The 60,927-nt window shown below is 36.4% G+C and overlaps 3 protein-coding genes across 4 annotated transcripts in view; all 3 read left to right on the forward strand.

The window, feature by feature from the left end:
- Positions 1-14,563, forward strand: part of rbbp8l (retinoblastoma binding protein 8-like) — a 17,023-nt gene extending 2,460 nt beyond the window's left edge. The window contains exons 2-15 of one of the 2 annotated variants that reach the window (XM_053481845.1): positions 1,057-1,130; positions 1,575-1,617; positions 2,914-3,009; positions 4,251-4,363; positions 5,858-5,933; positions 6,185-6,393; positions 6,483-6,544; positions 6,720-6,775; positions 6,999-7,647; positions 10,746-10,860; positions 10,949-10,983; positions 11,119-11,218; positions 13,344-13,451; positions 13,623-14,563. In XM_053481845.1, the coding sequence (XP_053337820.1) occupies positions 1,064-1,130; positions 1,575-1,617; positions 2,914-3,009; positions 4,251-4,363; positions 5,858-5,933; positions 6,185-6,393; positions 6,483-6,544; positions 6,720-6,775; positions 6,999-7,647; positions 10,746-10,860; positions 10,949-10,983; positions 11,119-11,218; positions 13,344-13,432 (1,710 nt within the window). In that variant the 5' untranslated portion in view covers positions 1,057-1,063 and the 3' untranslated portion in view covers positions 13,433-13,451; positions 13,623-14,563. The remainder of the gene's footprint in view (positions 1-1,056; positions 1,131-1,574; positions 1,618-2,913; positions 3,010-4,250; positions 4,364-5,857; positions 5,934-6,184; positions 6,394-6,482; positions 6,545-6,719; positions 6,776-6,998; positions 7,648-10,745; positions 10,861-10,948; positions 10,984-11,118; positions 11,219-13,343; positions 13,452-13,622) is intronic. The other variant, XM_053481846.1, reaches the window with a different exon arrangement.
- Positions 14,564-17,450: 2,887 nt separating this feature from the next.
- Positions 17,451-33,405, forward strand: hck (HCK proto-oncogene, Src family tyrosine kinase). The gene is made up of 13 exons (XM_053482364.1): positions 17,451-17,607; positions 22,218-22,349; positions 25,275-25,317; positions 25,825-25,921; positions 26,007-26,102; positions 26,256-26,359; positions 26,502-26,651; positions 27,138-27,290; positions 27,806-27,988; positions 28,102-28,178; positions 28,849-29,002; positions 29,119-29,250; positions 31,895-33,405. Exons 2-13 carry the CDS (start codon positions 22,227-22,229, stop codon positions 32,095-32,097), a joined length of 1,515 nt encoding a protein of 504 aa, XP_053338339.1. The 5' UTR covers positions 17,451-17,607; positions 22,218-22,226; the 3' UTR covers positions 32,098-33,405.
- A 3,985-nt stretch (positions 33,406-37,390) lies between these two features.
- Positions 37,391-59,268, forward strand: tm9sf4 (transmembrane 9 superfamily protein member 4). Its single transcript, XM_053482549.1, has 18 exons — positions 37,391-37,408; positions 38,667-38,774; positions 41,575-41,674; positions 41,786-41,954; positions 44,729-44,873; positions 46,300-46,423; positions 49,989-50,107; positions 50,193-50,304; positions 50,871-50,941; positions 51,029-51,161; positions 51,263-51,344; positions 51,494-51,569; positions 52,694-52,777; positions 52,894-53,069; positions 53,252-53,315; positions 55,707-55,826; positions 57,449-57,538; positions 58,510-59,268. Exons 1-18 carry the CDS (start codon positions 37,391-37,393, stop codon positions 58,657-58,659), a joined length of 1,941 nt encoding a protein of 646 aa, XP_053338524.1. The 3' UTR covers positions 58,660-59,268.
- Positions 59,269-60,927: the final 1,659 nt, after the last annotated feature.

Consider the following 60,927-nt stretch of genomic DNA (forward strand, 5'->3'; position numbering starts at 1 on the left):
ACATGCCGCACACGTCTGTGCTCTCCTTACTCAAAAGCAGCTGAATCAGATCACAAAATGCTCAGTTATTATGGAATCGTGTTGTAGAAATATAAATCACTTCTTGTTTGCTTTACAGATTCGTCGAGAGTTCTACATGGATATACACAAATAATCCGAAATCGTTTTTTCTACACTTCACTTCTGGTTGCAGGTCGTTAAATGATCGGTTTAGATCAGTTATGAGAGCAAGTCAAGTTCTCGCTTTCTTTTTCTCTGTTTCAATTTCAGTGCATACAGTCGGCAGAACTGAACCTGTCTGATCAGGCAGTTGCTATTGGGTGACCTGAGGATGTTTGTTTAGTAATCTGATCTTTTAAGGCTTAAATTTCACAATCACTTATCCTGCAGGGCATATGTGAGAGTCCAGTCTGGAAGACGATTTCCTCAGGATGTCTGAGATAAGATCCAGAGACTTACTATGTAGCAAAATGACAGAGTATTGGACTCCTGGTCTGTCTTTTTGTTGTCCGGTTATGTGGCTTTATTAATGTCTATATACTAACCTATCTTTTTTTTTTTTTTTACAGATGGGGTGTCAATGGGCAACCCCTCGATCCCCCTTTCTCACACTTTTCTAGTTCTCTCACTTGTCTGCCTCTCGTATACCATGCATACACAATGCACACACATACACAAATAAAGTTATGCCTGAAGCACCGTAGTGAAACCAGTCTGACCAGGGTGGATTGTAATTGTTCTTAATATCTTCTCTATGAAGTTAGTTCTGCTATTTTAGCAGGTTAAGCTCTAAGACAACCGACTTAACGATTCTTGTGCACTTCTGAATAGGTGTGATTAAATCTGTCCTGCTGACTTTATTTTTTCATAAAGTATTGTTTTTTTATGTGTTCTCATGTGCATCTCTAAAATTCACACTTATGCATTTTCAAAGGCTGAGCACATGCTAGCAGACAATTTTCGGTTGTTTCAAAGCTACATGTAAATACAGGTCTCTCAATCTCTCTCTTTCGCTCTCTCTCTCTCTCTCTCTCTCTGCTTGTGTGTGCTCTATAGGAGGAGGATGGCTTTGGAGAGTTTTACTGAACTACTACATAAACTAAAAGATGTCCACGAGCAGGAGCTGGAAGGTGATCCTGAGCTTTTCATCACTGAAGTGTTTGAGATTCTTCACCTCCAACACTATTACAGTTTTAGGGATATAGCAAGCTAATGATTTGAACCCACTTAAAAGTTTTAAACTAAAAGCAATTAAAATTAATTCCTGCCACTATCATCAATTAACCAATATTGACAACATTTTAAGAGTTTAAACTGCTTGGTTTTTTTTTTAAAGAAAATAGCAGCCAAATGGCATACAAAATAATACCTGATTTGTAAATTAGAAACAATTGTAACAGCAAAATGATTTGTCTGTAAAATGAACACTTGTAGTATAGTCTCTCCTCATGTCATCAATCCATTTATCATTTCTGAGTAATAGTATCTCTTTATCAAGATTATTGATCATTGTGATATTGGCCACTATAATTAAACAAAAAAAAATTGTTACTTTTTTTTTTATTATTCAATAGGTTTGCACCAGAAGGTGCTCGAACTAACCAATAAGAAAAACTGGTAAGTCCTTTATGTTGTCGCCTTTATTATATTTATTATATTTACCAACATTTGAAATATTAATGATTTATGTTTTGTTCTTTAGAGTCTTAATATAATATATGTAATAATGTGAATATATATATATATATAATGTATGTAATAATGTGTATTATATATATGACATATAATGTAAGTAATAATGCATACACACACACACACACACACACAGCATAGTTTACAAGTGTTCAGATTAATAATATTTTCTCTGGTAAAACTCAGCAGACAGGCTTTTCTGCTTTCAACTTTTCTAATTTCCAATACTGATAATAGAGGTGTGAGCAGTAGCTTGTACAGATGACAGCATGTTTTAAGTCAAGTTGTGTCATGTGTTCACATGGTAATAGTATAAAATAATAATAAGCAAAATATAAATAAATACATGAATATATATACTTAATACATAAATTAATAAATATTTTTAATCTGGATTTGATCCAGATCTACCTGGTTTAGAGGTAGAATCAGGATCTTGGATAAGCTTGGATAAGTTTATAACTTGGATAGCTAAGATTTAGTACAATTGTCAGAAGTATTTTGGGCTCTTTTATTTGGATTATAGAAACTACAATGCCTTGCAAAAGCATTCATACCCCTTGAACCTTTTCACATTTTGTCACGTTACAACAACTATTGTAAATGTATTTTATTGGGATTTCTCTGGCTTGTTGCAAGCCAACAGGACTTCTTACAGCGTATTTTCAACAGTGACTTTCTTCTTGCCACATTTTTACACGACTAATAGTTGTCCAGCGCTCCGTAAGTTGTTCAAAGCTTGGGATATTTTTTATAACCTAACCCTAGTTTAGGCATCTACATAACTTTACCCCTGTACTGTCTGGTGTGTTTCTTGGGCTTCCTTGCTCACTAACCTCTGAGGGCTTCCCAGAACAGCTTATACTGAGATTTAATTGCACACAGATGGACTCTATTTATTAATTAGGTGACTTCTGAAGGCAATTGGTTCCAATAAATTTTAGTTAGGGGTTTTGGAGTAAAGGAGGCTTTTTAGATTTTTATTTATTTACCTTATTTTTCTTACACTTCACAATTATGTGACACTTTGTGTTGTTCTATCACCTAAAATCCCAAGAAAATAGCTACATTTACATTTAAAAAGTTACGAAATGTGGAAATGTTCAAGGAGTATGAATATTTTAAATACAAGGCACTGTATTAACTGACCACAGCTTGTCTTGACCACACTCATTGTGAGTAGGCTTTTTTTTCTTAGCGACTTTGGTGTTTGTGTTGTAGTGATGCGAAGAGACTGGAGGAGCTGTACAACAGGAACCAGCAACTGAGAGAACAGCACAAGATGCTCACAGAAAACATAAAACAGCTAGAAAATATGTATGTGTTTGTCTCGCCATCTACACACACACGAAAACAAACACACACACACACACACACACACACACACACAAACACTGATCAGCCATAACATTAATACACTGACATAACACCCAGACCCCGAGTAAGCTCCCAATCTGATTGAGCACCCATGGGATACACACCACACCACAACCCACAGCACCCAAAAGATCTGCTTTTCACCATTAACATCCTGGTGTCAGACACCACAGCACATCCCCAGAGGTCTTGTGTATGCACCAGGCAGCACAAGGGGAATCAAGATAAAACTGCGCATAATGTTTTCACTGTATGATTTGGCTGGTCGATAAATACATGTTTACACAATCTGTTCAAAAAGCCACACACTCTAATATTTCATTTAATCACCTTTGACGGCAAACAATATAGTGGCCGTTTCATAAGTGAAAATGGTTTCTCATGCTCCCAGAACCATTCTTTCACAATTTCCTAGAATATACAGTACCTGTGCCTTCAGGGAAGTAAAAGCTCCTTTAATGTAATAACCTGGCACTCAGTACATTCAGGTCAACAACTAAGTTGCTGAGCCTTGACCTGACCATCTGAAGCAACACTGCCTCCAGAGGCTTGTACAGTGGTCACTATGGGTGCATCGCTTCATGCACTTCCCTTCTTAATGTGATGTACCCGTTACTCTGGACTGGGGTCAAACTGGACTCATCAGACCACATCACCTTTTTCCATTGCTCTAAAGTCAAATCTTTATGCACCCTAACAAATGAAACAAATTAAAATAAAAAAAATGCCTTTTTTTGTTTGATTAGCCTCACTAACAAGTGGTTGTCTTATGGCCATACAGCAGTTTAGTCCCAATCCCGTGAGTTCTCATCAAATTGTGTGCATATGGAAATTTTCTTACTTTCCATTTTTTACCATAAAGCTTTTTTTTTTTTTTACCAAAAAGCTACTTACTGCATTAAGGTGCAGCTATTCACTGCAGTTAAATAACTTGTTGCCAGGTCAAACACATTAACCACTGCAGTAACTATCTAACAGAAGTCTCTTACCTATTCGCTAGTTAAATACATGTGGTAACTTTCTTCTTCTTTATCATCTTCTTCTTCAGTTAGATTTAGGTGTAGGCATGATATTAATTACCTGGATTAATCATTAATTAAAAAATAGTAAGACAAATTTGTGTGTGTGTGTGTGTGTGTGTGTGTGTGTGTGTGTGTGTGTGTGTGTGTGTGTGTCCACAGGTTACGAGCTGGGTTGTGTGACAGGTGTACTGTCACTCAGGAGATGGCAAAGAAAAGACAGCAAGAGTATGAAAACTCCCAACTCCAAAGTCTGCAGCACATAACTATACTGAGTAGGTTGTGCATATTAAAATACTCAGTTCCTAGAAATATGTGCAATAAAATAAACAATAAAACAAACCCTAATATTTTACTTATGGGTTCTGGCATCTGTATAAAGGTTCTAAGAATGACTCTTAAAATGTCTAGTAACTAATCACAAAGCAGATCTTGGTGAGGAGTAGGAGCTAATCTTAAGATTAAAAAAACACAAACAAGAGGCAAAACAGTTGGACAAACCACAACCAATTTTCACAGATACAATAGAAATGAAACAGAAATGAAACTGTTTATCCATAAACTTTCCTGGCTCGAGCTAGTGTACAAAAAAGTAAAAGCTTAAAAAAGTCATTCGAGGGGGCCAATGTAAACTGAAAAAAAAAATGGGTTTGTCATGAAATAGTAACCTGATTAAGTCCACAATTTTGCACACCAAAAATTATTGGGAAAAAAAGACAATTGTCTATAACAATGCTAGACACAGATCACACCATTTACAAAGAATCACAAGATGACGCAAACAAGTGTATGAGAACTGATTGCATTGAAGCAGAGAACTTAAGATTGAGCTTAACAGAGAACTTCTTAGTTAAAATTTGTATTTGTGATTGGTGGCTCTTGGTTACTAAACAGCTGCATGTACAGTACAGCATGGGACCAAAATTAGGGAAGTCCAGTATTTACGAGAAGTGTGAACTCTTCTTGAATTGCACATAGAAGATCATGGTGCACTTTTTCTGCCTCAGTGCTGCCACCTTTTGCTTCTCTAAACAATTTGACACACCCCTCAACTGACAACCTTAGCAAACTACAAGACAAATAATTTAATAAATATTAACCATTTTTTTTATACATAACTGAAATAGAATTAGGCTGTTTATGCCACAAATCAAGTCAAAGTTCCAGTTTCATGGGCTCATGTCTAAAGTATCAAAAGTCACAAAACACAAAAGTCACAAAACACAAAATCCAAAAGTATGTTCTACATTTTAATTAATGTTCTTTATTATAACCAATATGAGATAACATACGCACTTATTCAGAGATGAAGATGGTAACAAACAAAATTATATGGTGTGTTAAATTCATAACAGTATTCCCTATTCATTATTGAATAATTTCCTCGAACAGCTTTCTTCCCAAAAAGGTTAACAAATAGGCCTTACACTTACTACTGTAGGTACTTAACTTTAGTGCTACATATCTACTACTTTTTGGAAAGAAATCACCTGTTTGGAGGGAAATCACCTGATTAATCAGGTGAAAAACAAATGAAACAAAATTTAAATCTTTGTATATGTTCACAATTCGTCTATTCGAGTATTTTTTAACAAAATAGTATAGCTTAACATGCCATTAGGTAAAAATAGAATACCAGGAAAAATAAAAACTACAATTAATCTTTAGATGTTTGGAATGTAACCAATAAATTCAAATTTTTTACAGAACATTGGCTACTTATAAGCATTTCCTTGTTACGTTCCTCTTTTTTCTCTTACTCCTTATAGTGGGTGAGATCAATGCATTGGTGAAAGAGAATGAACGACTAAAAGAGGAAGTGAAGATTCTACGAGACCGGATAGAGTGAGTTTCATTCTCAAGAAGTGTCAGTGTGACTTCTCATACAAATAAATGTATATGTATGTAGGTACAGTATGTACAGTATGTATATATGTGTGTGTGTGTGTGTCTGTGTTTGTGTGTGGACAAGGTTTGTTTGGTAAAGGGTTTTTAATTATAAAAATAAAGCAATTTGACTGAAATGTTCTGAAAAATATTTAATTGTTAAATACATGTTATGTTTTTAACTGCGTATTCTGGCCTTGGCCTTTCAGGCAGCAGAATGGTCACTCAGAAAGAGTTGAAACCCCTGAGGTTAAGCGCTCTCCTGAACCTACAGCCACCCCACTGTCCATGGCCACCTCTGTCCTGAAGAATGATCAGTCTGCACCAGGGGGCGCCACTTCACCTACAGCCATTGTGAAGAGTGAACCAGAACACAGCCAAAGGACAGAGCCTCCAGGAGACCGACAGGAGACATCACGTAATTCCTCAGTGATATTCTTAAAATTCTCACAGGGAAGCTCATACCTTATTTATTTAATGCCTGTTTCCCTCTCCCCCCTCCGCCAGCATATACAGACAAAGGGTCAGAGCAAAAACGCTTACAAGGGTGGAGTTTAGCACATCTTTTCGTAAGTCACCATACATCATCATACATCATACATCATACAAAGTTTTGCGATATATCTGTATTAGGAAGATTAAAACCACACAATAATTCACAATATTTTGTCACACACCCAAACACACACACACATGTGTATAGTTGTATTTTTTTTTGTTTGTTTGAATGTCAATACTTTTCAGGAGTCAAGTAGGCAGTCAATTTTTGCAACAAACCAAACAAAATGGAAAGAGAGAAGGTGAGGTTTTAAAAAAAAAAAAGCTGAATTAACCTGTTGTTAGTCTAAACACATGTGATGCAGTAGCCATTAAGCCAGTATCAACTAACATCAGTTATAGAGGTGAATTTGACCAGATGCTGAAATTAAAAGATAATTTTTTATGGCAAACGCAAGAAAATAATATGTTAAATTAACAGTTCAAAGCACCTGCTTATTCATGCCTGCATACATCTTTCTACAGAGCAGTTAGCATTGACTCTTTAGAAACTCATCCATCCATCACCTCTGCTTCCATCCCTCCTCATCTCCGCCTTCTAAAAAACAACCCCCTGTTCTCACCCAGGCGCGCTGAGGATCGTCCTGCCCTTGTTCCTATCCCGGTCCGACCCCACCCTATCAAAACCACCCAATCCAACCTTCCCTGGCCCCTGCCTGAACGATCAGATTGGGTGTCAGTGGTAAACACTGGCACCAGTGGTGGGCTGGTGGTCAGTCCGACCCTGAAGCATGACTCTAGTAGCTCTCCCGTACTTCGCTTTTCTAACCTGGTTCCACCAGGCCTTGAATCCCACCTACCATCTCGAAGCCCTGTCCATGCCCGACCAAGCTGCCCACACCCGAGGAGCCTTGTCGAGCTATCAGAAGGCAAAGAAAAGAGAGCACCTCCAAGCTCACATCATGAGAGGATCTTTGGTGAAAATCTAAAAGAAGGTGATGAAGAGGCACCTTTGGATCTGTCCAGTGCCTCAGGTCCCAAAGTCAAAGAAAAAGAAATGGACTTGGCGTCATCTTCCTCTTCGTCACCACCAGCTCCACTCTCCTCACCATCTTCAGTTCAGTATGCATCTAGTCCTCAGAGTGATATGCAAACAGGAGATACAAAACCACAGGTACTAAATACAACCTTGCATGTGTTTTCATTTGTATAACTTGCTATATATAATACTTGTGGAAAGACCTTATCTGATAGAAAAATTCTACTGCAAACTACACTGTTCTACCCCAGTCAGATTTATATATTTATAAATGCCAAAATCAACACACATTAGCTAGAATTTAGGGGTGCATTTTAAATCTCATAATACACAATATGTAGTATGTTTAACTAGTAATGACATCAAGATTGTACTAATATACTATGTACACATGTCAAAGTATTAATTACTTAATTTTTATCTTGCTGCTTTGTAGGATTGTGTACTATCTGAACTGGAGATGGCCTTATAAGCTTAAGCTTTTTTATATTATTATTATTATCATTACTATTTGTGTGTGGGTGTGTGGCTGGCATTTACTTAAAAATAATTTTTAAGTAAATGTGTGATTTGTCAAAAAAAAAATCCTGTTTTGCATATATGGTAATAGGATCACTCCTAAGTGACCACCCTAGATAAAAGTGGTTCAACAATGAAAAACAAGTGAAAGTATTCTAAATAATGCTCTACAGATCTATGACGTTTGCATTACAACTGTAACAACAGTACAACAGCTATGCCTCATTGTAACTCAATGTAAGAGGTCATTTAATAATAGTAAACATCTTAACAAAGAAAGTTTTTAAAAAATCTTAGTGAATTTGGTCTTGTCTAAATGGAAACTGACCGACCTTTCTCTATGGCATGAATCTAATTCAATGCTTCATAACTCCTGTGACAGTCCATACTACAGAGTGTCGACCCCTCATAGGCATTATGTTTGGGTTAGTTACCTTTTCCAGTGGTAAGAGTGCTGCAGTCATTTTTGAACAACGTTTTATGCTTAATTATGATATACACTATATGGTCAAGAGTATGTAGGTCCCCAATCCTGTTGCACAGATAACATCTGGCATTCTTCTGTGAGGGATTTCTACAAGATTTTGGAATGTGTGACAATTTGTACCTATTCCCTCAAGAAAGCATTGTAAAGTCAGGCGCTGATGTTGGACAACAAGGTTTGATTTGCAATCAGCAGGTGTTAAAGTGGGGTTGGGATCTAGGTTCACTAAACACACTAAACTCATCCAACCATGTCTTTATGGACGTTGCTTTGTGTACAGGGGCGAAGTCATACTGGAACAGGAATCAGCTTCCCCAAACTGTTGCCACAATGTTGGAAGAATCAATTTCTCTTGAAAGGTCATCACAAGTGATATATTGGTGTAGTGACCTATAAAGTCATGCCAGCAGTCATTTCTGTAAGGGAGGAGTGTTGCTGAGGACCACTGAATGCAAATAATTGTCTAAAATGTCTTAGTATACCGTAACATTACCACTACCGTGAAAATGAAACCCCAGATCCCTCCTCCACAAAACACTGCAATTGTGTCCAGGCACCATGCATTCCAGTAGATAGCCTTCTTCAGTCAGACACCAGGCTCAGACTCAGCCATCAGACCTCCAGATAGTGAGGCATGATTCATCACTCTATACAGCATGTGTCCACTGCTCAAGAGTCCAGTAGCTGCATGCACGTTACAGCTCAAACTTTTTTTTAAGTGTTCTTAGGCTTGTATGTAGATACTTATCCACTTAAACCCATTATAAGAAGTTCCTAATGCAGAGGTCTTGTGCTGATGTTGCTTTCAAAAGCTGCTTGGAAGAACCCATTCTACCACTATTGTTTATAGTTGCTAGCTATGTACTTGACTTCATACAACTGTAAGTATTGCAGGGTCCATATATTTTTAGCTACTGTGTATACTGGTTTAGCCACATAGGTTATCCAGGTCATTCTCACCAACCCTTGTGATTAGGAGGGGTAGTACACTGCTAGTTATGAATAGATCTCAGAAATTCATCACGGTTCATTTTTATTATGAACCAACCCAGCAGGAAACAGTCAAGAACATTTTAAGGACTACTCTTTATACAATTATAATATTTGTTGCAAATCCTACTTTATATATCAATTTGCGGTTTTTATTTTTAATTAATTACTTTACTTATTTACTTATCTTTAAAATGACTACACACAGCATATACACACACAAAATTATATTCTTATTATGGAGTCAAGTAGCCACAGTTAAAGCGGTATCTTGCTCTTTAATTTACACAGATTAACCATAACACTAACACCACCACCAGGTGAACTGAACAACTTTGACAATCACCTATACACCATTAAACTGGCGACAGGATGAAGGGAACAGAAGGCTCACCCATGCCTGTGGGGACCGAAGGCCCACCTGTGCGTTCCAATGCCACAGATAACCCAAAGCAGCACAAATGACCAAAAACAAATCAATGATGGCCACGATAGAAAAGCACCAGAACACCTAGTCCCCCTGACCTAGCCTCCAAAGTCCCCTGATCCCAATCCAATCAAGCAACCATGATGTGCCAGACAAACAAGTCTGATCTATAGAGGCCATATCCCACAACCCACAGTACCGAAAGGATCTGCCGCCAATGTTCCAGTGCCACACACCACAGCACACCAAAAGGGAACACATAACCTAGGTGGTTTCAATGTTAATGGCTTCAATGTAATGGCTGATGTGTGTATATTGCTCAACAGGAGCTGATGATCAGAGAATGATATTCTATCTTCTATCTTAGATGACGTGACAGTAAACACCCTCATCGGTGTCAATGCTTGGCATGATTTAAACAGACAAAAAAAAATGCTTCCACTTAAAACTACTTCCTCTCATTACTTCTCTAACCCTTTGTTTGATAAATAGCCTGAAATGGACATTAGAACATAATGGTATTATTTTCTAAAAAGAAAACAAGTTTTTAGAATGTCTAAAATTAGAAAAAGAAAATAAAGTATTTTATGGTTATCAGCATCATGGATTATTAGCTAACATACGATACGGAGGAATGTGTGTAGATGTGTGTGTGCGTAGCGAAAAAAGAATATTAGATCATCATTATTGTTACTGGGGAAAGCATGTGATTTCCACTTAACATTGGGCATCATTACTAAATTGTGGAAGCATTAGTTATAGTTATAGGATAGTTAATATTTTGTTTTGTTTGTAAATGCAACTTTTTTGTAGAGAGAAGAGACTGAAGAAAAACATAAGGAAGACAGAGATGAGGGAAGTGAGAAGAATGAGAATGTAGACACAGAAAACCTGAAAGTCCCCTCTCTGACAATTTCACTTCATCCGGGTAAAGCCTCTAAGTAATTGTTTTTATTAAAATACAAATTACGGGAAATGTCTTTGAGTAAATTATTCATTTCTGTTTGTCCTGACAGTTGTAGTATTAGAGTCAATGAAAACAACAGGACAGGTAACTCTTCTTCTGTCCCAAATTGGTACAAACTGTGTGTAGTATCACTACAATACTACTTGAGACATTTTGTTGTCATTTTGTCAGTGTTGTAATTCTGATGCTGTATATTTTATAAATTTTGTGCTGTTATAGAAAGAGAAGGTCTTGGAGGAAGACAGCAGCCCACAAGACATGGGTGAAAAAGAGGATAGCAAACAGGTTCTAGTGAGGAAAAGATCAAACCAGACTGAAGGTATTTATAACGTATTCAGAATGGAGATGTGATGGGGCTGGGTGTGGGAAGTTGGTGACTGGTGGAGATGGTAATTTAAAGGGAGGTATTTAGAAGCTTCAACTTGGTCTTTGTCCTATTTTGATGTTTATACTTTTTTTGACTTAAAATTCGAAATGAACGAGTTAACATGTTATTCTTGTGCACTGAGTGCATTCTTTATTCTGTCCTAAACGATTTGAAAACTATAATGTCCCATTAAAATCTTCATTTTTTTGTTTCTTCTCATAAATGACATTAAACTAAAGGCCTGAATTTTTATATGGTTTGTCTAAATATGCATCACTTTATGTCAAATATATTCTAACATACCAAGGTGGTGTAGTGGTTAGCACTGTCACCTTGCACCTCCAAGGTCCGAGTTCGATTCCCGACAAGGCTCGATTACCGTCTCTGTGTGCATGGAGTTTGCATGTTCGCCCCATGCTTGTTAGGTTTCCTTCAGGTACTCTGGTTTCCTCCCACATTCTAAAGACATGTAGGTAAGGTTAATTGACGTTCCCAAATTGCCCATAGTGTGTGTATGTGTGTTTGCGCTGTGATGGATTGGCACCCTGTCCATAGCCCTAAGACTCCTGGGGTAGGCTCCAGCTCCCCGCGACCCTGAACAGGATAAAGCGGTATAGAAGATGAGTAAGTGATATTCTAACAATCATTAATTACACTAACTGTTGGTCACCAGCATGGGTTAAAGTAGGTTGGTATGGTCTGCAATATTGAGAGAAGAGCAGCTGCCTTCCAAAATCCACATACAAAACAAGTCATTGAAGCATTTTAGCAAGAAAACACATATGACAATGTTATGTCATCTTATGGATGGAAAACTACACTTTGTCTCCTTAGTACCTGCTTCTAAGTCATTCGGAATTGCCTCTGATCTGACCATGCTGTTTTGTTCAATACAGTTACAATGCTAACTAGCTTCTAAAACAAGATTTAAATCCCACTCTAACTCTTGATGTGGAGAACATAGCACTCTACATAGCACACTAGCTTTCCATATAACACTATTTTAGATTTAACTCTGAAGCCTAAAAGTTAGCTGATATTCTAAAGCAGAATAAGTGGAAATATAAAATAAAACTTATATATTTCACAGGACTGTGCATCTCCATGGTTTGTTTTTTCCCTCTTCTTTTGGCTACATAACTAACTAGTACTAGTGAGCTTTTAAAACTACTTTCAACCCATGAATTACACTAACTGATGGTCCTCAGCTCAAAGCAAGTTTCACCAGTCATGGACGTATGTGTGTTGGTGAAGCAAAATAGCTAATTTATAATTCGTAATAAATGGTGTTCGTGGAGCCATGCTGATATTCAGTACAACAGCACTGCCACTTGTCAGATATTGATTAAAAAATGAATAGTTAAAAATATCACATTTTTAAAACCCATAGACTCTTTTGTTAGTCCTTTATCCAGGTCTTAGTCGCAGTAAATTATGAGCAACCCACTGTGTCACTATGAGCTTAAGTATTATTATTAATTATTATTAATATACATTTTAGAGCATAAAATAGATTAATGTAGTGAATTCATATAGGGGAAATTATTATGATAATGGGCCTCCGAGTGGCGCAGTGGTTAACCGCCCGCCCTATCATCCGGAGATCGATGGTTCGGTTCCCGGGTGATGCTGTAACTTCTCGCAGCTGGAGGTCTAACTCCGCCATTGCCGGATGAGAAAGGAGAAGGGTTGAGCGTAGGGCTCGCAACCTCCCCCCCCTGTAAAAAAAATCAACCGCTACGGAAACAACAAGAAAAAACACTCGTTGCCCTATGCACCGATCGATGCTGGTGGCCTTAAATGAAAGAAAAATTAATAGTAATAAAGAGTTTAACACCAGATGCAATACTTCTATTATACAATTCAAATAGAACTGGACCAAATATTTACTTTTGTTGTACACCACTCCTAAGATCAATAAAACCCCAAAGAATTAAACCCTCAGCTATATACCTCCCATGAGATAACTCTAAAATTTTTTAACAGTTCATAGAAAGTTTGCTCAATTTTTGTACAGTTTGAAATTTTAAAATGTTTTATTATTTATTATTTTACTTCTCTTGATTTTCTGGCATAGCCGTTCCACGGCGCCCACTGAAAGAAAAGAAAATGAGGACAACACTACTGCCTCAGGGAACGAACCATGGAGACTCAGAGCAAGGCTGAAATCAGTGTCATATACAAGGTCAGTTTTTCTCAGTTTTTCTTTGGCCAATCCTCACTTCTAGAAGTGATTTAGCGATTGGGGATTGGCCAAATTGGGAGAAATTGATTAAATATCAACTAAAAATTCTACTAAGTCAAAATAGCCTTCATATCGCTTTGCTGATTAATGGATTTGCTTAATTTGCTGCAGACATTCTGTACTCATGCATCTGGTGTTCTTCTGAATTACTGAACATGAAAAGAAGCATACCCCTCATCTATTGCACTATAGCAGCAGGCACACCAGAAATCACACAGGAAGAAGAAAAAAAAACATCTAATTTTAGCACTTGTTTCTGAATATTCTATTTGTTTTGAAAATGAAATGGCCTGCCACCCAGATTAGTTACTCTTTTATGTACCTTGCATCTCAAAGACAAGGCTGGAGATTTTCTATAACCATTGCCTGTAGCAGGCAGTAAGTGAGAGTCTACTGTACTTCCTGTCCTAAAGCTGTGAACAAATTTGACCTATTACCAAAAATTTCTCTTTTTTTTTTGGATGATCTGTTTATTATATTGTATTACATGTCTCTTTCTCTGTTTCTCTTCATACATAGACCCGTGTATCAGCTTCCATTTAAACTTCCTTTTTTATGTTAAAATTTATGCTTGTCTTTCATAGAACCGTGGTATGTTAGAGTTTATACCAGTCTTTCATAAAAGCAACTTACTGTCAGCCAGGAAGGCTACTTTTTCCGTTTTTTCTTTTTTTTTTTAAAAGCCTGTCTCTTGCAAATGTGACAAAAACGAAACACCCTCCCCTTCCCCTTTTTGGTTTTGGTTTTTGCGATGGCAGAGCACATATTTTGTAAGAGTGAATTTTCCACTTGCAGCAGCTGTGGCCATTTTGAGCATGTAAAGGGGTGGGGAGAAAAAGTGTTACACTGACAGCAAAAAAAAAAAAGAATTAATTTTAAAATGTCTTTAGCCATGTCAAACGTCCTCAGTGGCATTTGTTTCATTCATTTGGACTGTTCTTATGAGTCACTGAGGGAATTCATGCACAAGTTTAAAGTTGTATATAAAATGCTGGAAATGAAAATGTAAAACAATGTATCAGTGTATGCTGAAATAAACATTCATCAGCTATTTTTTGATGTGTGGTGTGTTTCTTTAGAGGTGACCTAGCTGGGGTCACAGCTTATGCAGTGAATTACACAGCAGTGTGGACAAATTTCCTCTGACAGAGCATACAGGAAACAATATTTCATTACTGGGATGTTCATTTAATATTTCACAATATGTGCAGTGACAGGCATATCACAGTAACATTAGAATGGTGTAAAGTTGTTGCTAATGTATATTTTCAGTTTTAATGATTTACATATTTGTTTGTTTTTTACAAATGTTTTAATGATTTTTCAATAAAAGTTTAAGTTTTCAATAAAAATGCCTGGTTTAAAATAAATAAATAATAATGAATAAATGAATTATTTGACTGTTTTAAGAAATCATCTACTATGGCACATTAACCTGTATTAAATAAAACTTAACAAAAGCATTATTAACTAGTAATTACATAAAAATGCACATATTATTTCCCCATATTGTGATGTGGTTTTTGGACTGGTTTGCGTACACATAGTTTAATTGTGTGACTAATTATTATCACCATTTCCAGTCTGACTTCCTCCTTCTCTTCATCATGTTTGCATATTCTAGGCCCATACACGTGAGTTATGCTGTGTGAAGGTTTCAGGTGTAATGTGTGTGTGTGTGTGTGTGTGTGTGTGTGTGTGTGTGTGTGTGTGTGTGTGTGTGCGCGTGCGTGTGGTTGCATGCATATGTGCGTTTGCATGTGCCTGTAAGTGTGTGTGTGTGTGTCTATTTTAGTGTGTGTGCAAGCGTATCTGTGTGTGTTTCATGCCCTTTTCATTTACCAGTGGACAGATGGATGGAGTTTAAGCATAAGGAACTTCAAGAGCAATGAGCAATAACCCATCCCCTGTTATTCGTTTAATCCTATGTTCTCTCTTTCTCTCTCTCTCTCTCTCTCTCCCTGTCTGTGGAGGAAGTTGATATTTAATCCTCACATTTGATAAGGGATTACCAGATTACTGGTTGTATTCACATACACTATGTGCCTTGTGTCTCAACAACAACAACAACAACAAATAATAATAATAATAATAATAATAATAATAATAATAATAACAACAACAACAATTATAATAATAATAATAACAATAATAATAATAATTATTATTATTATCATTATTATTATTATGTCAACAACAGTTCATATTATTTTCTATCATCTTATTGTGTATTTCTGTAGTCTTCTTTGATTAATGTGTATATTTAATTTTTTAAAATTTAGTTGTTTAGATAAATAGTTGTTCAGATCACAGATTTATTTTTTTTTATCTGGCATGCCTATCTGTGTATTTTTTGTAATTTTCTATATTCTACTTTTCTATTTTTATGCAAACATTTTGTGCATAATGGATTAAATGTGTTTTTTTAATACACTAATCAGCCATAGCATTATAACTACCCACCTAATAATGAGTTGGTCCCCCTTTTTGCCACCAAAACATCAATGCACTGTGTATTCTGACACCTTTTTATAAGAACCAGCATTAAGCTTTTCAGCAATTAGAGCAACAGTAGCTCTTCTTTTGGATCAGAGTACATGGACCAGCCTTCGCTCCCCGAAAGCATCAGTAATTCTTGGCTGTCCATGACCCTGTTGCCAGTTCACCAGTTTTAATTCCTACCACCACTTATGATCTATTCTGACCATTGCAGATTGGGAACATCCCACAAAAGCTGCAGTTTTGAGGTTGCTTTAACCCAGTCCTCTAGCCATCACAATCTGACTCGTGTGAAAGTCACCCGAATCCTTATTTTATATAATACATTTTTTTCTGTTTCCAACACATCAACTTCAGGGACAAAACCATTGTAACAAGATATTGTATCTGTAGCTACTGTGATAAAGGCCATATTGTGATGGCTAGATAACTGGCACTCCAAAACTGCAGCTCTTGTGGGATGTTCCCAGTCTGCAGTTGTCAGAACCTACTTAAAGTGGTCCAAGAAACCTGTGAACTTGTGACAGGGTCATGGGTGACCAAGCCTTACCGATGCACGTGGGAGACGAGGCCTAGCCCATGTAGGCCGATCCAATGGAAGAAGCAGTGTAGATCAAATTGCTGAAAACGTTAATACGGGTCCTCATGAAAAGGTGTCGGAACACACCGTGCATCACTGTTTCAGTCGCAAAAGGGGGACCTACTCAGTATTAACCGTGTGGTCATAATAAACTGTTATATTTTTATTATATAATAATAATAATTATTATTATTATTATTATTATTAATATTATTATTATTATTTGTAGTAATGGTGCCATCCTTGTTATCATATTACTACAATTATTATTATTATTATTATTATTATTATTATTATTATTATTATTAACGATGGGACTACTAATACAAATAATAATAATAATAATAATAATAATAATAATTTGTAGTAGTAGTAGTAGTAGTAGTTGTAGTAGTAGTCCCATCGTTAATACTATTATTAATAGTAAACTATTTCACTTACCACCTACTTAGGTTGCCCAGTGTTACCATATTGAGCAAAAGAGCTGCTATTTCTAATAAATAAATAAATAAATATTGTCTTTTAATGTTTAGTTTTTTACGGTTTGACAGCTCTATGGTCAACCGAATTGAATTTTTAATTCAAATTGACACAATCTGTGCGGATTCTGTGAGATTATAGGAAACCAGCGGCTATAACCGGGTGCATCCTCAACCGCAAACTCGCGTTAATCATAGTACACATGATAGTACACTGAAATTGGGCACTACCGGTCTACTCCTGACCTCGATGAACCATCCTGCGCTTGAAAGTCTATGAAGTAGGTTGGAGTGCGGTTTGGAACGCAGCCTTTGACGCTGCGTGCACGCGCACATATTTATCTAAAGGCTGAGTAGGCGTCTGAACTTCCTCCTCACTGACTGAGTGTACTGTACATCTTCACTTCTACTGCTCACAACACACAGCGTTACACGAGATGTGGGAACCGGCTTAAAAACATGCCTTACTGACAAAAGAAACCTCTCTCATGGTCAGCATTTTGAAAGGCTCTCGTGGATTAGTCTTAATTTGAGCTGGGTAAGGATTTTTTATTATTGGTAATATTATAATTATTGTTTACTTATATAGCCTATTTCAGTAGCATTAAAACACATATAAATAATATCTCTACAGTATTAGACTAGTTTCTTCGCACACACCTAACAAATTTCTTCTTTATTCTATTAAAAAGGTTTTGTTTAGTTTTTGGGGGATGGGGGGGTGTAAATGATAAAGAGTGAAGCAGAAATTAATTGTTTCACTTTGCTCTGGACTGTAGACTCATTAAACTAAAACACATAAACAGTCGTATAAGCAGTTACTTTCTCACAAGTGATTTTTCAATTATATTAAATTTACTATTAAAATACTGACCTGTTCTGTTTGTGTGTTATGGAAAACAAAGTGCTTAGATCGGTATCAATTTCCTTTAACAAGCCAAGCCACCACCATAAAGAGTAAGCGTGCTGTAAAGCAAGCAACCAAACAAACTACTCAAGCAGTGATGGTCTCTTACTGTATGTAGACAAGTGGAAAGAGTTTAATCATTAAACCAGCTTTCTCCATACTCTAGACTGTCCTATTCATCTGAAATGATAAATACTTTCGTTTTAAAAATAGAGTTTTACAAAGCCCAACACAGAAGAAAAGAAGTCCTTGTTTGAAAGGCTGAATGTCCTTATTTTAATATGCAAACTTTATAAAAATTGACAGTATGATTGGTATACCTATTGGGAGGCACGCCCAAAATGATGACGTTTTACGTACCATGGCTTTACAGATAAAATATGTAAACTCTGCTTACAAGCACCGCACTAATCCAGAAAAGTGTGTGATTCAGTTTGGCCTTTTTATTTTATTATTAATTGTTTTTGATGGGATCCACTTACAGGTACACCCCATTTAGCGCATTTAGGTGTCACACTTATCCAAAGCAAATTAAGTTAATTAGAATATAATTCAAATATGTGGCTGGCGGAAAAAAAGAAAATGACAGCAATAGCAGCAACACAAGACAATGTTTCCATCAACTGACCACAAACAAGTGTGACATGGTGAACTGAGAGAGAAAGCGTTAGACCCTAAGAGTGCTAGAAGCTCCAGCAACGTAGACTAACATTGATGCATTGATGCAATCTTTAAAAGCAAAAGAATACAAATTTTGCTCATAATTTGGTACAGCAAGGCTAATCACTGACAACAACGACTAACAGCACTGCAAAATAGGAGGGCAAAAGTACTGACATGGCAGAATACAATGGGCTGCACATTCTCCATTAATGTCATGTAGTGCGCTTGAGGTCATGGCTGTTTCTCTAAGAAACAGTTTAGCTTCACACTCCCTTTCTGCTTCAAATACCCCTTCAAATACCCTCACTTCCTGTAGAAGAAGGCCTTCAGCTGACTTCCCCCTTGCTCAGAGTTCAAAGTATTAAGTCTGACACGAGTTTCTGGGTTCCATCTATAACAGAGAGCATATCTTTGTTCTATGTGACTTACAGGAGAAAATGAAACCTTTATGTAGACAGCCCTGTCTATTAGCATCCTACTTAAAGAGGTGAGGGTGCAAAATCCCTTCTTCATTTATCTGGAAATGTCTGAATGGTGGAATAGTGCAAATCCTGTTAAGATTTAGTTTAGATTCAACAAAAAAAAAAAAAGCTGAATCTATAAAAAAAAAAGTTCCAGCTCCAGTAACAAAAAAGCAGTAGTAGAAATGGGCCAGATATAGCCGCACAGTAATAAGAATAGAGCAAAAGAGGAACCAGTGAGAGCGGAATGAGGAAGCAAGTTTTCAGTTTGCCTTTATTCTGCTTCATTGCCTGCCAGCCACACTGGACAGCTTCACTGTGTTAGTGTGTTTGTGCTTGAGTAAAACAGTGTCCAATCAGCTGTAATACAAGCCCCTACCATGACTAACCTTTAAAGCATGTTTACACATGCTATATCAGGGGCAGTGGTGGCTCAGGTCGAAACTCTGGATTGCTGATTTGAATGTTGTGGGTCCAGCCCCGTCACCGCCCACCACCAGGTTGGCACTTTTGGGTCCTTGGGTAAGGCCCTTACCCCTATAAGCCCAAATGACTAAGGCAGAGGGTTGGGCTCAGGCTAGCAACTGGGCCCCAGTAAAACAACCACTGATATGCAAACAACAGAACCCGTTGCCTGACGTGTTTAGTTGCAAACCATCAACCAAAACATGGCTGAAAATAATGTTTTGTATATATTTTCAGCATATCTTAGAATAAAAAGCCACATATGGAAAAAAAGTTAAGGGTACCATCTTAGAAATAAGAGAAGATAAAACTTAGTATCCTTTTTAAGTTTGTGTTCAAAAAAAGAACAAAGATTTGGTGGAGATAATTTCTTTCCATTTTTGGTACTTTAATTTCAAAAACCCTTACACGTAATCTCAGTAGTATGAAATGAGCAGTGTTTTTTTTTTATTTTTTCCCCCCAGTGAGTGACATTCAAGCACGTAATGGTTCATGTTAAAATTTATATATTATAACTCCCTTTAAGGATAAAAACTAGATATAAGTAGAGTTTAATTTACATTGTGTATTTCAGTTAGTCGCAACAACCTTCTCTACTTTGAAAATATATGTTTTTTAGTGCGCGTGTATGTGCATTGGGGTGAGTGACTTCGAAGCAGTGAAGCTTAAATCAATTTATTTGTTGTGCATAACAACAGTTCATTAACCTGACTTGGGTTTTCCCAGGAAATGATTGTGGGATATTTTTTTCTTACCTGGCCTCTGCCTTCCTGCACTTCTGTCATTCTGGAAAGACCCATAGTGCACCAACATCAAACTGCTGGCTTAGAGTAACTAGTACACTTACACCTCATATAGGGTACATTAGTTTTAGCTTAGCTTGTCTGCTTCAGGCTATTAGAGTTTTAGCTTAGCTTGTGCTTCAGGCTATTAGACTCTTAACAGCTGGTTTGTTCCAAAGGTTAGAAACTGTTTTTATTTCTTTATTTTTTGTTTATCAGCTAATGGGTATCGATAAAGCAATGCTACAGGCTACACGATTGAGCGAACACAAGCCCACAAGCCCTGGGGATGGTTTCTATCTACACCGTGGTTGAGTCTGCTCACTTTGAATGAATGCAGTTTTACTGTATATACATTCAGAGTTGACACACTAGTCCTTGAACCCTTTTTAAGTGTACAGTGCTCATTTTTATGGCTACAGGAAAACCCCTAAGTCTGAGCTTCATTCAATCGCTGTTGATTAGTGCTGTCAGATTGAGGTTCACACCTAAGTTGTGTTACACTGCATTTTAATTCCCCGTAGTAATTTTTTAGTAAAAAACCTACTTAAAATGTACAGAGCCAATGAAAGAACATGATGTAAATTATTTGGTTAATTATCACATGTATTCTGTCATACTGGTATCTGGTGTTCAAGCAATAGACAAAACAACAAGTCCTTTCAGGGGATCGTTAGAAATGTCTGATTATAATTTGTGCCTAAGCATGTGACCTCCAGTGCAGGTATTTCAATGTTTTGAGATGTGAAAATTAATAAAAGAGAAATGAAAAAGTTATATATTATACTCAGGCTGCTTTCATTTTCACAGAGCTGTTTTAGCATGTTCATCATATTATATACTGTCTTTAATATACTGTATTGCAATATAGGCAGTTACATTTATATTGTTAAGGCAGTAGAAAGGTTCGAATACTTTATCCATTTAAAATTACTTGTTCTATATGTTCTTACGTTCTACATCTTTCTGCAGCGTCCAGATATTCTGAAAATAGTGTGTTATAATGGCGAGAACTCAGTACAAAATATGTTGAGGTGTCATTTTGTAATAGATGTGTCTACAAGACTATCCGAATATATCTGTGCATCTCTATATAAAAACATAAGGCATGAGAAGTATGTGCTCAAGAGAGAGGCAGAGAAATATACATACTATTATGGGCTAAGACCAATGATATATATGTGAAAAACACAATACGTTTGTACAGACAAGACATATCTAAATTCCAGGAATTCAGGAATTCATTAGTTACTTGTTTAAAATTAAAAACGTACTGTATGTTTTTTGTAGAATGACAAACGTAAGGTTTTTTTTCTCCGAAACAGAGACTTGTAGAAACTTAGACTGATATGCCCTATTATTATTATTTTTTTTTTTTTTTGTGCAATATTATGTCTGTTTCATAAGGAGTAAAAGTGGAACAGCTGGTACTGCTAGCTTAATCTGTACTGGCTGTACATGGTGCAGCTGTATTGTGTGTGTGTGTGTGTGTGTGTGTGTGTGTGTGTGTGTGCGTGTGTGTGTGCATGTGTGTGTGTCTCATAGCTTCCCCAGGCTTCTTCCTTTTGATAGCCGACTTCTGACTTGTCTCTCACACGCGCACACCGCAGGACCACCATGTCTGCTTCCTATTTAAAAATGCACTCGATCTATTATTAATACATATCTCATCTCCTATTATAATTCTGTTTCGGTCAAGTCATAAGCAGTATGCAGCAAAGCCATAACATGACAGGCAAATTTATCAAATCATTTCATACATGATTTCTTTGAAAGATTAGATCCCAACTCCAGCTCTTATGTCTCTTCCCTGCTAGACTGCGAAGTCTAACATGTCTGTCCTCATTTCTTTCATTGTCTGTGTGTGCAGGTTTTTATCATGGGCTGTGTTGGCACCAAGCCAGAACAGGATTCCGGTGGCAAAACGGTGGGCAACAACGACATGGGAAACCGCAATCAGACAGCGCACTATGTTAAAGACCCTACAGCAGGGAGCAAGGCAGTAAGTGGAGTTATACATCAGGGTTTCATTTGGTTGAGCAAGAAAACAGAAAGTCTTATGGAAAGAAGAAGTGTTACTGGGACTTTCTCACAATTGTACTTCTACTTAAAAAGTTTATTATTGCACATTACTCTGTAGCCTGTGTTTTGTAAGGTCATCAAAAATGGAATATTTAAGTATATTTAGCTTGCTCGGGGGTATTTCCTCTTCCTGATCACTAAAGTTGGGTGAAGGCACAGACAACAGTTTACTCTAAGATACTGTACTAAAATGAGCCAAAATGGTCACATGACATTCTTTCTGAAACCACACCCTAATTGCACTTTTAGGGAGTTTTGTCATTTGTTACATTAGTACATTTGAAAGCAAAGTAAATAGTATGTGCATAGAATTCAATGCACTTATGAAATGTACTTCAATACATTAGTCTACAGACAACGAGCGCTTGTAGTTAAAAGAAAAAAAAGCCGTTTGCTGTTTGTAAGGAATAAGGAACCATTTTAAACACAGCTAACGACTGTTATGGTATCACAGTTTGATACCTATTTTAAGTTTTATTAATATCTAATGCAGTATACATTATTATGAGATCAAAAAGATGCTTTTCCAACATCGTATCATAAATCTTAAGGATCTTTCAACTGAGTACTTCAAATTTAATACCGGTCAAACAGAACAGTCCCTAAAAAGAAACACATACTGGTTACAATCATGCCTCTCGCACTGCACATTGCACCTAAGGCAACGTTAAAATACAAAGTTATATGTATCAGTAAATAAGTAGTTGTAATATAATCCATAGTATAATAATAATAATAATAATAATAATAATAATATAATCCAGCCATTTAAAATTGCTTTAATGTTGGTTAGCTGTGAATTTTATTACTCAAAGAAAATTTGAAGAAAAGAAAAATTACAGAAACCATTATGCCTCATGGATGCTCACCGGACTCCACTTTGAGAACTGCTGGGGAATCATTTAGGGAATAATTGTAAAAGAGTGTTGTAAAGTGAAAAGAGTGAAACGTTCTTTATTATGGTTAGCATTATGTTCCTTACACGTCAAGACAGAGGCTAAAATTATTTATCCCTTATGTTATGACTGCATATGGAAACATGTGTACAGTATATTGCATTAGCACAAACACAGCAGGTTTTATATTTCCGTCTGCTCTAGAGCTTAGTACAAACTAGTAAAAACACTTGTCAACAAAAAAGGCAAAATCTTTATTAGGTCAAACCTCTATTACTGTTATGTTACTTTAAGTTTAACTCTAATTAACTTTAATTAAAGTAATAAATGTCAACATGAACACACAAACACAAGTCAATTGCAACATACCCTGGTTTGACAGATACATTTCATGCAAGCTTACCATGAAATGGCTTTACTGAAGTCTTTAATGAAACTGGAGTAGTGTGGTTTTAAACAATAAATAATTTTATACCACAAAGAGCATGTTGCAGGATTTACAAATTTGTAATTCCAGTTTTATTAAAAAAAAAATCTAATTTTAAATATCCAGTCAAAAAAATTATCTATTATTGATTATCATGTCTTACAGACTAAACGTCATAAAGGAAAAAAAAGTTTGTACGAGTAAAACTGACCTTGTTTATAAAATAGGATTTAAGATAGAATTTCCCGTTTGTCTTTAATAACGACATGAGAACCTGCAAAGGCATTTTTAGTGACTGGGAAAATATTGAAATTAAGTTGGAAAACAAATTTAGTTAAGCTATTTTAATTAAGAGTTATGCTTTGATTAGTCAGGATAGTGTGTTAAAACAATACGGGTCAATTGGATGGCAGCAGAAATTATCAGTAACATAGAATTTTTTATATATATATATATATATATATATATATATATATATATATATATATATATATATATATATATATATATATATAATTTTTCATATATTTATACAACAATACATATATTTAAGCATGGACCAATATCCTCCAAATTTGTTTTTAGAGTAAAGCATTGCAGTGAGAATTATATAATTCCATTTCATTTAATGTAATCAACTAAAAAGACACACTTTACTAAAACCATGTACAGTAATATTCTGCCCCACACTTTTGACTGTTTTTATTTGTTCCTGTTTGTGCCCTTGGTGAGTTTAGTGTTGTGTTGTCCTCTCACTGCAGCCTATAAGTAATTTGTGGTGACTGAATAAAGATAACTAACTTGTCTTGTACTTATTAGGTTCTTTCACAACACCTTCATTTGAATACAGATTCTGTTTGCTTTGTAAAAGTCTTAACAGTGTCAATTCAGTTCAACTGACAACTGAAAATCAGTTGTATTTAACAGCAGACATTATGACAAACCAGTTTTACTGAATTTTGGATAAACATTTATATTTAGATTTATTACAAGAGAGAGGCGACCGTAGCTAGGAAAGAGACAACATACGGAAAAAACTATGAGAGGAACCAGACACAAAAGGGAACCTATCATCTTCTGGGTGATACCAGATAGTGCGATTAGAAAACCATACGTCCTCTTTAACCATATTTATAGCAAAAGAGTACCCAATATGAGCATAATGGAAATAAGAATTTTTTGAGTAAGATCTAATTTCGCAGTTGGAAATTTTTTATTTAAAGTTTTTATTTTATGTGTGTTTTATATGTAAAAGCCTGTACCTTTAATTGATACAGTGCACACAGCAAACGTATCATCATGGATAGATTGGAAGCTGGTCCTAAAGCAGTGTATCAAAAGTGTAAAACTCTTTCAACCCATATTATTTGTAACCTCATATTATTTGCTACAGCAAAAAATATAGTTAAAGAAAATGACTGTAAAACGTTAAATTTGTAGTATTTTGATTCAGTTTTATAAACATATGAAATATGAAAAACCTGATTAGAGAAATCATTTTTTATTTTTTTTTCCCTCCCAGCCGAACAAAAGCTGCCCCATTCCTCCTACCCCAAGCACGGACGGTAAGTGACATTTTTCACTCTTTAAAAGATTTTTTTACCAAGTTTCTACTGCTTAAATGAGCAGTTTTTGCCTATCACTGCTTTAAGAAGTGTCTTCATGCTTGCTCTTCAAAGGACGTGTATGAATTCATTGACTTATGAACATGTTAACACTAAATAATTTCACTCTGATTTAGGTGGAGCACTTGATAAAATGTTCACTGTACACTAAAGAGGAAGTCGCTGCTAACTTCATGCTTCTTTACAGTTGAGCTATTAATACAATACGTGTTAATTTGCAAAGAAGACGAAGAAACAAACTGTAATTCATGTGAGATTTCATGAGCCTGGTGTCGAATACATTTCCTGTTAGTTGCTTGACTAGTATTTATAGTATGATGAATTCACAGCTCTTTATGTGCTAGCTTTCTGTGTTTTAGTAATGTAAAAATTATAATCTCACAGGTTATAGTCCTAACTAAGGTTGGCTGAGTGAACCCAGTCTAAAATTCTGTTAATGCCTTTTAGATTTTGAAAACATTGCCATAGCCCTCTTTGACTACGAAGCATTGCATGATGGAGACCTGGGCTTTAAAAAGGGAGACAAGTTAAAAATCTTACAAGAGTAAGTGCCTATTGGACATTGGACCCTAGTTCTTATTCATACTTTTATACATATCTAATGTTGTTTATGCCTTTTATTGGTGCAGGTCAGGTGAATGGTGGAAAGCATTGTCTGTGAGCAGTGGTGAGGAAGGCTACATCCCCAGTAACTATGTAGCTAAAGACACACTTCAAACTGAAGAGTGAGTGTATAACATACACAATATTCTAGAAAATTGACATTAAGGAATACATTATACAAAGTTATATAAAGCTCATAGCAAGCATGTTTGTTCCTGTGGTTTATTTGGATCACCTCAAAGCCAATGATTTTAAATACATTGTGTCATTTTTAGTTGGTTCTTCAAAGGAGTGAGCAGGAAAGATGCTGAGAGACAGCTTCTGGCTTCTGGGAATAAAATGGGCTCTTACATGATCAGAGATAGTGAGACCACCAAAGGTGAGTTAAACATATGGCTGTATGCTAATCTACTTAGATAATTATTTATTTTATTTTTCATTATACAATCATTCATAATCTTTATTTGGCCAACAAAACAATTGCTGTTCTTAAAGAACAAATGTACAATTCATTTTTACAGGAAGCTATTCATTATCAGTAAGGGACCATGACCCTCAAGCAGGTGACACAGTGAAGCATTATAAGATCCGCACGCTAGACAGCGGCGGGTTCTACATTTCACCTCGAATCACGTTCACCACCCTGCAGGAACTCGTCAACCATTACAAGAGTAAGCACCAGAAAAGTCATGTGACAACGCATACACCACTATGTATTTTTAAAAGGGGTTTAACAGTACTGTAGCTAAACTGAAATAGCTGTCCCTGTACCTAAACCTAAATATTATCTGTAGTTCTGTAACCAAGATAACGTCTAAGATTTTTTCTGTCATGTCGTGTGGTCATAAAGCATGTTATACTTTATATTTTTTGCTAGGCACTGTAGTCTGTACCCTGAAATGTGGGAAACAGATGTCACTAGCTTTAATGACTAGCTTCACCAGAAATATTGTTTTAAGAAAAAACAAATATTTGATTAATAGATCTTTTTGGTTTTATCTTCTTGGTTTGCACCGTCACAGACAGTAGCTAAAAGCAGTTTTCCAGTGTATAGGGTTTTTGCATTAGAGCAGAGTCCTTTTACTAATACATACATGTATATGTGCGATTATATGAAAGGTTAATTGGTAAGATGTGTTTTTGTTGTCCTTTTACAGAGCAGGGAGATGGACTGTGTCAGGCACTTACTACCGCCTGCATTAGTGCCAAACCCCAGAAACCATGGGAAAAGGATGCCTGGGAAATCCCACGAGAATCCCTAAAGCTAGACAAACGGCTTGGAGCTGGACAATTTGGAGAAGTTTGGATGGGTAAGTGCCGAACACCAATTGGCGATTAATATTTTGTATTAATTTGAAATATCTGGCATATTTTTGCACTTTTTAACACAAACTTTTTTAAATAGTCAGAAATATGTTACGTAAGTATTGTAGTTTAGTTTATACACCAATCAGCCATAATATTAACGCCAAAAAATATTAACACAATAACAACATGGATTATCAATTATACACTAGTAAAACAGCAGGGACCAAAGGCCAGCCTGTTTGGTTTAATTCCCCAGAAAAGTCAATGCAGCACAAATTGTCAAAACATTCAATTCTGGCCAAAGTAGAAATGCACAAAAACACCCAGTGCACCTCAGCCTGACGTGCACAGAACCCAGCAGGCAAAGTGCTCAAGGCCGCTGACATGGCCTCCAAACTCCGAACATGGGATGTGCTTGTAATGGCTGATTGGTTTATTTGTGGTGATAATCAAAATAGATAAATGAATACAGAATGATATGTAGCATTTTGATTATAGCTTGGCTTCTCATTTTCAGCCACATACAATAAGCACACCAAGGTAGCTGTGAAGACTATGAAGCCAGGTAGTATGTCTGTGGAGGCGTTCCTGATGGAAGCAAACCTTATGAAAAGCCTTCAACATGACAAGCTGGTTCGCCTCAATGCTGTAGTTACCAAGGAAGAGCCCATTTACATTATCACAGAGTACATGGAGAAAGGTATGTTCATGTGTGGGTGTGGATGTGCGAAAGAGAGTGTGAACACATGCAACATTTTCTGGATAAAAGATTAAATGACCATTTTTAAATATGCCTATGTGTGCATTTTAAAGGCAGTTTATTGGACTTCCTCAAGAGTGATGAAGGAAATCGTCTTCAGTTGCCCAAACTAATAGACTTCTCTGCACAGGTGAGTCTATCGCTGTCTGCGCCTTTCACTCCTGCTATTGTCCTGCAGTTCCTGCATTTTAAGTGTGGAACTGAATGTACCATGGCACATTTGCCTTTAATGTACAAAGCAGGTTTGTCCCGTTAGTGGGTGAATTTTAATATTCAAATCTGATAAGCAACAGCTACCTCTGTGTGTACAGAAGTAGGCATGCTATATCAGGCTTTGTGTATGTCAAAAGGTGGAGCTCAAATGATTACATTTCAATCAAACAGTAAGCCCAAAAACTTCTATTTGTATAAATTGTTTTTCAGAAATTGGTTTCTGTTGCAAAGGAGAAAACAAACATTTATTTGCGAAAATTAAAGTGTTCCATATAACCACAAATCTTGATACCTGCAATTATAGGGCTTCATATAAAACTGCAGAGGCAATTTAGGATTGAATCAAATACTGTACATTTATTGCATTTGGCAGACACCATTATTCAGAACAACTTACATTTTTCATCCTCATCATGCAGTTAAGGGTTACGGGCCTTGCTCAATGGCCCAACAATGGAAACTTGGTGGTAGTGGGGTTGAACCTGGAACCCTGAGCTACCCCCTCCTTACAAGGGATCTTGATGTGTGACAAAAACAACTCGCATTTTAGATTATTTTCAACAGTCTATCTGTCTTTGTCTATCCAGACAGCAGAAGGCATGGCCTACATTGAACGACGGAACTACATTCACAGAGACTTGCGGGCTGCCAATATCCTGGTTAATAAGAGTCTGGTGTGCAAAATTGCTGATTTTGGTCTGGCACGTATCATAGAAGACAATGAATATACTGCGAGAGAAGGTGAGTTGTTTTATTTGCCAAATGAGCATAACTGTTAATGTTCATTATTTATTTACAAAGTTTTGTTCCATTGCTAAATGATGTTAACTATTAAACTGTCTATTCTTCTGTGCAAGGTGCCAAATTCCCCATTAAGTGGACTGCGCCAGAGGCTATAAACTACGGCTCCTTCACCATCAAATCAGATGTGTGGTCCTTCGGTATTCTGCTCACTGAGATTATCAGTTACGGCCGAACACCATACCCAGGTCAGCACCTACCACACCATATTCTATTTTAGGGTTTTAAACCTGTTGGGGGTCCCCCAAAAAAGCATAATCACTTTTCAAGGTGGGAAAAAAAATTATATAGGCTACATTTAAACACCATTAAGAAACATAGAAGAATTATGTATAGTAATGTCCAATATTCACATTGAAGAAAGGAATGCCGCTTTTGAAATTCAGGTTAAACAAATCGTTAAGATGGAATTTTTGTTGAACAACATTGTTGTTGTTGTTTATGAAGTTATTTCCATCGACTAAAATGAATAATCAAATTAGTTGGCAACGAATCTAATTGTCGATTACTTGATGATGTCATCGCACTTGATTCTCGCGAACTGTGTACACTCTAACATACAGATGTTAGGGTTACTGGAATGATGTGTTTAATAGAGTGATGATACACGCCTTCACAAGCATTTCACATTTAACTTGAGCAAAACAACCCCTAGAATCAGAGAGAATGACTTTGTGCTGGCCGTGGCCAAGCATCGCTTTGTAAAAGGGTCAGTTAAGTGGGAAAGGATTCACACCTGAAAAGAATGTGTAAAATAAGTGTATATGTGTTGCTGTGAGTCTTTTTTTCCCAGTTCTCTTCAATTAACCTTTTTTAGTGAATTTCACATTAACGCATGCACTATTTCATCACAAAAGTTAATCGAAAGACATTTATTATGAAGTATTTATCTTTATTATGTTCTTATATTACTAAATATGTTAGTTTCCACATGCACAAAACAACCTCAAGCTAAATTTAAAAGCTAATAGCTAAATAAGAGCTTGTAATAAGTCATTTTCTCATTTTCTTATTCCGAGTCAACATTTTAACATAGGATGGGGTAGTTTTCAGTGATACGTACCATTATTTGAAAATTAAAAGGCACAGCATGGTTCTCCTTTTCTTCTTTAAGGAGGGAAAAAACTTTAAAACTCAATATCTCAAAACTGCACAAAATGCAGATTACAAAATGTATACAACTTGAATTATAGTAATGTCAAAGAAGCTACACTCTCTCCTGACACAGAGCCGATATCTTGTAAAGTCTTATTGCAGTCAGCAGTAAAGACTTCGTGTAGCGTTCTTTGTCACAGCAGAGCTGAAGTATTCTCTTGCTGAATTGCTCTGCTCTTTAGCCAGTAGCTTTTGGAGGAGGTTAATTGCACTTGCACTATCAGACTAATAAAATGATCTGCAACATTTTGCTGCAGACATTGAAGAATCTGTGTTTCCTCAGGAAATAGAATTTGCTTTGTCCCTTCTGGTAGACAGCCTTAAGTAGAATCTTATTTGTCATAAACGAAAGCCAAGCACAGTTAGTAATGTTGGGAACAATGTCTTTCCATATGCAGATGGGTGTGTGAAGGATATTGCCTCAGTTGGTAGAAAATCATGCATCAGGTGTTTGCCTGAGTTGAGGATATGGGATTGTAAAAATGAGATCATTCTCATATTATATTTCACATTTTATTCCTTTGGGAAGCCACTCCCATTAAATAGAAATGTTTCATCATAGGAGGCAGGCGAGCAGTCATAGAATCTCTGTATTGATTCAATTGTATTACAGAATCTTTTTTTCTTTTGTGGGCATGACTACAGTTAAAAATTAAGCCACGTGTCTTTAATGACATCTAGTGGCTGGTAGTAGTACTATTTTAACCCCATTCAGATCCATTATAGGGTAAGTCAAGCATAGTTTGCATAAGGCCGTTTGGTTTTGTATTCCACAGAAATTAGTTAATAATTAATTATTTATAATGTCTAGTGGCATATGACCACTGTAAAGACAGCATTTAAAAAAAAAAATTGTAATATTTAGCTAATTTTGTAAGATATCTTATATATGATATTTTAAAGATCCTGGATGCTTTGGCTCATTGTTGTTTTTAATAGGCATAAATGTAAGTGTGTTCATGTTAATTTAGGGTGTTTTGCTGTAGACGACATCTAATTAGCTGTTCCTGAAACATCCATATGCGGACACATATTTCCATATCCAAATGATCTGTATATTATCTGATCTGTGGATAATCATGTACCATTAAGTCATATGGCCAAATACTTACTGCACAGTGTTGCGGCTTGACCACTCATTTAAAAAAACAAAAAAGGAATCATTGGGGTGATATGGTGACATAGTGGTAAGCACCTTACATCTCTAGGGTCTAGGGTTCAGTTGCCGACTCGGCTTTTGGTGTGTGGACTTTGCATGCTCTTTCTTGTTGCGAATTGTCCATTCCAAATGTCCCATAGTGTGTGTGTGTGTGTGTGTGTGTGTGTGTGTGCTTATGTGTGCTTATGTGTGCTTATGTGATGAATTGGCACCCTGCCCAGGGTGCCCCCCCCCACACACACACACCTCTTGACCTGAGTCCCTAGAGACAGGCTCCAGACTTAATACAAACAAGTACATGAAAAGCAGTATAGAAAATGAGAAAGGGAGTGAGTTAATAAGTGAGTGGAATTGGTGAAGGCAACTAATCCATAGTCTTAGGCTACAGCAAATATTGTAAGCATTGTACAGTTTATTCTGCATTGCTAAAATATCAAGATCATTAAAGGTTTCACTGTGTGTGTATTGTACAAACCTTTAATTTTCTTTAATATTCTTTGTTTGTGTGTAATGTCAAGGCATGACAAATCCAGAGGTGATTCGCTCCCTGGAGAGAGGATATCGCATGCAGCGCTTGGACTCATGCCCTCAGGAGCTGTATGACATTATGCTGGAGTGCTGGAAGAACAAGCCAGAGGACAGACCAACATTTGAGTACCTTCAGAGTGTGCTGGAGGACTTCTACACGGCCACAGAGAGCCAGTACCAACAACAGCCCTGAGATACACATGCACACGAGCACCTTAGGCTAGGCACATACAGCAAGTGCACCTGCATTCATATTTAATGCAAATGCACAGCATGAGTGAATGACAATGAATTAACATAGTATGCAATCTTAATTTAATCATGCAAGGCCTTTAACCTTTTGGTGAGTGTAGCATATGATTGCACAAAATTGTACAAATCTATAATTTATGTATGGGATTACTGAGGATTAATATCGTTTTTGATTTTTTTTTGTTGTTGTTGTTTTGTTTTAGCTGTTTTACTGTTTCTAATTTCTTTTTACCTAGGTGAATTTAAGAAAGTTTCTTTCCATGCTTTCACATGTTTAGTCAAACTATTTCTAATCTCACCCCTAACCACAGTCTTAATCTTGATGGCTTTTCATAAAAATTGCACAGTTTGAATTATGAATTTGCAGTTTGGATTGTTGGAAAAAAATTACAAAAAAAAAAAATTCAAAACTGCAACCTATATTAGGTTAAAACCACCTGAAGTAAACTCAGGTCACTCTTCAGCCTAATATTAATGTTAAATTAATACTTTTATGTAAACTAAATTTTATAATGATCTTGTTTGCCATTCCTAGCCATTACGTACATTCAGTAACTGTTATGTTTTAATGTGCACCTGTATTAATCTACTTCAGATAATACAGTCGGAACTCATTTACCAAAGCTATTTCATTTACGTTTTCATTTACGTTTTTTTTTATGAAATTACTTTCCCAAAGATCTGTGCAATAACACCAAATAACTTTTTAATCTTTTTAAAACTCATTTTAAATATACAGTATATGTTGCCTAAATGTCTGTTGTATTGTGTATTTGTAATAGTTTTTGGTTAATTATGCATGTCATTCATAATCTGAAGATATTAAACTAAAGTGCTTCACAGAGAAGCTGAATCAAAATAATATACATAATTTAAAAATAATTATTGAAGACAGTCAACATGGTATTACTGTAGATATTATTTGTGTGTTTATACTTTTTTTTACATGCTTATTAAATTAATAGATGTTGAATCTTGGGCAGGTTGGACTTTATGTTTTTCCTTTGATGGCCAAGATTATATTTGTGAACTGTTTTAACAAGTACCCTTTTTCTGTTTAGTATAATAGAAAATTGTTTAAAATGTGTTCAACATTTCTGGTACAGTACGGTGCAGAGGTTGTTATTATTAAGTGAATTATCCACAATTACTTTACTCATGTATCATCTTATGTCTGTATACCAAATTACATAGATAATGGTGAAAAATTTTGCACTTACATGTATTGTCTATACAGTTCATCCTTTAATCTTCAAATCAAACGTCTCATTTTTTGGAGGACTGTACAAAATATGCTATAGCATATCTAAAAAAATAGACAAAAAAATTATTAAGCCATTTAATGAAATCAATGGAGTGGAATGGGGAACACATGCACAATAAAACGTTAATTAAACTGCATCTAAAGTCCTAGAGAACATATGTATCTGTATGGGGTCTGGAGCCTATCCCAGGAGACTTAGGGCACAAGGCGGGGTACACCTTGGACATGGTGAGAATCCATAACAGGGCACACACACACACATTCACAACAATTCTGGGATAATCAAGTAGATTGTCACTCAGTTTGGTTTACAAAAAATATTTCAAACTTCATCACAACCTACATTTTAAGTTTGCTTCACCCTCAATATAATATACTAGATAATGACCACCTCCAGCAGACATTGCAGTGCTATTTATTCACACCATCACAATTGAAAAATGTTGCTTACAGGGCGAAAATCATATCCAACCAGGGAGTTGAGTCAAGCATTAGTTCTGCTTTTAAGTCCAAACTTTTCAGTTCAGGGTCTCATAGATTAATCACATTTGTTCTAATCACATTTCCCAACCTATTAGACCCCTCATGGACAAAGATGTGGTGGATAATGTTACAATCTGCTTATCAGATCAAGGGACTTTATTTAATTACTTTTTAAAAAAAGAAAAGAAAGAAAAGGGAAAGTTGAATAGAGAAAAACATCCTAGTTTTTAAAAACAACAATTTTGGATGTTGACACTACAAGGTGTTGCAAAAACAAAAGTGGTTTGGAATTGTGGCTGTGTTCTCTCTTTGCTCCCTAGCAAATGTTTTAGAGGTCTAATTTCCAAGAAAAGGTATTCCGTTCGAAAGTTCAAGTTCACCTTCAGTCATTTTCTGGAACCAAGAATAAGTTGAATGAAGGTGGCCCTATCACTTTATGGCAAGAGGCGTAAGGACACTGCTGTATCTAAACACTTGGCTCATATAAGCTATCACTTTAAATCTTCCACTTTACAGACTGCCCTCTGCACCCATACATTGTGGAACTCAGTTATTTGAAAGAAAAAAACACACACTCTATTACCAAAATAAACTGCGCAATTCATTGCAATGGAAATAGATTTATGCTGTCCTAACAGGTGATTAGCATATTTTTGTTTGTGGAGGAAATATGTGAGAAACCAACACTTTCTAAAAATGGTCGTGTTAACTGAAGCTATAGCAGTAGTTCCTCTAGGCCTGTGAAAGGAACGACCTTTCAAAAATGGGTCATCTGTCTACAGTTGAATCTCAAACACCACAGACAGAACCTTTATCTCAATCAGAGTGGCACGGTCCCAAGATCTTGATAGAATGAAAAAATACATCAAGAAAAGGGTCTGTGGGGGAAGTAAATGTAAACATGGATGCCTACTACTTTTACTGGTTTTCTGGTTTACAGATGGAATGGTTTCACACCCTTTGCTGGAGCACCTGCTTCCAGCAGTATAGTCTCTCAGAGAAATAAACGGGTCATACATTACTATCCAGCAGTACAGGAAACACAACGCTGGTATGCTTTGAGAGGTCTTCATCAATGCTAAAAGCACACATGCTAGCTACTATACTGTATGTCTGCGTTTGGCTGCATAAGCTTGGTACTGAGTTTACTGCTCTTTACACTGTCAGAGCCCTGCCTAAGAACTTGTGCCTAAAGGTCTCTAAGTTCCTGCAAAATGTTGATTTGAAACAGGTTTTAAACAGAACAGTAAACAGAAGTTACTTCGGGAATACTTTTACCCTGAATATGCTGGTGACTGGATAATCCAGGTGTGCTTTCTAGCCAATTTCAAAATTCAAAAAATCATACCACCTACCCATGAAAGTCAATCACTGCCTTCTATAAAGGGGACCACATAAATGACTTTCTATGCCTGGTGCTGGCATGGGGAAGTGACACCAGATGCTTCCCTGTCAAAGCAAAGATGGCCACAATGAGTGGTGGAAATATTCTCCCTTCTCAGACAAGAAGCTTCTCAAAAGGAAAGTGATGTATGAGTAGCGAGAGTGTTATTGTGCTATTGTTGAGAGAATAAAGAAATCAGATCAGAGTGTTTAGTCCTATGTGGTGTTTCTTAAGAGTTCATATAGCCTGCAGGATGAAACTGTACGCTAACTCTTTCTGTGTTGTCCTTCAGGGAGCGTAAGCGCTTTCAGTAAATTTTAGTAAATCAGTTTATGGTGTTTAAAAATTTAAGAGAAGTATGTGCTCCTGCCTAAGTGAAAAGAACAGCAAAAATTTTAATATTGTACCCCTGACAAGATATGAACCCTTTTTGCTCATTTTCTTCGTAAGCAACTGATTTTTTTTTCAAAGTTAAAAAAAGGTCTTTTTCTTCCTCATATGTTTTAACTCCACCAGATTAAATGCTTTACAGCAGTTTGGTTGTAATCATACTTTGAGTAAGTAATTGCACATCCTATTGGATCATCAGCTTTGTAAATGGTAAAGATGAAATCTCTAATCATAATGATTTCAATCCATTTAAATAAAAAAATTGCCCTTGTGACAGAGACTTTTATGACCATATGGCATACCTGATGAACATCCCATTTTTGAAGTATGTGAATTAATATAAAGTTGGTCTACCTTTTTTTGTTTTATCAGCCTCCACTTGTCTGGAAAGGCTTTCCACTAGATTTAGGAACACATGGTGTGTGTTGTTTCGTGCTCATTCCGCCACAAGAGCTTACTGTAAGTGAGACTGGCCAATAACAACAGGGCACATAGTTGGCATTACATTTCATTCCAAAGGTGTTTAGTGGGGTCGAAAGTCAGAGCTCTAAGGGCCATTGAATTCTTTCACAGCAAATTTGGCAAATGATGCCTTTATGGACCTCACTTTATACATAGGGGCGCAGTCATATTGGATAAGGTCAGAGTTAAACCATTAACTCCCAGGAAGGGAAATCTCACTTCTCCAGCTTAAGAAGCACTACAGACAGTTGTCTGTTTCAAACAATGTGGTAACAGCTTCGGCCAACACCAAGCATAGGCATGGGTTAAAGAAATACAGAAAAACATGTCAGCGTACAAAATGTACTTATTGTAATGCCTCATTGGATAACTGGAGTTTAACAGCCAAAAGTAAATATAGTTGCAAGCAATGATGAGCATGCCCAAGCACCCTGCACCACTGCCACCCAGGTGCACCAAAAAGACAATGGGCTCAGTGGGCACATGCATTTAAAGACATACAAATATCATCAGGAAATGATCCTAGAAAAGAGGGAGTTTTATGTTTAGACCACCCTTAGCCGCAGATTCTGGAAACAAGCATTACACTATTGTCACTGAATACAATGTCACTTAATATTATGTCACACAGAAAGTTACTAACCACTCTTTGGCACGAGTTTAAAGCATTGCCACTGCTGACATGCTTATGATCAAAAATTCCACTGCAATTATGCATCCTTAATGTGTTGAGATCGGATAGGCCTGGTTTGTTGGAGATTATATAAATCCCTTAGAAGGAGTACATCAAAATCCATTTGGAAATGACCCAAAATAACTGACAGCTAAATTTAGTGTGTCTCTCAAGCATCCTAATGGCAGCACTTTCCAACCTGTCTGCTGAGTTTCACGACTTTTTCAGTATGTTAAGACACCCAAAAAGCCCCAAAAGCTGGGGGGAAGTACTTAGAAAAACAAGAGGGCTCTTCACACACAATGACATCAGCACTTTCAGAAACCAGAACTTGAGGACATCAATGCTTATCCTACTGATACTGTTACACACAAATGTATAAAGCAAGTTTAGGCATTAAAACCTACATTAACGATATTTATACAGAAATGTACGCGTTTAACACAGCTGCTTTACGAAGTGTTAAAAATGGAGCATATCCCGGCGAGCTAGACAAGAAATAAACGTGTTGGCTGAAGACTTCGTGACTTCGTACCTACGAGTTTCCGGTGAGGTCACGAGTGACACGTGTATTCAAGATGGCGGCGGCGACGACGGTGAGTTGAAACGACAACTCTTATGTTTTGAAAAATAATACTCGTCTGTTTTTATTCAGGCGCCGTGTATCTTAGAATACCTCTTAACACCGAGGTGTTTTATGCGCTTTGGACGTTTTTTGCTTTTAGAATAAGCCGCGGTGTTCAGCTTAGCTCCTTAGCAAGCTAGATAATTAGCTAGTTAGCTTGATATACATCTGGTTTAGCTAGCTGAACCAGATAGCACTCATTTGATTTGTAACGTTAAAAAGGAAAAGTAAATATGGCTTACCGATGTGTTTAAGAGTTCTGAAATTGTTTTTGGATATGACAAAAAGTGTTTTATGGTCGGTGCAACTCTTGTCATTGTCAGGATATCTACATTAATGAGATGTTTGCCTGTCACTTAGCTCTTGTGAAGGGATGCAGTTTTAACACTTCCTGGTAATCTCCTGTGTTTGGATTCCATTCAGTAGGTGAAGCTGGACAGGAATGTCAAACTCAGGTTTAATAAAAACGATTTACCGTTGGACCTAGAAAGATCAAAGTCCAGAGATTTAAGATTAAGATTCACAGTAACTTTTTGCTGTTGGGAAAGGGAATTTTCTTTTGTGAAAACGCACAAGCTTTCTTGTAAAATACAGTTTGTAGTTGCTTGAGTATTGTCGTAGATAAGGGGGGAAAACATTAGTCTATAGGCTTGTGTGAGGTAAAAATACAGACAAATTTGGAATAAAAATAATAGAGCAATACAATACACCATCTGAAATGTAACATCATTTAACTCATTACACAAGTGTGCATACAAGAGGTGCTATCAATCTAATTTCTGAGTTCACACCACACAGTTCGATCAATCTGAAAGAACTGTCACTGTTACCCAGGGTGTTCTCTGTGTTTTTATTTATTTTTTATTTTTACACTTTTACATAATAACTTGAATGTTCCTTGCTAATGATTGAATTCATGTGGATTCTTTCTGGAGTCGATTCTTGCTTTGTATGGGGGTTTATGTTATTTATATTATATATTTATATTTATTTATGAATATTTATATTTGTAAATTATAAATACTTATAAATATTTATAATTTATAAAAGTATATTTATATATTTTTCCAGTTTGGTGACAAAAGGAATAAAAAGGCTAAAACGTATATACACATCTTGCATGTGTGTGTACATAATTTAGCTATTTGGTTTGTTTTAAATACTGTAATAAATAATACAATGCTTCTGATCATTTTCACTTTGGGTGTGGCATTGTGTTTGTTCTGCAGGAGTCGTGGGTCGTTCTGCTGCTCCTGTCTCTACCTTTGGTCAAGCCATTCTATGTGCCTGGTGTCGCGCCTATTGATTTTCATCAGAATGACCCTGTTGAGATCAAGGTGCGCATGCCTGTTTTGTTTATGTTTTAATAAAAATTAATGATGGTGCATTTTTTTTTTTTGCCAATAACATTACAGATATTTTTACGTCTTTACTGGAATGCTTAGTTTGTTAAACTATTGTGCCACTATTAGACAAGCCAGTATTCATTAAATGAGCCATGTCAGAAAAGTCACCAACATAAATATTCAGCCAATAAACAGAAATAACCATGTAAAAGTTTAAGAAAAGTGGTTACAGTCATTTTCTGCTACAGTCATGGGCAAAATTGTTGGCACCCCTGACTTTTTTTTTTTCCTTCCAAAAAATCAAGTATTTATCACAGAAAAGTATTGCATTAACGCATGTTTTGATTTATGCATGTTTTCTCCTTGTGTGTATTGGAATAAAAACAAAAAAAGGAGGAAAAAAGCTCATTTGACATAAGGTCACACACAACTCCAAAAATGGGCTGGACAAAATTATATGCACCCTTTAAAGTTTGTGGATAAATAAGATTGTTTCAAGCATGTGATGCTCCTTTAAACTCACCTGGGGCAAGTGACAGGTGTGATATAAAAAATCACACCTGAAAGCAGATAAAAAGGAAAGAAGTTTATTCTTTGCATTGTGTGTGTGTGTGTAAGCATGGACAATAGAAAGAGGAGAAGAGAACTGTGTGAGGACTTAAGAACTAAAACTGTGTAAAAATATCAACAATCTCAAGGTTACAGTTCCATCTCCAGAGATCTAGCTTTGCCTTTGTCCACAATGCGCAACATTATCATAAAGTTTGCGACCCATAGCACTGTAGCTATTCTCCCTGGGCATGGATGAAAGTGAAAAATTGATGAAAGGTTGCAACGCAGGATAGTCCGGATGGTGGATAAGCAGCCCCAAACAAGTTCTAAAGAAATTTAAGCTGTTCTGCAGGCTTAGGGAGCATCAGTGTCAGCGTTAACTATCTGTCGACATATAAATGAAATAAAACGCGATGACAGGATACCCAGGAGGACCCCACAGAGACATAAAAAAGCAAGTCTACAGCTTGCCAAAATGTACTTGAGTAAGCCAGAATGCTTCTGGGAAAATGTCTTGTGGACAGATGAGACCAAGATAGAGCTTTTTGGTAAAGCACATCATTCTACTGTTTACCGAGTTTAGGTTGACAAAGAAAAGAACACAGTCCCTGCAGTCAAATATGGTGAAAGTTCAAAGATGTTTTGAGGTTGTTTTGCTGCCTTTGGCACGGTGTGCCTTGACTGTGTGCAAGGCATCATGAAATCTGAGGATTAGCAAAGGATTTTGGGTTGCACTGTTGGGCCTAGTGTCAGAAAGCTGGGTTTGCATCCGAGATCTTGGGTCTTCCAGCAGGACAATAACCCTAAACATACTTCAAAGAGCACCCAGAAATAGATGGCCACAAAGCACTGGAGAGTTCTAAAGTGGCCAGCAATGAGTCCAGATCTAAATCTCATTAAACACCTGTGGAAACCCTTCCAATATGAGAGACCTGGAGCAGTTTGCAAAGGAAGAGTGGTCCAAAATTCCGGGTAAGAGGTGTAAGAAGCTTATTGATGGTTATAGGAAGTGATTGATATCAGTTATTTTTTCCAAAGTGTGCAAACAAATTTTAAGTTAAGGGTGCCTGTAATCTTGTCTAGTCCATTTTTGAAGTTTTGTGTGACATTATATGAATTATTATTAAATTGGCTTCTTTTTTTTTTCTTTTTTTTTTTTTTTTTTACACACAAAGAGAATAAACATGTGTATAGCAAAAGATGTGTAAATGCAATACTTTTATGTGAGAAATACTTGATTTTCTGGATAAATTTAAGGAGTGCAAACAATTTTGGCCATGACTGAATTGTTGGCACCCCTGTTGGCCATTTATCTGGCATGAACATGACCGATTGACTGGTAACTGCCAAAAAGTGAAAAGGGAGAATACTACATTTAATTGTAGTTGATTCCAAATTTAGCTGTTAATGCCAGGTTAACATCCACATTTTTAAACTGATATACTCATGAGAGAAAAAACTGCTAAATTTGAAAAAGGGATAATAACTTTAAGGTGGGAAAGCTTTGATAATCAACATTAGTCACTTGAGGTAAAATATAACCTCGATGTAACATGAGCCTCTTCTTCACATTGATTCATTTTCTCAGTTCTTTTCTGTTGGTTGTTTTTTTCTTTTAGAACAATAAAACATGTAACAATGTTGTGTGCTGCTATTTGTACAATGTGTACACTGTATCACATCATAAACGTTTTGGCAGTTGATATCTGATTGCAAACGAAATTAGTTAGATTTATGTGTGGATCGCTCCCCATGTTGACTGAATGGGAGAAAGGCAGATGAACTGCATTTACTGTTGTTTGTTGACATTTCTTCTTCCTCAGCATGATCTTTCCAGGCACTAGAGCAAAGTTAGAAAGAAAAATATATAAAACACTTTATTAACATATATAAAACACTTTATTTATATGTCAGATGTAAAAATACACTAATGTCAGGAAACCTAAACTTAGTTCTACAGGTTACTGATCAGAAAGTCAAGCCTCAGCTCCAACAGGCTGCCGCTGTTGGGCCCTTGAACAATGCTCAATATGCTCCAGGGGAAAACCATATCATGTCTGACCCTGCATTCTGCCCCCAAGCTGGGATATGCAAATAATGAAATCATGTGCAGTGATGTACTTATGTGTGACAACTAGTTTAAAGGTATTTGTGCTACAAATGTTTCATGTGGTTGCTTCATAGATGTGAATTTCCAGGTAGCGTAATTAATAACGTACGTTATTTTTTTCATGTCTAGGCTGTAAAGCTCACCAGTTCCAGGACTCAGCTACCCTATGAGTACTATTCTCTTCCCTTCTGTCGACCCACAAGCATTGTGTACAAGGCAGAAAACCTGGGTAAGTTATGGAAAAGAAGAAATGTGTCAGTGTAAACATGACAGTGAATTAGACTTTTCTGCTTCTTTTGTTCTCATGATGATGCTGGTGATTGTTTTGATGGGTGATCAGGTGAGGTTTTGCGAGGGGATCGTATTGTGAACACACCATACCAGGTGCACATGAACCAGGACAAGAAGTGTGAACTGGCATGTGGGAAACCGGGGCAGCCCACGAAATTCGGTGCGGCCGACAGCAAGCTGATCGCCGAACGCATCCAAGAGGAGTACTATGTTCACCTGTAAGTTACTCAACTATTAACATAATGGCTGGTCTTTCACTTTTTCACCATCATTTACACCTCTTTGGCTAGTACCCACTAATCAGTGGCTTTTTACTGTGTGTGCATAAATTTACATTTTCTTCTATTTTTTTTTTTTAAAGCTTTTACAGAATCTGAGCATAACCTCTTATTGCACTACAACTTTTCTTTAGAATGGAGATTTCAGATATGGCTAAATTTGCTCAGAATAATTAAGTACATGACATCATTCGAAAAAAATGTTCATTCATGACCATATTGATTAAAATTCACTTAATTACATGTAATTATTGCTTAATTGCATAAGTAATTTAATTGCCTAAATATTTCACTTAATTAATCTAATTACAAAGTATGAACCAGTATAAATATTCCAAGCTAGAGGTTTGGCTTTCTGACGCATAATGCACGTAATGAATGTAGATAAACTTGACACCTTAGGAACAGTGATAACATGGCTCTTAAACTAACTGCAACTCAACTGTATGTGGACACATGAGCGTAATTCATATGTGCTTTTCAAAACTGAAAACAAATTACATTATACCTCTGAGAGGCGCTGTTGCACCCAGCAGTTAGCCCCATCTCAGGCTAAATTAAATTTACAAACATAGCTTTAGTGAAGTGGATAATGAGGTTAAGCTTTTACTCCGTACCTCTGACCCTGGGCCTTCAGGTAGAGCAAAGCTAAAAACTTTGAGAACCTCTAATTTAATGTAGGCCTTACACGGTATCGACACTTTGGGTTCTATTGGAATTTTGTAATTTGCAGTATAAATAGTTTGCAGTTAATAAATGCCAAGTTTAAAACATCAGGCATAATTTTACCATTGACTAACAAACTTTATATCTGCATCAGAGTGTTCTTAATGTCTGTTGTTTAAGGGTGCTTTGAGTCCATATTTACTTAGGAGTTTAAATATAAAACAAACGTAGCAAACAAACAAACTTATTGACCTAAATAACCATGATTAGAACATCCAACTGATTCTACCAAGAATCTTGCTGATGAAAAATCAGTGGCTGGCAGAATTTCCAATCAACCTGTAGGGGTGTACGAAAAAAAAAGTTATTTTCTAACCTCAATGAGGCACATGTAGTTTTAGAGATAGGGGTGTTCATTTGGTGGGACAGGCACTGGAAAAATATTTATATTTTTCAGAACTGCTGCAACAATGAATTTTAAACCCTTTTCTTTTTTAAATTTCTGGTTTTCCTTTGTAGTTTTCCACAGGTTTACCTTTGTTTTTCTCCTTGAGGCATCATATAGGACCCAGAAGTACTATGCGTCAGTATAGAGTGTCCAGTATAACTCCTCAGAATACATTCAACACCCAACATGAGCAAATATGAATCTTTTCTAAAATGGATACCTAATTGATAGTTTCATTTTACAGTTCACATTCGGCTTGAATCACAACTTGTTTTCATTAAGTACATAGCTTTACTTTTGTACCTTCTCACTATTAGTTAGTAAATGCATGATGTGGAGTTAGATTTACTGGGCTGACCGAGTATAATATGCATTACCAGTGTAAAAGGTTAAACATTTTTTTGCTGGATTATAAAAGCTATGTGTATGCAAATTGTTGTTTTCCCTGGGTTGAAAAGGAGTGCTTAATAAAGTAACTCCTATTATAATACTTCAGTAAACAAATTTCTTTTGGTTCAGCGCCCCAGTTTACCTGTTTACTGTATAGAGCAAAAGCAGAGAAGCTAGAGAGACAGCACATGTAGTGATTGCTGTTAGGTTTTGTTGTGGCCACAAACACAAGATAATTCATGATGATATCAGCCCCAAGTAATAGACGCATAGTTTATCCGCAGAACATTTAAGCAGACAACCTCTGTATAGCATCTTATGATGTATATATAGCATGTAATGTCTTTCTGCGGGTAACCCCACTCCCATCCGCTTGTGATACTAGTGATTATGTCTAGCCAACTGCTTACTGTAATATGTGTGTAATGTCGGTGTTATTATAGACACAGGAAGAAAGGACACAGGTCTTGCTCAGTGTCTTGAGCCAGTTGATATTGGCAAAGATTTGTGTTGCCATTTTTAACTGTTTGGATTTTTTTGCTTATGATGGATCAATGTATCTAGCACATGAATATTTTCTGTTCATATCTACTAACTAGCAAAATAACGTGTATTGCTTTGGAATTCTCATGTGGGATTTTCAATTAGAAAAATTAAATATAATTTAATGTAAAAACAGTGCAACTGTAATATCTATTAAAATTAGTATTTTATTTCTTAAGAGCATGTAAATTTGAAACATATGTCTGCCAAAGCCCTAATTCAAAACCAGTAACAAAGCACTTTCAGCAAGAAAACACAATCATCTTAAACCACACTTTTGTCTCCTTAGGTTTTCCTTATAAGTCCGTCCGTGTGATAGCAGAGGAAAATAACCGGTTTTAATATACAAACAATTCATAATCTGCTGATAATAAATGGTGCTTGTGGAACTGTATAAAAGCAACATTGCATCGTATCAAGGCTGTTGTACTAAACATCAGCATAGCTGTGATACAGTCGCATGAAGGTGCTGATATTCAGCACAACAGCACTTCCTTTTATCTGATTTCACTTGATTTTCAAAAAGTTAATATAAAAATCAATTTCAGTTTTCTATTACTTTTGGTAAATAATGATGCACTTTTGTATAATTCCTTTTTTAAAAATACAAATCAACAAACACAATTTTCTAATAATTGCATATATAACATTCATATGTATTTAACAGAATTGCAGACAATCTTCCAGTGGCCACCAGGCTGGAGTTTTACCCGAATGGAGAGGCAGGGACAGATGAAGAACAGAAGAGAGACATGGTTAAAGATGTCCAGTTTGAACATGGCTACAGATTGGGCTTTACTGACAGTAACAAGGTAAGTACACTTTACTGCACATATTGCTAAACAAAAAACAGCTGCATGATTCAATTGATGATGCAATTTCTTTGATCTTTCTTGATTAATTTATTTAATTGATTTGCTTGGTCAGTTTGTAATCCAGATCCTTTTAACATTTTTAATTATTTAGGTAAACTTTAAAATGTTAAATGGCATAAAATCAATGAATAAAAAAAAAACCTAACCCCACAAATTTTGCCAGAAAAAAAAAATCATAAGGGTATTGACATAACATTTAAGCAATCACCAACACAAGTATTTTTTTACAGTAGTTTTTGCTCAAAACTGTGGGAAATATAGTTACTTAAGATAAACCAGACAGTAAACATTAATGGAGGTAAAACAAATAAATAAATCACAATGTCCAAAAAACTAATCAGCAGTCCACCCATGATTCACAGTTCTACTATCCGATACAATCGCAAAATGACATATCTACTACCGCAGAACATTATTGAGTATTGTCTAGTGCTAGACAACTTATCACATCAAAATTGCAATATGGACTTATTTATTTAATAGCAAAAGGCTTCAATTTATTACTCACAGTACATGCATAGTGTTTGTCTCATTATATTATTTATTTGTTGTTTGTTTGGAGAATTAAATAACAAGAATTCAATAAAAAAAAGATATAAAATTTTGATTTAAGGCAATCCTTACTACAATTATTTAGTACATTTGGATAAATGTTAGAAAACACATTACATTTAATAGTTAAATATCACAGTTTAAATTTAATATTAATTATCCTCTTCAAATTGTGAACCCTAGTACTAAATGTCTTTCCTATTTTAGTTAGCATAAAGAAGCTGGAAGCTTCAGTTCTACCAAATTATGAGTTTTGCTTAACAAGTCATTAGCTGCCTACATCCTGTACACTCAGGGAGGGATTTACAAATATTTGGTCAGAGTGCAATATGTATTAGAAGAATACATAAGTAGAATCCTGTTCTGCTTTTGTTCGTGTTCAACCAGTAGAGCTGGGTTGAAAAGCAGTTGTCTGAAAGTACTCCCAACTACATACTAAAGAGAATTTTTATACTATTGCATAAGAGAAGTCTGGTGTTTGTCACTTTATTAAAGCCAAAAGTGCTACTGTCTATTCGGAACAAATGAGGCTATAATTTGTGAAACTCAACCCTGTCGACCTTGTTTGCTGTTTCTACTTAGTGTTTCTTTATTTAAAAATATTTCTGAAAAACCTTAGTCTATATGAAGTTTACAGCTGGTGATGGGTTATGGGAATCAGAAACAACAAAACTATATCAATATATACTGATTGATGTAGATCTTTTAATTTAATATTGGTAAGAAAATAAGTGCAAAGTCTTGCTTGCATTTTACAGCTATGATACTAGGGTATTGTTTAGTAAATTAACATGTCTTCTGTTTCCTGCAGTACTATTTGCACAACCACCTATCCTTCATTCTGTACTACCACAAAGAGAAGGTCGAGGATGTAGATGAGCATAATTACCGTGTTGTACGCTTCGAGGTGGTGCCGCAGAGCGTCAAGCTAGAAGGTAAAGTCTTCACTCAAACAGTTTAAAGAATAAGTCAAACATGCTGCTTTTTAGGGCTGCAACAACTAATCGATAAAATCGATAATTATCGATAATGAAATTCGTTGTCAACGAATGCCGTTATCGATTAGTTGGGCTGCTCACGTCACTGAGGCGCGCGACCACAAGGTGCACAAATACACACAGATACACAGCCGCTCGCGCAATGGAGGTTACAGAAGCGTCTGCAGGAAAAAGCACGCGCCCCGAGTCCTCCAAGGTATGGGAGTGATTTAAATTAAACGCCTCTAAGAAGACAGTAACCTGCACGCTATGCAAGAACGAGCTTTCACGGCATGTCATGCACGAACACTTAAAAAGAAAACATGTTGGTGTTACGGATGGCGAAACGTCAGCAACGTCAAAAACTGTATCTCTTCATCGTGTAAAAGTTTAAGTTCCTTTTAGTTTAAATTTTTCATGAGATGGACTTAAAGATCTAAAATTCATTCCAGTTACACAATATTACCATTTCTCTCAAACATTCCAGGGTGGCCTTTTATTGTGGGCAGTATAAGGTACACCTGTGCACTACTCATGATGTCAGATCAGCATCTTGATGTGGCACACCTGTGAGGTGGGATGGATTATCTCAGCAAAGCAGAAGTGCTCACGATCACACATTTAGACTGATTTGTAAACAATGTTTGAGAGAAATGGTAATATTGTGTATCTGGAATTAATTTTAGATCTTTAAGTCCATCTCATGAAAAATCGGAGCAGAAACAAAGGTGTTGCGTTTATATTTTTGTTGAGTGTGTGTGTATATATATATATATACAGTATATACAGTCATGTGAAAAAATTAGGACACCCTTTGAAAGCATGTGGTTTTTTGTAACATTTTTAATAAATGGTTATTTCATCTCCGTTTCAACAATACAGAGAGATTAAAGTAATCCAACTAAACAAAGAAAACTGAAGAAAAGTCTTTTCAAGATCTTCTGTAAATGTCATTCTACAAAAATGCCTATTCTAACTGAGGAAAAAGATAGGACACCCTCACATGTATTCCCTCTTAAATTGGCTCAGATCTCACACAGGTATATCACACCAGGTGCACATAATTAGTAGATCGTTACTCTGCATGTTGAATGAGGCTTGCCCTATTTAAACCTCAGACATTTAGTTTGGTGTGCTCCTGACTGTTGAAGTGAGAGTGAGCACCATGGTGAGAACAAAAGAGCTGTCAGAGGACTTCAGAAAAAAGATTGTAGCAGCCTATGAGTCTGGGAAGGGATTTAAAAAGATCTCAAAAGATTTTGAAATCAGCCATTCCACTGTCCGGAAGATAGTCTACAAGTGGAGGGCTTTCAAAACAACTGCCAACATGCCCAGGACTGGTCGCCCCAGCAAGTTCACCCCAAGAGCAGACCGCAAGATGCTAAAAGAGGTCTCCAAAAACCCTAAAGTGTCATCTCGAGAACTACAGCAGGCTCTGACTACTGTTGATGTAGAAGTACATGCCTCTACAATCAGAAAGAGACTGTACAAGTTTAACTTGCATGGGAGGTGTGCAAGGAGGAAACCTTTGCTTTTCAAGAGAAACATCGAGGCCAGACTGACATTTGCCAGAGATAAAGTTGACAAAGACCAGGACTTCTGGAATAATGTTCTTTGGACAGATGAGTCCATAATTGAATTATTTGGACACAACAGCAGAGGACATGTTTGGCGTAAACCAAACACAGCATTCCAAGAAAAGAACCTCATACCAACTGTGAAGCATGGAGGTGGAAGTGTCATGGTTTGGGGCTGCTTTGCTGCAGCAGGACCTGGTCAGCTCACCATCATAGAATCCACGATGAATTCTACTGTGTATCAGAAGGTGCTTGAAGAACATGTGAGACCATCAGTTAGAAAATTAAAGCTGAAGCGGAACTGGACCATGCAACATGACAATGACCCAAAACATACTAGTAAATCAACCAAAGATTGGCTGAAAAAGAAGAAATGGAGAGTCCTGGAATGGCCAAGTCAAAGTCCAGATTTGAATCCCATTGAGATGCTGTGGGGTGACTTGAAAAGGGCTGTACGCGCAAGAAACCCCTCAAACATCTCACAGCTGAAAAAGTTCTGCATTGAGGAGTGGGGTAAAATTTCCTCAGACCGATGTCGAAGACTGGTAGATGGCTACAAGAACCGTCTCACTGCAGTTATTTCAGCCAAAGGAGGTAACACTCGCTATTAGGGGCAAGGGTGTCCTATCTTTTTCCTCAGTTAGAATAGGCATTTTTGTAGAATGACATTTACAGAAGATCTTGAAAAGACTTTTCTTCAGTTTTCTTTGTTTAGTTGGATTACTTTAATCTATTTGTATTGTTGAAACGGAGATGAAATAACCATTTATTAAAAATGTTACAAAAAACCACATGCTTTCAAAGGGTGTCCTAATTTTTTCACATGACTGTATATACTGTATATATTATATACTACATTTCATTTAAGGTTTAAAATGTCAAAATTAAAGATTATTAAACTCTTTATGTGGCTTTTGCATTTTTAAAAGTTTATTTTTATACATAAATAATACCCTGATTTTTTTTTTTATAGTTATAAGCGAAATATCAAATTAAAGAAGCGGTTAGGTTGTATCCGATTAATCGAAAACATAATCGTCCAACTAATCGATTATCAAAATAATCGTTAGTTGCAGCCCTACGGCTTTTAACATCATTGAAAAATATGAACCATATGACATTGCTTCAAAGTCCAATTGAAAACCTATTTTTTCTGATTAATCTCTCTCACAAGTGGTTTTCTCATGACAACACAGCTGTTTAGTGCCAATCCTGGTTGGAGTTCTGATTACACTGTATGCAGAAATGCTCTTACTTTTATTATTAAACATAGCTGTGATAGCTACAGTTGTTGTTTTTTTAGGACGCAACTTACAGATAACTTAAATTCATGATTATTTTTTCCCCTGAAATTCATCAAGGCTGATTCTTCAGCATTACCCTTCTGGGTTTTAAGAAGTTGTTAGACACTTTTTAACCCAATTCCAGTAGTTTTAGCAATCTCCTGTTTTTTTTTTTTTGTTTTTTTTTTGTTTTGTTTTTTATCCTCCTGAAACACAGTAACAATTTATTATGGCCTCAGCATCTGTTTGTCAACATGGTTGTTTAAGAAATGAGAAGCTGCTCACTTCATCATTTAGGGTTAAAAGGATTGTTGCCAGCTGAAACATTAATCACTGGATGTGATTGATGTGAGTGATTTAAATCGAAATATGATTGTTTTTTGCCCGGGCAGTGTGTACTCTTATCATGAGGTTATTTTTGTTGTTTTGTGCTCCCACTAACCAGGAGCATTGGTGCGCATTTGAGATAGACTACTGTCTTGTAAAACAGCAAGTGAAAGACAAGCCACACTTATAATTAATGCATTTTTAAAAAGTGAGCATAAATGTTTAATTTTCTGTATAATTTCTTTTATATCTCTCTTTAGCTTCCATGTGCACTCTTTTTGTCAGGCTAATGATCTAACCAATGAGTATAAAATCTAACATATAAGTCTGTCTTAGACCTGAAAGCTGAATCAAATGGTGCATGCACATTACCGGAGGCAAGTAGTTCTGCTCCTCAGGAGATTGATCCAGCCAAAGAGAACAGTGTGCTCTTCACTTACTCTGTGCACTGGGAGGTGAGACATCGGCCACTTTTTTAGCAGCATATCTACTTTTCCTGTACACTCCTAATGTCTGTGTGTCTCCTCTGCTGGTGTGTAGGAGAGTCAGGTGAAGTGGGCGTCTCGCTGGGACACTTACCTCACTATGAGTGACGTACAGATTCACTGGTTCTCCATAGTCAACTCAGTGGTGGTTGTATTCTTCCTGTCAGGTACAAATACTTGTATAAAATGTATGTATGAATTATGAACGGAAGTAACAAGTAGACTCTAAACAACATATCAGTTTTATTAACATATGATATAACATTATGGAGACTGTAGGAACATATTATTATTATTATTATTATCATTTAGTAGTATAGAAGCTTTCCATGTCTTCATGAATCATAAGTCATCATTGTATGAGTGTGGTAAATAGTCCTTGTATAAGTTTAAAAACTAATTTTCTTGGTGGTTTTTAATGTTTGGAATTTTTAAGCATAAGATAATCCTCCATTGTGGAGGAACAGCGAAGTTAAATAAAATTAAAGCAATAAATAAAAAAATAAAAAATAGAAATAAATTTAAGTAAAAAAAAAAAAAAATTGGTTTTGGGGTCAGTGTGGTGGATAAAGCGTAATTCACATAGATCTGTATGTGCTTTAGAATCTTCTGATGCAGCTCATTGAGAGAGAATTGTGGCCAACAATACCAAAGAAGTAATATTCAGGAATTCCACCAGACTAGATTTTCTTGTTACAGCAGCTCATGTGTTCATCAGTGAATGTGTTTGCAGGCATCCTGAGCATGATAATCATCAGGACCCTGCGGAAAGACATAGCGAACTACAACAGAGAGGATGACATTGTAAGAGATTCATGTCTGCCTCTGTGCTTGCCTTAAAGTCTTCTCAGTTTGCATTTTCTTATGATGTATAATTCCCTTCTTTCTCAGGAGGACACCATGGAAGAATCTGGCTGGAAGAACGTTCACGGAGATGTTTTCCGGCCACCACAGTATCCCATGATTCTTAGTTCTCTGCTGGGCTCTGGGATCCAGCTCTTTTGCATGATCCTCATTGTTATCTGTGAGTAGGACATTAATCCAGATTAATGTAAAGGATCATAAAAAACTACCTGGGAGAGAAAATCTAATAACCAGCGTGGTGTGTGTGTTTGTGCAATAAAGTCGTGGCCATGCTAGGCATGTTGTCTCCATCTAGTCGAGGGGCTCTGATGACCACTGCCTGCTTCCTCTTTATGTTTATGGGGTAAGATAAGCTCGTGTTTGTTACTACATATGTGTAAGTTTGCTGTGTGCTTGTGTATGTACACATGCCTGCCTGTGAAGCATGCATTTGAGATTTTATATTAGTCCCTGGCTTTTTAATGTTTGTGGATTTTTTATTTTTTTTTCCAGTGTGTTTGGAGGCTACTTTGCTGGCCGACTGTATAGGACTCTAAAAGGTCACAGATGGAAGAAAGGAGCCTTCTGTGTGAGTCATACAATACAAAAAACCTTCCATAGCTACACCTGCCAAACAAAGTATTTACATAAACAGATTCTCTCAGTGATTTTGGTGCTTGTTTGTATCTTGAAACCACTTTTCCTTCATTCCAACTCAAGGGTGGTGCTCGGGGTCGCGCCTCTGTGGTGCGAACTTGTTTGTCTGATGCATCCATAGGGGCTTGATTGGATTGAGACCTAGGAAGTTTAAAGTTTGGTTTGGTGACTGCGTGTGTAACAAGCTGTGGTGCTTTGGGTGTTCCGTTTTTTTTTTTATGGCAAGCATTTAATTTTTCTGGGATTTTGCTGCATTGGCTTTTCTGTGGGATTGGATTAGCCAGGCTAGACTTTTCTTTCTATAGGCATAAATGAGCCTGGGATGCCCATGATCCAGTCACCAGTTTACTGGTATAGAACTGGTAATCAATGTTAATGTTATGTGGTGATAATGTTAAGGCTGAACAGTTGATCTTTAGTTGTTCGGAAACATTTGACATTGTAGTGTGTATATAGTGCAGCAGTCGATTTGCAATTTTAAGTTCATAGGCTATTTACAGCATTAAGACACATCGCACCATGGTCATGTCTATTAAACGCACAAACATGCACAAAATGCAAACTGTTGCTTTGCACAGGCAGTTGGACATTGAGTTTATTTGTTGAACATACTTGTTGATCATGAATCGTACCAAACGGTCAGTTTTAAGGACCTTCTTTGAGGATTTCTGGATGATCTAGACATGTATGTGTTTTTGAATATACAGTGATTGTTGTCAAGAGTTACGTCTCTAATCACCCCACAGCAGAAAGTTTTAAAGACAGATGGAGCTTGGTGGTACATTAGAGTTTGAAGTCTGATGGACGGAGATGTTTAGACTTTTTTTCATATAGTGGACATCGTTTTACACTTCAAGGTGTAACATAAAGTGCATGGTATGGGAGCAATATCAGTTGTATAGCTGCTCTGCACACACTTATGCATAGTGAAAATGAAGTATACTTGTGCGTTAGTGCAGATTGAAACAAATTTTTATAGCATGGTATGGTTTGCTCTGCTTTTTTGGCAACTTGCTTATTTATGTCAGATGTTGTGTATGCTTATGCTTTCTGTAGACTGCGACCCTGTATCCTGCAGTAGTGTTTGGAATATGCTTCGTGCTAAACTGCTTTATCTGGGGAGAGCACTCCTCAGGAGCTGTGAGTATATGTACAGTCTCACTCTCCTCTCACACTTCATGCTAATTTACACACTCATTTTGCTTTTAAAACATAATTTTGCTTTAACACACACTAATGTGTTACTTGTGTCTCAGGTTCCATTCACCACAATGCTGGCGCTGTTGTGTATGTGGTTCGGTATCTCAATGCCTCTGGTCTATTTGGGCTACTACTTCGGGTTCCGCAAACAGCCCTACGACAATCCAGTGCGCACCAACCAGATCCCACGCCAGGTCCCAGAGCAGCGCTGGTATATGAACAAGTTTGTAGGGTAGGTTTGTCCTTTATATACCAACACAGTACTGGAAGAGCATACATGTTCTTGCTACTCAGGTGTGTTTTAGTGCTAACTTCAATAAATGTAAGATTTTATGACAGTTTGTCAAGAGCCTAAAAGCAATAGCTAGATTTATTGTTCTATTGACACTGTTATCTGCTGTCCTTAAATTGTAGGATACTGATGGCTGGAATTCTCCCATTTGGTGCAATGTTCATTGAGCTCTTCTTCATCTTCAGTGTAAGTTTTTTTTCCCAAATTAGCACAGTTCTCATCAACCTGCTTTAACCTGAATTTTTAATTTCTTTTAAAATAACTGTATTTAAAAATAATCTATTCATGTAAGTTATTTATTGTGGCATGTTTTCACAACAGCTATTAATATAAACAGGTTTAACAAACATTTTTGCCACTCCTATCCTCTAAACTTGCCGGATATAGGGCCAGTTCCTACTTTTACAATTTTTACTATTAAGAGGATATTTGAGTTCACAAATCTTGATGAGCTGTGGGTAATTGTATGGTAAGATCGTGATTTGCCAGGATTGGTGGTTTACAACTTGCTTCACGGGCTACCAATTTTTTGAGGATGTTCGAAAAAATTGCATCTGAGCTATGGCTTTTTTATAACCCATAAGTCTGCTGACAGTCCATTGTACAGTGGAACCTCGAATTATGAGTAACGTGGTTTACGAGTGTTTTGCAAGGCGAGCAACAATTTTTAATAATTTTTAACTTGAAAAACGAGCATTGTCTTAGTTTACGAGCACCGAGTATCATGTTTCATGCATGCGCTTTTTGTTTTAACAACGAGCGTTACGTCATCACAAGTGAGCCAAGGGTTTTTCTCTCTCTTGCAGCGGAATTGTAGGTAATCGTCTCTCCTGCTGGGTGAATACACACACACAAGCTGTGTGTGACACACATTAACGGAGAGACCGTTTTTAAAACCATTTAAAAATTAGCAAGGAACATCGCTAGTCACATTCGCGTGAGCGCATACTAACAGGATCACTACTGTAAAGTAAAACAACAACAACAAAAATTAAACAGCTCCTCACCTTTGAAAACAGTCACAACAGAGAAGAGTTTGTGTGTTTGTTTGGCAACCTGAGAGGAGGGGAGCTGTTAAGCCGAGACCTATCGTCTCTCCTGCTGAGTCTTAGTGCCTGCAGCGTTTTTAAGTGTGTGTGTTTGTGTCTGTGTAAGGCAGAGGGTTTGTGTGTTTGTTTGGCAACCTGAGAGAAGGGGGCCGTAAACACGAGCGAGCCCCCTTTCAGCCCCCCTCCTCTCAGGTTGCCAAATAAACACACAAACTTCTCTCTGTCGCGATTGTTTTCAAAGGTGAGGAGCTGTTTAATTTGTTTTTTGTTGTTGTTGTTTTACTTACAGCAGTGATCCTGTTAGTATTCGCTCACGTAAGTGTGACTAGGAATGTTCCTTGCTAATTTTGAAATGGTTTTAAAAACGGTCTATCCGTTAATGTGTGCGCGCGCGCAAAAATCTTTTTTGTGTGTAAAATGTGCGAACGCACATTTTACACACATACACTCTGCGTGCACAAACGAAAACCCTTATCTGTCTGGATTTATTTTTTATTTTTTTTAAGGTAAAGTACAGGTTAATTTGTTTTATTTTTACTTTATATTTTGTATTAATTATATTTATGTATTTATTTTTTTGTGCTGTAGAACGAATAATTTAAGTGTCCATTATTTCCTATGGGAAAATTAAATTTGGTTTACGAGTGTTTTGGAATACGAGCCCACTTCCGGAACGAATTAAGCTCGTAATCTGAGGTTCCACTGTACTTTTTTGCAGTCAGGGCACATGAACTGCACTCAGTCCTTTGTTTTTCACTTTATAAAAAATACAATTTTGAGAATTGCTTTTGGTGTTAGGTTTTTGGTACATGCATGAGCAAGGAAAGGACGTACAAAGATTTTATAATAATAAAAAAAATTCTAAATTATATATAGATAAATATAAGATAAAATATAAGATGAAATATAAATATTGTAATCCAACCAGGACTTTTGTTTATTCAGAGTAATAGAACAAGTTATGAGAGTAAAACTAGATTTATTTTTCTATATAATCCCCTACTACACTAATGCACTTCTCTAGTGCTTGGATGTCAGCAAAGTGGAAAGTTTTGTAAGTAATATCCATGATCGGACTATGGCCCAAACATGTGAAAATTTATTGAAAAGAAGTCAGGACTTTATGGGGATGTGGCAGTAACTCCCAGCTGAGTTCTTGTAATGTACAAATGGGGCAGCTGGCAAGTAGAGGTGTATTGTCCTGCAAAAGCAGAACGCTTTTTGCAAGCAGTCCGATTAGAAAACTTTCTACGTTGATGTTATCTAAGCACTAGTGGAACACTGGAAGAACATAACTCTCATAACTTTGCATAAAGCAGGAACAGCCAGTCAAGAACATGCCATGGCAATAAAACCTATAAAAAAATGTAATACAAGATATGTTTCAAGTTTTTTAAATTTTTGTTTTTTTATGTAATAAGTTCAACCCTTAAAACAAATTATCTTTTAGTCTACCTGGGTTGTGTAATTCAGTGGGAGTTTACATTTTGCTTTTCAGTGAGATTGTTTTTGTTTTTCCTCCAACCAGGCTATCTGGGAGAACCAGTTTTACTATTTGTTTGGTTTCCTCTTTCTGGTCTTCATCATCTTGGTGGTGTCCTGTTCCCAGATCAGTATTGTTATGGTCTACTTTCAGCTCTGTGCAGAGGTGAGTATGTGCGTGTGTTCTTTTTATCATTTATCAATTCTTTCATCATGTGCGCAATCTGCAACTGCGGACTGAGCAAAACTAATGCTGGGTAACGCACTGGTGCCTTTGTTCTGCTGATAGCATCAGTTTAAATTGGACTGGGGGGGAGGCGAGGGGGTGGGGGGGCGGGGGGGTGGGGGGGTTCTGTAAATCGAGGTTCCTGTGTGTAGTGTAATGTATGTACAAGTTGTGTGTGTGTATGTGGATGCTTGTGTGTGCATATATATATATTTCTGATTTATTTCTGTAATTCAATTAAAAAAGTAAAACTCATATAGATTCATCAGACACAGACTGATATATTTCAAGTTTTTTTTTTTTTTGATGATTGTGGCTTATAGCTAATAAAAAAAACAAAATTCAGGATGTTAAAAAAATTAGAATATTTTGAAAAAGGTAAATATCTAAAACTCTAGTAACTAGTGTTGCACTCTAATCTGCTTGTTCAAATAAAAACACGTGCAAAGGTTTTTTGAGCCTTTTAATGGTCTCTCAGTGTGTTAAGTACGCTGGCTGTTCAAAGTGCTGTATCTAAGCACATTAACGGAAAGTTGAATAGAAGGAAGACGAATACCTGGTTTAAGGACACTGTGTATCCCTGTGCTTGATTGGCCAGCAAACTTGCTCCACCCTAAACCAAATTGTCTAAAACACAATATGACCACATGACAATCTGTTATCACCCAAATAAGGATGAGTTTCCTGATGAGTTTGATTCCTCTTAACGTTTTTTCCTATTTTTTAAGTTTTTCCTTGTCGCCTTGGCTTGCAAATCAGGGGCAATCTGATCATTTAGATTGATACACATTTTCTCACATTTCATGCCCTTTCCAAATTTTATTTTTATTCTATAAATCTGCTTTGTGACAATGACCATTGTTAAAAGCGCTATACAAAATGAATTGAAATTAAATATAGGATATATGGGGTGTTGTGAAATGGTAGATGCAAAACAGCAGACCCAACAATGCAGAAGAGCTGAAGGCTGCTATCAGAGCAACCTCGGCTTTCATACCACCTCAACAGTGCCACAAACTGATCGTCTCTATGCCACGCTGCATTGCTGCAGTCATTCATGCAAAAATCTTTATTTTTTTAATTGGTCTTAAATATTATTCTAATTTTCTGAATTTTGGGTTTTCTTTAGATGTAAGCCGTAATCATCAAAATGAAAAGAAATAAACACTCGAAATATATCAGTCTGTCTGTAATGAAACTATATAATATAATGAGTTGCACTTTTTGAATTAAAATTTCACTATTTTAATTTTAATTATCTTAGCTTTAATAGTTTAATTAGCAGTTAATTAAAATGTTCTTTCATCATAATCAAGGTTAAAAAAATTGTTTAATTGATCTTGATTTGATGTCACATTGCCTAGCACTATGTGCATTTTGTGTTTTTGTTTACAAAAAAATGGTCATATCTGCATGCACGTTTGCCCTGATGTAAATGTTTATTGCATATTATATTAGTAACCTTGCTAATATATTAAAGTACAGCAGCAATGAGATTTCAGATGTCAGCTGATTCATTTAGTAGTGATGGTGCTAACATTGCCACTCACTTTTCTTTGCAGGATTACCGCTGGTGGTGGAGGACTTTCATAGTGTCTGGAGGTTCCGCCTTTTATGTGCTCATCTATGCTGTTTTCTACTTTGTTAATAAGGTAAAAATGCTGTAATGCAATACTCTTAGACTAACGTAGTATATCAACCTTTTACAATCATTTAGTCTTATTTGTAGAGGTTATGTAGCCATGCGCACACACGCACTACCAGTTAAAAGTTTGAACACATCTTCCAATTCCATGGTCTTACCAGATTTCTATTTCTTCCTAAATGGTAAAACAATGCACCCAAAATGTGTAGTAATTTATGATCAGTTGGTACTGGTGTCTGATACGTATACTTTGAAAAGTCTTCATAATGAATGTACTGTTAATTGGTGATTTTGATTGGAGGCTTTGAACTCTAAATGAACAACTTGTCTACAACAGAGGTAAATTTTGGTCTTGCTTTTCTGGGAAGGTCTTCATGAGAGCCTTTATCGTTATGGTTTTTGCAAATGTACATGACAATACTGTTTTTGTAAGATTTATTTCAGAACAGCTGAACTTCATGTCTTTAATTAACAATTGACCCATGGTGTTGTTGATACTTAATTACTTAATTCTATTTGTTATTTCATAGTTTAAAAAAAAACAAAAATGCATAACTACAAATTAAATGCAAACTGATGTTCAAACTTTTGACTTGTACTGTGTGTGTGTGTATGTATGTGTATGTATGTGTGTATTTTTATATATATATATATATATATATATATACACCACACACACACACGGTAAAATAACCAGACAAAGACATAGTGCAACATTTTTTAAGCAGCCAGGATTTATAACTACAATGAATGTAATGCAGTTTAACCTGCACCCACAGGGAAAATTTCTCTCTCTCTCTCTCTTTAATTGCTTAAACAAAACCATGTGTGTATTTACAGGGCCTCAGTTCTAAAGAAAAAAATTGATTTCAAGTTATTTTTATTGCTCTGGCCCTTGAATATTATTAGGAATAAAAGTTAACCAATGGCTAGATAGTTTCAGCAATTTCATATTAACATCATTTACCTCTCTTACAGCTGGACATCGTGGAGTTTATTCCTTCCTTGCTGTATTTTGGCTACACAACCCTGATGGTTTTATCCTTCTGGCTCCTGACAGGAACAATCGGCTTCTACGCAGCCTACATGTTCATACGCAAAATATATGCCGCAGTCAAAATCGACTGAGCCACAAACCTGCTTAATTTTGTTACTTTTGTTCCTTCTTCATTTATTTTGTTTTACCTTACGGTTTGGGCGAGAAAGCACTGAAGCTAGTGTGAGTGTATGTTCATGGCTGTATCTTGAAGCAGGTTATGTGCAGCCTGACCCCCTGTGGACTGGAGGAGAAAACATACAAGTGGTTTGTGCACAGACGTGTCAGTGAATCGCACAGTGGCTCCTCCACTGAAACAGATTGTCATGGATTTTGGAATTGTCTTTTTATTATTTAATTCTGACTTTCTTGTTGCACACATCATGTGGGCCAAAATATGTGATATTATTTACTGTTTGTTTTTTTTTGGCATTGGAATAAGGGTGAGGGAGAGTAAAGATGGATAATGATTTATAGCATATCCTTTTACAGACCATAGTCATTTTTAAAATATTCTTAATATGTAGTTTGAACCTGCTTCTAAGTATTTGGTTTAAACACTTGTTCGTTATACAGATTTGTGTGTGTGGGTGTGTGTACAGCATGCTGGAGGCAGAAATCTGTAAGTAGAAGGAGTGTGAGCTGATGGTAAAATCATGTGGCACTGAGAAAATGAGATTAAAAACCACAACTTTGTCATACTGGTGTTTTCCCTGTAGCCTTATGATTATGGGCATATTGACATGCCCCGGTCAATATCAGCTTATTTTACAGTATAAAGAATATAAACTTTTTAAGGTAATCCTAGTTGGCTCCAAAGATATTGGCAAAGTTGTGCAAGGTGCATGGGTGCAATGGTGTTGATCAGTAGTAGTCAAAAATTTATCTTTTTGTAAAATGTAACAGAAATTGAAGCTTTACCAGAAGTAAATTTATCTAACCACAAACATAACTGGTTTTATAGTCCAAAGGTACGTAAACATTCACTTTTTTTCCATTACTAAAATCTACTTTTTTTTTAGGCCTACTTTCCAAACACTCTGTTAGTGTACAACTATCATTAACTGTGATCTTTAGGCATTTCTCATGACCTTCGTTTAATCGTTACAAATGATGCCAATAATTCTGGAGCTGCCTGTAGTTTCTCAAAACACATTCCTTCATCTTCCTAATTAGTATACCTGCAGATCCAATTTGTGACCGCACGACAGTTTATTCTGGCTGTGATGAATAGCATTGCCATGATGCATTGAATTATTATTTTTTTTCTTCCTGTTTTCCCTGTATTTCTTTCCAAACCGTTAATTATATTAGTTCTTACAGGGAAAAATAATTGAAGGTCCACTGTAAAACTGTTGAAGGGTGTAGAGCTTTCGATAAGGTCTCTTTTTTTGTGTGTGTTTGTGCGTGTATGTGTGTGGTATTGTTACAGCAGCAAAGTCAGAAAGCCATGGCAGGTCAGCGGAAACATCCAACACCTAACAGAAATGTGTGTTCAGGCTAGCGGAAGGGCAGGAAGTCTATTGGGTGCTCAGAGGTAGCAGTTTTTAAAATCCCTGTCTGCTTGGTGTGTAGGTGAACTACTACTTTTGTTAGTATATTGATATATATATATATTTTTGTGATTGTGATCAATTTAATTCTCACTTTGCCTTAAGGTAGTAAAGTTTTTAAATGTAAAAAAACAAAAACAAACCAACCTTATCTTAAGTCCAGATTAAATTCAGACTGCTTGTTAGTATACTGTACTGCGTGGCCTCCATTTCCTTGTCTTTAGGCTAATGATTACTCCTTACAGAGAGAAATATTGTGTTGGTGTATAATCTACCACTATCCGATGATGGTGTCTAAGCAGATCTTACAAACTTTGGAGATCTACCAGTGTTTAAACTTAATGGCAATGAGATAAAAGTATCTGTGACTACAAGCAGTGCATTTATGCCCATGTTTACCCAGTTTTCCACTTACGATATTAGCATCTGTCTACACATTATGTATTAATCTGGAGAGGCTGCTTTTTTTGCAGACATTTCTCAAACATCTGTCCGAAACCCGGAATTAAGGATTATTACAAAAATATTTTTACAGATGTACGTATTCTTGCCTGTTAAGTATGCGCATTCTTGCGCATGACTACAGTAGCTGTAAATACACTGCTTTGTATTTTGCATTTTTGTATGTACAGGTCATGTTCTTGTTTTAAGTTGAAAGCATGTTTATTTTATATTAAAAACAAAACCGCTTATAGCCATCCTTCCTTAAAACAAATGTCAAGTTCTATAACATATGAAACAATAAAAGTGCAGATACATTAAGATTTAAAATCCGGTCCATCAGAACATTTACTTGTTGCTAAATTG

The sequence above is a fragment of the Clarias gariepinus genome, chromosome 22 (assembly GCF_024256425.1).
Source record: "Clarias gariepinus isolate MV-2021 ecotype Netherlands chromosome 22, CGAR_prim_01v2, whole genome shotgun sequence".
NCBI lineage: Eukaryota > Metazoa > Chordata > Actinopteri > Siluriformes > Clariidae > Clarias > Clarias gariepinus.

What these genes read in the sequence shown, in the direction of transcription:
- hck (XM_053482364.1), top strand. Translation starts at nt 22,227, where the DNA reads ATGGGCTGTGTTGGCACCAAGCCAGAACAGGATTCCGGTGGCAAAACG. An exon ending in TCCTACCCCAAGCACGGACG is followed by an intron (nt 25,318 to 25,824) that starts GTAAGTGACATT and finishes AATGCCTTTTAG; the next exon opens with ATTTTGAAAACATTGCCATA. An exon ending in ATTTGGAGAAGTTTGGATGG is followed by an intron (nt 27,291 to 27,805) that starts GTAAGTGCCGAA and finishes TCTCATTTTCAG; the next exon opens with CCACATACAATAAGCACACC.
- tm9sf4 (XM_053482549.1), top strand. An exon ending in GGAAGAAAGGAGCCTTCTGT is followed by an intron (nt 51,570 to 52,693) that starts GTGAGTCATACA and finishes TGCTTTCTGTAG; the next exon opens with ACTGCGACCCTGTATCCTGC. An exon ending in TTTTCTACTTTGTTAATAAG is followed by an intron (nt 57,539 to 58,509) that starts GTAAAAATGCTG and finishes CCTCTCTTACAG; the next exon opens with CTGGACATCGTGGAGTTTAT.